We start from the raw sequence: 72089 nt of genomic DNA, 5'->3' as shown, positions 1-72089 counted from the left end.
TTTAATATTATACATTTTTTAGTATTTTTTGGAATCTGTGAGGGAATCAAAAAAAAAAAACATGTTACAGATGTTTTGTTTATCAATCATTGGTATCCTAACACTATACACGCAAACAAAACATTTATTCAGTGGCTTCCAGTGGGGGGGGGGCATGTTTTTATTTATTTTCTAGTTAGACAGTTAGTATTCAGTATATTATATAATGAGAGTTATACATTTTACCTCAAGTAGGTGAGAGACAATTTGGACTAGGATTTCCAGACTTTTGAGGACTCGTTTTTTTTAAAGCGTGTCTTGTGACCTCCATTGAAAAATTATAATTTAAAAGTTATAAAATCCTATAAAGTATAAAATATATTAAATGAAACATATAATGAATTCTGTACGAGGTGCTTACCATTTACCAATATAATAAAACAATAAATAAAAATAAATAATAAAACGTGCTTAAAAAGTTTAAAAAAATGTATAACCCTAGTTATATTGAACGTCAGTAGGTATGAATGAATAAACAATTAGGTGTCATGTTGATACTCCGAGTATAATATAGAAATTAATTATATTTTCAATAACGAGTTGTCTGATTATCCATATAATTGCCTAATGGTGTTAATGTTATAATATAATATTTTTAACTAACCAGTACATATGAATGCACTCCACTTCTTTGAATTCCGTCTACTGTTATCTTAAAAAAAGCTAACACAAATTGAGTCCGAAGTTGAATTATTGAACATATTTTTTTAAATGGTTTCCAAACTTGAAGGTCGTCGATGGTTGTATACGTTTGAAATTTGGATACTGCTAAAATGATTCAAAATAGGATAATTATTTCATGCATTATAATTGTGTAATTGATTATTACTTTTGATTGGTGGTCATATGAGAGTTTATTATGACTATTATATATACTCTGTTCAGCGAAAAAACCCACCTATTCTGCGCATCACCCCGCGTCACCCTGAAAACGGACAGGATCCACTATGACAGCCGACAGGATGTCACGTGGGAGAACCAGTTTTAGTTCTCTCGCCGAACAGAGTAAAGTATTATTATTTCATATTTAAGTTTAAAGATGCATTCAATTGTAAATTATGTTGAATAAATGTAAACTGTATTAGATAATATTTCTTTAGGAATCATTTATGAATAGGTATCACTGTATTTGCAAAAGTAACGAGAATCTCGTCCTGGACGCAGTTCCTTCAAAATAAGGAAGTTTACATGACTAGGTACTCAGTTCATACTTCGTGGTGTTCATTTAAACAGTCAAACAGCTACTGTAGATTTTTGTTTTATGTTGAAATAAATATGAAATAATTAATTTATAAATGTACAGCTTATATATTGAAAGTCACAAGATTAAAAATGGTTCTGGTATAAAAAAACTGATGTACACACAGTTTAGTTGAAATTTCCCAAAGGTTTGTGCTTGCTAATTGAAGTGTAATTTTAAATCCAACTATTTATTTAGTGACAGGAGATAGAGGAGGACAATATCGATATATCATAATACCAATCTCGCACTGACGCGGTCGTTGCCCGATATTAGATATTAGCACAATCCGGGCTGCATTTTTCAGAAAATATGTTAAAATTAACTAACAAATTATTGTTATTATTTTAACTATTTTAAGCTAGTGTTTCAAAACAAGTACATTTTGAAAATTTTGATTTTAATAAGCTCAATTTCAGTTCGCTCTTACAAAACTTAGCTTAAACATTATTTAAAAACTTAAATATTATTGTAAACATAGTGTCCTATCAATACTAGTAAGTCGTTCGCGTATCCGAAATATATACTGTATACAGTGAGTAAATAACTCATTTTGTGTTTTCTTAGAATTGTCGTGTACTGTAGCTTGTAATTAATTATTCTGATCGCCATATATCGTGAAGATTTTTTCGTTAACAGCCAGGAACATAATATACATAACGTACTAACTAGTATATGATAAATATACATACCAATTGACAAAACGTAATTAACAAACCATCATTTCTCGCAACGAATTTAATAGAATATATTATAGCGAAATATTATTAAAAAAATAAGATTTATGACACAAAAACGAGTGTTATTGTTATTATTATGCTTTCAGTCTATATGTTTAATATTTAATAAATTCATATTCATAATAAAATATTATAAATAACATTTTTTAATGGCATATGCATGATCGCCCCCATTTGTTTGTATCTTTAATAATTAATTTATACATATTCCAAGAATTTGAACTTTTAAGTATTCAACAACTATATTTTGAATTTTGAGTTATTTATATTTTCTTTACAACTGAAAAGGCTCCTGTGGCGATACAAGCTTTTTTTTCAAATAAGAAGAATTAGTTTTCACTGTAAATTATTCAGCAGTTTTTTTTTTTTTAATGTTGATGTATCTTAAGCAAAATGTAACTATAATTTCATATTATATGAATTACTCTAATGTATTTACTATTTATAAAGGATATTAGTCCTTGCTCCTTAAAAATGGTTTTATGACAATATAAATTATATGTAATATTGCATTTAGTATTTTTTAAACTTGAATAATTTTCACAAATTATAATACGTCGACAAATTAAAATAAGTTACTAAAATGTAACTATAGATAATTTTCTAGAAAAATTGCGATAGAAAAGACATTGGTATCACCACTGTCCACAGGACACTTCTCAAATAATATAAAACTAATATAAATATTTTACAATAATAATATGGCCTTTAAGTACATTTAAAAGTTAGAAAAATCAAAATTCGAATAAATTCGTTATTTAAGGAAAAAATGGTGATGAGCATTGTTGGCAAATTGCCACTTGTAGGTATAAGGTATATTATTACATTTTAGTACAACAGTTTTCCTCCAATATACTCTTATAATATAACATAAAATATACACGTGCACCTACGTCATATTCTTCGCTTACGTATGCAGTAAATAGTAGGTACCTATGTTATTATTATTATTACATTGTACTACGTAATTATGGGTGAATTATTAAGACGTCGAAAAACTGTATTGTGATTTGCAATCATTGGGAATGAGAAGATAGATCGAGAAAATAAATTAGCTGCGCTCGTCATCGTCGAAAATATTCCCACCGAGGCGCACACGTCACGGTTGTGCAGTGTCGGCGTTGCGTCATCAGAATTTTATGGTTTTTTTTTTTTAATGACCACCACAGCCTCGTATCAATTTAATTTAATAAGATATTATTATCAGGTTATAATAACCGTAGATGTCACTTATTTACTATATTATCGTTATAATATATGTGTATATCAGTCCAGTATGTGTGTGGAACGATGCCATATGCTTACACGTACCTATGCATATTATCATAATATTATGTTATACGCCTAATTATAATTTATGGAGATTATTGCAGAAAATCAGATTTTTTTTTATTAGATCTGACTTAATGTATGTCGGTTAGATGAGAGAAGTAGAGATTATGGGCAATTCCCGAACGAAAACGCTATTTCTTGGGAATTCCCAAGAACACGTGGGAATTAACAGGAATCCTAAAGGCAATTATGGCGGGAACGAATTATTATAGTTAACACGTCATCATCGTCATGTGGCTGAAAATAAAATAATACAATATAATGGTGTATTTTATTTCAATATCCAAGGATTTTTGCTCTAATTATTCTCTTACCTAAGATAACGTCACACCCGCATGTAACTATTTGTCTTACAAATGTATTCAAGATGACAAATTGCACGTTCACAATAATACATTTTACTCTGTTTTTCTTATTATAAGAGTTATTGGCATATTATAAACTGCATGATAAGATTATTAGCTAGAGCATCTCTGGATGCTTTTATTTTAATTTTAATTTTGAAATAAGTTATGGGCATTTTAAAACTGTAAATTGTTTGTAAATCTTAAAATAATCATAACTTGCTTCAAATTCAAAATGTCTATAATAACCCCCAAACTACCATATAGATAATAATATTACCTTCAATTTTTATCGAAAGTCAATTCACTTTAATATCAAAAATAGCAGAGTAAAATGAATTATTTTGAAAGCGAATTTTTTCATGGTGTGTATTTGTAAGACTTAAAAAACACAGGCTGGTGTAGTATACCTACTCTTAAAAAAATAAAAAACAATACATAAGGTTTCAGTTGAGATAAACATATTTATTTAACAATTTTAAAACTGTGAATTCTTAATATCTCACTGTTTTCTAAATATAATATAAGAATGTCAAAAACAGGAAGTACCTGGTACCTACTGCAGAAAGATAATAACGTTATGGATTATCAAATTTAGCAATAAAAGTTTGGAATAACGAATTATATTTCTGGAAGTTCCTATACGTATATACTTTTTGGAAAAATTTAAAAAAAACCCGAGTTCTCTGAAGTCTAGTATCTTTAGTCCTTAGTCTATACCTATAGCCTCCCACACCTAAAATAAACGCAATCCGCAGTAAAATATATATCCGCACGTCATCGTTATCATACTATAGTGGATACTGAATACTAACTAGCGTTAAAGTTGTTCTCTTTGACAAATAATTTCAGGCAAGCACCTATTGTTATTTATTACACGAATAAACACAATTCAAATTTACAAATCACGATATTATGTTTGTATACATTTCCCCCGCCAGTTTCTCAAGCCTTCAAAAGTACAAACTACAGTGTTTGCGCCGGTAGTCCGATTTATTATTATTACTATCAGTGAACGATTTGTATTAAATATTTTCCTCTACTATCGCTTTGCCACTCTGTTGAGCTGAAGATAAGTCAGCACACACATACAAACACATACTACAGTACTGTACCTACTACTTGTATTTTGTAAATAAATTGTCTGTCTGCATATCGTGGATATTCATAATTATTTTATGTGGGGTGGTCTATTTAAATTAATAATGTTAGTTACTCATAATATCAAACAACACTAACGTTTACGAAATTATTTCGTCTTCATAATTTTATGTTATTACAAAACAATGTTTTTTCATACAATTATATTTTTTAGTATTTTTTCATCTTTTGAATGATAATGACGTGCATTTTTAATTTCATATACCGATGCATAATATTATTTGGAACGTATTTCGGTCTATAAAAATTAAAAATCAATTTTTGGACAAGTGTAGTTTATTGGTTAAAAGTATTTTAAGTTTAGATTAGTTGAGTAATGGACCAACATGATGTGTAGGTAATTTGATGTTGGTAGACATTGCGACGAAAATAACAACCAGTTTGAGAATATTTACTGAAAAACTCCTCCAAGACGGGGTGGCGTGAAGAAATATTATGAAAATATTAAATATAACTGTGCAATATTTGTCTTATAAAATATTAATATTGTCCTCCAATGTTTTATATTATGGATATTTAAATTTAATTCCATTAGCACATCAATTAATTATTCTGTTTGGTGTATAATTGAAAGTATTATTATTTAATTTGAAAATAAATACAATTCACCTTTACAACTTCCTCTATATACCTAATATTATTGATTTTAAATACTAGAATCAATTCTGGTATGTATAATATCAACTAGTATGTATACATCGCCCCTCTCTCCACGATTTACGAACTCCGGAAGCCTATAGAGTTTGTGATGATATCGATGCCCAATTAAATCTTTAATTTATATTATTATTATTATTAATATTATTATCAGTGCTCATCCATAAATAATATGTATAACACTGTCCTCCACACACACACACGCGTGCCCAAAAGCTCACGCACTGCAATATTTTAATTAATTTTGATGTTTGTACATTGTACATTTTGTCCGTCAGCATAATGTCGATATTAATTATTATTCCCATGCTTCGATCGTGTGACTATAATTATTGTACCTCTATAATATATGCTATACATAAATAAATAGGTACTAAAGGTACTTGTGTATAAAGCGCACTTGCTGTAAAAGCCAATAATACTATTAATCTATAGCTCTGTTCTATATTTCAATAATAACCCGCATAGCTCATCTATACGACTATAATTTCTACAAGGCTCAAATAGTCAAAGTCCATATTAGTCAATAATCGAACAATATTAATTGTTATTGTATTTGTATTCACATATGTTCTGTCAATAATAAATTTATATTTCATTTTTTACGGAGAATTTATGCACCTGTTGATTCTGGACAGCAAGAAACTGCGTGCCGACTAGTGAACTCCTGAAGTACAAACACAGTATACCTATTAATATAATATAAATAGTTGCCAATTTTATAATATAATATTTTTTTACTTTTTGTATTTTACTGTATACTGACAGGCCATTAAATGGTTAGTAGGACTATGCTATTATAATTATCGCTGGGCAGCAATAACGACCAAAGTTCTAATATTAATAAAAAAAAAACAAAAAAATACTTTATGTGTAGGTACAAGGCACATGAAACATAATTCACTCACGTTACTCATCAGTATCCTATATTAGGTTGTCAATCTCAGCAACTATAATTTGATGATTGAGCTGCATACACGACATACATCCATTACAGAACTAAATTCACTGTAATGATAAGTGAGAACAACACGATTACTAACTTTTTCATTTTTTTACCAGATAAGTCGTAACGAAATTTACCAACACGGATGAGCCCCAATTATGGCCAACGTATAGAACATACAAAACAATATAATAGTATTTTTATAATTATTGTATTGTACTTATATACTGTAATGCCTTACAGTCCACATTTAATATTTTAAACTCAGTTTTTTGACATTTGGATTAAATGAATATCGTTGAATTTTTAACCTGTATTTACACAAAGCGTAACTACTGGAATAGGCAATATTATTTACTATATTGTTATCTAGTTATCTATTTGTGTCTATGTATTTAAACAGTTGCTCGAATAGTTTATGTACTAATACAAAGGGGGCATATGATACTCAAAAACGTTGCAATCACATTTTAAACTGAACATAAGATGGTTTATTAGTATTACTACAAGCCAATAGGAACTCGTGTATCACTAAATTAGACCTTTCATTGTGTATTGTGTTAATTGTCTTGAACCTCTGTGAATTATAAAAACAGAAGATTTGTGTAAAAACGTCTTTTAAATCTATTCTAGAGAAATAATAAGTGCCTTAAATAATTTTCACCTTAAAATTGTTAGTTCTTAGGTATTGGGTATTCTGTACCAGTTAAAACCGGGCTTATTAGTTATTATTTTTAATTGTTTTCTTGACGAACTATGATACTGTATTTGATGTTATTAATATAATTATTTTTCCTAATATTTTAGTTGTCTGTTATATTGTGATTTGTTATTAGCTATGGAATTATGTCAATAAGCGGTCAGTTGTACTTATTCATTGTAGGTTATGCCTTACAGCTCATAATTTTTACTTATAAGCATAGACCTTATACTCGGTATAATTGTAGAGTATAAGGTCTATGCTCATAAGTTATAAATATAGCTGAATTTGAGGTTTAAAGAAATGTAAATTGCATATATGTTGTTGTATATTTAATCTAATTACGTTACACAATAAACAACAGTGAACAGAATACAACTTTTTTTAAATTGCAATATTGTTTTAAATATTATAATATAAGCTAGTCAATAATAAATAATTTTTAGGTACCTGTTAATAAGTAATTTATTTTGCATGAATAAGAATATATTATTATGAATACGATACATTTTTTAATTCACAATATATGTATTAAATATACAATAATTTATTTAATATATCATGTGAAATAGGTACATTAGATTTACTGTATAACATTATGTTGAGTTAATGTATTATACAGTCGTTATCGAGCACATAGCACACACAGTCGACAGGTGTGTAATTTTTTTTTTTAAATGTTTTTTATTGTTATTTATTTTTCAATTGTCAACATGCCATTTATTCTGATGTAATCTTTTATTTAAAGAAAACATTATACTGATTTTATAAAATCAATCATTTACCTAGTATTCCATACAATAAATAATATAAACTGATATAAATTTAATAAAAATATAACGTTTGATTAAATATATAATATTACGGCATTTTTGTAAATTATTAAATTGATTTATTATAAATTTATAGTGATATAGATTTAGTTTTAATTTATATTCTAATATTTTTATTTCACTATTTCATTATTTTAAGTACCATGAATATCTACCTTTAAACGCCTAATGCGTTAGTTCTCATTTTAATGAAAATTAATTGCAATGATTCAATGGAAAAAAAAAATCATTAAATTTATTACATGCCTCTATAGGCTCGTTATCATTCCAGTTTTTCATTAACTTTATAGTGGTTTTTTTTTTTAATAATATGAAACTTTTTTTCGAGTGTGGTCTGTACGCATTGGCACGCACAGAGTATAGTTGTTAGGGGTGCGTTGGGATAATCTCCCGACATGCATTTTGATTTAAAGTATTATTTAAACCGTGATGTAATGATAGAAACAATTATTACTTATAATTTTGATAGTGATTGACTATTCATGATCAGTAAAGGTTGCATTGACGAATTATATACTCTGATATAAAAGTACGTATAAAAATAAATAGGTAATAGTATAACATAAAACTTAAAATGTATTGTAATTATTTTGTGAATTATTTACATTATTCGATGCAATGAAAATAATAACAATCAATTACTTTTTAATTAGAAACTCTTTACTAACTAAAATTCAAACAATCCACAAAAAAGTATAGACTGGCAATTATAATAGTTATTGTCGTTATTACGTCTAGTTCAGTATACAAAATTATAGACTTAAAAATTTGATGATAAATAACAAAACCTGATTCAATTCCCAATTACTAACTAACATGAAAATATTATGTAAATACAATTTAATATCATGTAAACAAAATACAACATAACAATTACGCAACAAAACCTCCGGGTTTCTAGTAAATGCTGCCGAAAAGGAACAGAGAGATTGCAAGGGATGGTTGTCAGTTGTAATAGCCGGTAGCAGTGAACGTGAGATCAAATAAAATTAATGGAAAACCTGATACATATTATTTCTCGTCGTGGAACTGCATCGGTAATACTAAACTTTGTTTCTTTATAATAATTTGAACTCTGTTAATTTTCTTTCGATAAACTAGTTGTTTTTTTCTTTTTAGATAGTTTGCATATTTGTATAATAACTTATTAAATTTATACATTTTGTATGAATTAAAACATTTATTGCTCATTATAGTTAATTTATATAATATTATATATATTATATAGTCTGGCTAATAAAAACCGGGTAAAATACGAACAAATAATGTATTATTATACACCGCATTTAGCTAAAAGATTGCATAGCATTATTACAAATCGGTTCTGATGATTATGGACATTAGTACATTACCATTAATTAATTAATGGAATACCAGAATTATACTCAGCGATATTAACTATGAACAAAACGATTGGTTTGTTATATAATGTTTTAATATCGATTATATTATCATAGATGTGGGTAAAATAAGAACCAAATAAGTAATAACTGTCCTAAATAGCTAGTTAGTGAAAAATTTTAGCAATGTATTTAAATGATACGTAAACATGGGGGTGGAGGGGGGGACTCACATAATTTTTTTAAATACGTGTCGTATGCGCATTTTTATCCGTGTGTTTATGTACATAATATATTAATATGATACTCGCAGTGATGTCCAAATTCTCTGGAATTTATGGTGACAACTATTTATTTTGTTTACATATTATTCATATTATGTTTCAATATTAAGTTTGACTAATAAATTATACTAATGACAGTATTTTCACGCTTAAAAGAGTTTAATTTTACAATTAAGATTTTTTACTTTTTGGTCATTCCAAAAATATATTTTTCACGTTTGATTCGAGTTACCCAATACATAGCATTTAAATGTCAGTCGTCTGTGTAAAGATTAGGTTTTAAATTCTGTGGAATAAAATACCATTTTCCTAGTACGTAGGTACTATCGTACTCTGTAGTAATTTTTTTTTTTTGCTTTTGAAGGAATATTCTCAAAAAGTAGGGGAACATATTTTTCGAAATATTACTTGTTCCCGAGAACGTTCATAGAGGAATATTCTTAGTGGGGCACCGCTAAAGATCCGCATCAACATGAAGCTCGCCTTATGTACGTAATATACTGCCAAGTGCATATGTGTGACTGTACAATGTAAATAGACAATTCGTCAATACACATATTGCACCTATGCGTGTTTCATCCAATATTATTATTTATTTGTACATACTATTTTGTAGACGTATACCCGTAACTTTCTCCCAGCTATTCTTATCATAATAAACAAGGCAAGTGCAGTTACAATTTGCACCAGAGATCAGTGGTAATATACATAAACCTTCGATTTTATTATAATATTTAGACTTGTGAGTATTTTATTATTTGCCTACAACTTTGACAAAAACCGAAAAATTCATATTCATATTTATTTTTACATGTTTTTTGATGATATATATATATATATATATCAAAAATAATTAAAAGCAGTTATAATTATTAATCATAATGACAAATAATTTAAGAATTACCCAATTATGAATTTATCTAAATAGGTGTTATTACTTAGGTGTTAATTACCATTTGTCTTATACGACAACCAATTCGTAACTTATCAGTATTAGATTAAGATACGTTTTAGCTTTTACCTAGATATTTTGTGAAATATAAGATGTGAACAAATCGGTGGAATTTTAAGAATATATTCAACGTAAAATAAATATTTAAAATCAGTATACCACGATTATAATTTATATATATGAATATATGTATAATGCATGGTTATATTGTAGCATACAATACCTATATACTATTTTACGAGCTATCAAAGGAAAGCCATATTGGGTGATAATATTATTCGTGTCACGTGATATACGTTTAAAATATTTATTGTGTCAAAAAATATATATTATATAACGACGTAAATCATAATAATATGTAACTCGAAAGATATATTCTACTCAAATTCTACACTGCTACGTAAATTGACATACCAAAGAATGTTTTTCTGGCGACATCCGACCAAGTGTGCTGTTTTATGTGGGAAATAATATATTTATTTTAATACATTATGTTAATAATTTGTTATTATTATATGAACAGTCATCATTGCATGGTTTAATAATGCTTTCATTTCATGTAAAGAATAGCTCCCCCCTCCCCGAAAATTGCAATAATTTAACTTATAACTGATATCTTGTACCTATAATAATGTTCTTGATTTTTTTGTCAAATACAACTCTTTAGTTCTAAATAACAAAGAAAACTTTTCTAATTATGAAAAATACTCTACATAATCAATATGCATTTTCCTCTTTTTACGACTATTTATATAATATATGCCTATATAGAAATCTAAGTATTTAATGCTTGAATAGTGTACTGTACACGTAATCGATAGCTGTACTTATTGTTTCGCAGAGCCTTAAATGATCATTTACCTAGTGCAGTTATCTTTTAAATATAATTTTGAACTCCAAGTAGGTACAAATAGTTTATTTCATCCTATATTAATTATAAGCTATAAGACAATATTATTAAACCAACATTTAAAAAATTAGTGATTGCTTTTATATGCAATACTGATGTTTATTTTTTTCATGATATAAAGCATTAATGTCACCGGAAAAAAACATATAATTTTAGCATCGACTTTTAGATAAATCAATCAATTGATTTGTCGACTGTTGAATCGATACATACGAAAGCAAAAATAATCTGTCCGAATATAATCACACAATGCGCATATTATTAATATTGTTATTATTATTATATTACGTATAGGCGGTGGCGTGATTTGGGTGTTGAATGAGACTTTGCTGTGACCAAATAATATAAAGTAGTAATAATATGCTGTCTAAGACATTAATATAATAATAATCGTCCTTGTTTGTGTATACAACGCTATAACTCGAAATGGCGGTAACTATACGGATATATTGGCTCTTAACCAGTTATTCTCGATTCCAAATGTATAATAATATTAGGTTGGTTATGCAAATGGCAAGAAAAAAAACAAATCGTCGAATTTTGAACACTTGCTTCATTATTATTATTATTATTATTATTACTATTATTATCGTAACGATTTATTATAAGGTTTTAATAATGGATATCAGTTATTATTTTGCACACCAGACGTATTATATTTCCATATAATATTATTGTACTAGTGGCATTGCACCGAGGGTTTTGAACAAATATGTGACATCATCTCATATTAATGGCTGGGGATGTGCCATAGAATACTCCCACGTCATTACTTAGCAAACACATATTTTTGCGTCAAACTGGGAATGAACGTGAATTTTATTCTGTTTGTAATAATCGTCTGGAAAATCCTAATACATCATATCAATTTGTTTTTCAGATATTTATTTGAATGTTTGTAGCATTGTGCCGCGGGTTTTTTTTTTAGTAAGCATGCAACATCAACATATTATTTGAAGGGGTGTGTCGTAGTATACACCCACGATGGGTGACCTACGTCATTACTTATTAAATACATATATTTTTAGTCAGACTGAAAACAAACGCGAATGTTATTCCGGTTATAATAACCGTCGGGTAAATCTAAATACATCAATATGATTTGTTTTTCAAATATGAATAAAAACGCTAAGCATTTACCATAAGTACCCGTTATACTCATTAATATCGTACATGATTACAGTTTTATTTTTACATTTATTAGAGAAAATACACAATCCGTAAATATTTAATTTTTACAATGAGCATATGAGAACAGGATATTTGCACAATATTTGCAATATTCAGCTCCGTAATGCATGTGTGTAATTTGAAAAAAAAAGGAACGACACAATAATAATTTGTTTACAAAGTTTTATAATACAAGTTGTTGAAGATAATTGCAGCGTATATCCAAAACCATATAATGGGAAAATGAGTTTTTCGATTTCTTCGGATTCTACCTTGAAATAATATAATTCTTCTATAATATACTCATAACTAATACGTGGAAGTATTCTAAAATCACATAATTGTCAATTTAATTGAGATTTATGAAGGAACACCATTTTTAAAATTGTTGTCGTTTATTATTGTTTTTAGGAAGCAGCCGTCATTAATTTGTACGAACGCTGCATTGCGCTGAAAACTGCACAGCTGCCACAGTGTTCGACAAACACGAAAATCGCAGAAATTATATTATTATAATTAGTAGGTAAGTAAAAGACGTGTTCACAGGAGTCGAAAGAATCGTTCAGTATATAATATATAGTTTGGTCGCAAATATTTCAAGGTAGGTGCTCATAAATTTACCAGACGCAATTGTAGTGCAGCGTGTCTGCTAATGTCCCGTGCATATTACGACGTTTTACGATAAGACATATAGTCACCGCGACCGTGACGGGAATAGTAAACTTTTATAGGTAAATCTTAATAATAATATGATTTTATTGTGTTAGTCGACAATAGCAGTGGCTGTAAACGATCTGAATTACCGATGTCTGCCGTACAATACGTTTTAACGGAAACGTCGGTGTTTTATTATAATGTTGTTGTAGTTACACTCACTGTAAAAAATTATCAATCACCTTCGATTTCAGACGCACGCGATATCCCGAGGAGATAATACACTAATAATATTTACCTACATATTGACGCTAATTAGACACCGGCAAACAGTCATAATGTCTAAATGTTCAGAGATTATTATTTAAAATGTATATGTATATATTTTTAATAATTTTTTTAATTAAACAGGGTACCTATACTCGTGCAGTTTCTATAAAAATTAAAAAGTGATGTGAGGATTACATTTATCTTGAAGTCTCGAGGAGAGAAGAGCAACCCAAAGTTATAATATTCTAGAGATTTAAAATGTAGGTGTAGCATATAATAATGTATGTATATTCACTGTATTATATTGACTACCACCAAGTTACCTAAATTATTATCCGATATTCTAGATCAACTAATTGAATCCTTATTAGTCATTATTAAAAATATGTTTTGGTTGTTTTGAGTCTGTTATAATTTACTTGCCACACATAATTATATGAAGGTTAATATACAATATAACCTATGTGACCTCAAGTATTCCTGACCAGGAAATATTATATTATCCAAAGTCGATGAACCATCATAATAGGCACAAGTGGTTCAAGCAGATGTTCAGAAAAATAATACTTGCATTATTTATTGATTTTTGTGTAATTATTATCAGCACTTAATAAAATAAATAAAATATAGCATAAGTATTGATTAAGAACACCTAATCAATGGCAGAAGTATAGTACAAATTGTAATAAATACAACACTTATGTAACCATGCAACATCACATAGGAGGGGAAGGTCCGTTCTAAATTCGGTAAGATATTATATGTATAATGATGTTTGACACCTGCACTTTTCATTTATAAATTATTCCTATGTATAGAGGTGATAGGAAACCTATTACATAAGTTCCATAGAATTTCGGTTCGTGAACTTTATGCACAACTTACCCAATTGTATTAATTAAGTTAAAGTAATTATAGTAACTTTTACAACAATGATAATATGAATTGAAAAAAACCTGTAAAAATAAATTATCGGCTACCTCTATGGAAACTGTACCAGCAAGATTATAATTAATAGCCGATGTATGTCCTTATAGGCGATTGTATGTAATACGTAGTGCAAACAAACACACAATGCTAAACAAACTAATCGCGTTATTGCTTTTTCATCACATAAACTATATACAGATTAAACGAATTCATAACTATAATATTAAACTTATAAACGTTCGGCAGATATCATTATTTATTATTACGTATTGTAATATGATTCATTTCGGTGACTCGCCAGTGTTGGGATAACAAGACGCGTCGTCTGCGGAGTTGACATTTCGGTAAAATAATATTATTACGAGAAATATTTTATGCTGTCGTGTTCGTTCGACAGAGTGAACTCGGAGCATATGATTATTGCATTTTACTACGCTGGAATATTGAACGGGACCGTGATATACCCCAACCTATACGTGAGTCCGGAAATACTCTGATATTCTTGGGATCGCGCCAAGTTTATTAATTACGTTTTTCCATTTAAGTGTAATATTATTATAGCGTAACATTGAAGCATTATAACAGGTTTACAATACATAACAGATGTGCAATAAAACAAAAAAAACGTGTACCCGTACTTGTTATGGAACACGTCGTAAAGAGTGAAATAACCCAAACAGTATAGTTATTGGTTTAATTTTGAAAACGATATGCCGTGGAATTTTTAAGGTCGACAGCTCGAGGTGTCTAACATTTTAAGGAAATAATATTTTTATATTATAATATTATATACTATAACGATCGAAAGTAAATACATCCGAAAAATTGGTCATTATGCATTATAATAATAATACCTAATGTTCACATTCAATAGCAAGTTTTAAAGTCAATATTGAATATAACGAAATTATTGTACTATATTATTATAATTATTATTATTTATTCCCTTTCGCGAATGCATGAATATTCATGGATTGACCCCCTACTTAAACTTACTTTTCAATTTCCGCAATCGATGGCAACTCTAAATGAGCAAAAAAATTATTCGTTTTTTAAACGAACACAAACAAATTTCCCCGTGAACAACTCTTTAAAATGAAAAATTAAGAAAATTGGCTTCGAGGTACATTTTTTTGTCTCTAAAGGATTACCTATGTACCGATATAATTTGACTTAGCTGTGGATCGCTTAAGTAACACACAAACACGCTTTAACTCACAACTTCGTCGTGTGTCATATTATTATGGTGATCAAATCGCATTCTAATTGGACGTTACTTTTTTGGCATTGAGTAATAACCAAGTTGCTACCTATACCAAGGACTTACTACAGCTCAATTCGCAAACCATATTGGTTACTAGACCGTAGTTAGTACGCCCACGTACGAGTGCACTACACGATACACGAAGTAGCTGTTTCAAGCTGTGTCTGACACACACAAACATTGTTTTCTATGAATATTGAATATACTTTATAGATAGATCGACAGATATAGTAACGATGAGTGATGTCACTAAAGCAATGAGTGTAGCAAAAAAAAAAATCGTCTTACGAATTTCAGATAGACCAACAGCAAAAATACCTTAATATTCGTGTCAATATGATACGTTGGTATAGTTTTCACTCGTCTAAAGACTATGAGTTCTCAATAACCGATATCGGAACGCCGAGAAAAATGCGTGTTAAATTTCCACTGTTTTGAAATATTACAAAATATGAAACTTTTATGAGTTACATTATATTTTATTTTAGTAAAAAACCAAATAAATATGAATGAACCTGAAAAAAACGTTTGTTTGGTGTTTAGAATTAGCAAAAACATAGTTATATTACGTTATACTGGCAGGTATTCTATTGGTTTTGTTTCAGACCACAGACGACCAATTTGAGTGATTGGCATGCTTTTCACAAATTAGCCATATTTATAAATGTTATTATTTACAGCAGTGTGTTTCCTCTTATTAGCAAATGTACCAAATCTGTGTTTCATGGAACATAGTTGGACCTAAAGATAGCATACCATCAAAACATGAATTTAGTAAGTAAAAAATTTGTTTCTTTTTGAGTTATACATGTTATTTTATGGTAAATATGTCGTTCTTTACGAAGCACTAACGTATTTTCTTGTATCTACTGACTACTATTATTATTACTAATGTCTTTTATCTTTTATTTTTTTAAGATGACTTAAATCAGAAAATACTGTAATACATGTTATAAACGTTTAACATTCTCCAGCATTTTCAAACTCGATTATCTCAAAACTAAGTTTTTTTTGTTTATATCCAAGTGTTCTAATGTTACGATACCTATATCTAACCACTCGGTAGTCATCAAAGTCGATCCGTTTTATTTGACACAGTGGTCTTTTCAATTAATTATTGCATGATTAACATACTATTTATGACTATAATTATTCTTACCTTAAGGCCGTTAAAGCATTCAATAACATTTCAAAAGAAATACACAGTATGGTCCGCATACTATGTGTAAATATTTTTAAAAATGCGAAGAAATTGTTGGTGGAATTTAAACACAAATAAATATTTACATCAAGTTACGAGGATATTTTAGATACCAAGAAGAGCGATGAATATATTGACTTAACAATTATGTGTGTTTTTTATTTTTATGTCTGAAGAAACTTTTCATAATAGATAAAATACTATAATTTTCAACTTTGAGGGTTACTGGTAGCAAATTGGATCTTATCTGTTTTTTGGGGGCCAAAAATAAAAAACACCCCTTATCATTGAATTTAAATTTAATACATATTTTCCAGTGACCTGCTCAATAGGTAGTAACCAAGTAAGGTACACAAAAGAGTATAAAAAAGTACACTTGACACCTATTAAAATACTGTACAGCAGAAGAGTTATCTATTTGAATACCTTTTTTTTTAATTGGTCATTAGTTTAATATGGATCTTATAAGATAATAAAAACATCGAATGGGGTGTTATAACAGTAAATATTGTGAAATATTACAGATCTCAGGATTATTTCTTATATTATAGTGATTGGCCCAACATGTTTTCCTTCCAAAATATTATGTCCCCTGCTCTATAAATATGTCATAAAACTGTATTACTGCCATTACCATAATGGGCATAATGTGTACTTAGCTGTAGCGTATACGTTAAAATACATTTTAATAATTTTTATTGAATTTATAACGGTGAAAATATTCATCATTATTTCATAAAACGTCCGTGGACGAGTTTCAATTCAAGAATCATTTTACACACTTGGATACTTTCTTTTTACTGCAGCGAGGATACAAGCTAAGCACGACAATTCAATATTCATATAGGTCAGTTATGAACAATTTACTTCATATTTTCATTCGTTCCACATAGGTATGTATAATCTATATCATATACAATATTAACTTAAATATTTCTTCATTATTTGTTAATAACATTATGTTATATATTTCCTATGTAGTATAATAACATTTGTACTACACTTCTTATGAATAAAAAAAGATAGTGTGTGCACAACTTTAAAGCTTTATAATAAAAGACGATAAAAATAAAATAAACGATCTTATTATAGTATTAGACATTAATCAACTTGTCACTACAAGTGATATGCATAAGATAACGCTGTACTATAGTCTTTTGAACACTTTTGATGTGTAACCTGTTGCAGTGTACACCAAGAAACGGTTGACGATCGTCTTATATATTTTGGAGTGTGTGTATAGGGCTCGAGAAGCGATATAGATCGTCTGTGTAATATAATATTTGTATTTTCATTACTTTTTAATATTTTAATATTGAAATGCGTTAATAATAATATAATATTCTTACTAAGCAATCCTACGAAACGTTGACTCACGACGGGAATGTACCTAATTTGCCTATATAAAACGCCGCTCGATGATCATATCATATGGTTTATATTAATATAATAATATTATGAATATTATACTTACTATAATTGTTTTAATATTAATAATTGCGTACCACCGCCATTATCGTCGACTAGTTATGTCTAAAAGTAGAAATACTGAGGACACTCCTGATGTCCTCGTCAAACCTAAATTGTTTTTAAAAAATTATTAGTAAGAGTTTTCTTCTTAAACTGCCATGACTTCCTGATGGTAACGGGAACAGAAGCATAATACACATTTTTTAATTTTTAGGTAATTTTATTATTGCTTATAATATATGTCCAATAATTAATCAGGCACCGTCATTTCATATTACGGGAAAGTCTAAAGAGTTCAAGAGGGCCAGTCGTGCATAAATCACTTTTGAATTTTGATACCCATAGAATAGTATTCTTCACCACTTTTACTCCTTTAGATTTGATCAACGTTTGTGTCTAAATTTTTTTCATTTTCTGCTAAATATTTTTCAAGTGGTCATTACTGATTACTCAGTATTATAACTTGACGACGGTATAAATACTATTTGATAATGTAAAAGCTAGAATTATAAATGCCTAAATTTACTTTCACGATTATTCTTTATTGTTATTTAGTATTTACTCATATACTTAATAAATCCCTTGTTCCATGATGGAAATTAAAATCACTTCAAATAGTGGTTTGTATAAAAACATATTATTAAAATAATTTTAATCATCGAGACATTTTCTATATTGAATATAGTATATATTGTAATATATAAAAAAAAATTTAACATACTATTTGTCAAAATAGTGATTTATCCAGCTTTTAGATTTCCATATTTTAGTACAATGAACAATCTGAATTTTAGACTGTAGAATTAGGGAAATTAATAAGGAGTGGGGCTAAGAAATACGGTAAGTATACTTTTTTTTTTTCGTGTTTGAACCGACGGTGCCGCGGGGACTGCTTTCGCATTACTTCCGCGAAAAAGTATGCTTACCCACTAAAAAAATAAACAACCATTATGCTGTTTGCACATTGTCAACTAAAAATTACCTGTATGGTCTATGGAGTGGCAAGTCCGTCCAATTATGACTAAAACAAAATTATTTTTTAAAAAAGTTTATTGGTTAAATAATAATACCATTACAAATATGATTGTTGTTATTAAATTTAAATTGAACTAGTTTTATATATGAAGGCTATTCTGGTAATCATTTTTTTGTAAGGGCAATGTGACGTATTAGACCAACGTACTTCTTAAGGTAAGGTTAGGTTCTCCCTTCTTTGATTTATTTGTATGCAGTAAATGCTTATTTTTTCAAAATGTTGTAGTTTCTAATAAAATAAATTCCATACATGTAAAATAACCCATACATTTTGAATAACCAAAGCAAAAAGTTGTTTGGTCAAGTGGTATAATATGAAGTTTTTCGAACTGTGTAGGCGGGTACGTGGATATAATAAGGCTGATAACCGCTGTATTAGGTTAAAGTGTTCTTATACAGACTTAAGTCATGTTAACTGATTCAGGCAGTGATGATTGTGTTTGTCGTGTACCTAATAATTTGATTAATTTAAATTTTTTTCATAAACATTTTTGTAATTGTAAAAATTGTTAACATAATAATATTAAGCAACAACTGTTAATAATATACAGACATACAAACTATTCGTATCTCAAGTTATAATGTATCGAGTAATCGTTCTGAAAACCCGTATAACTGGGATGTCTACTTAGTTTTATAATTTTAATAACCACTGCAAAAGTATTTTCTATAATAATATTTTGTCATCCATCTATGCGTTTCAAGTTCACTAGTCCTTTCTATCTGCTATTTGGATCACAGTAAAAATAACTTCACATAATTGTTTATTTATATGAAACCGTCGCGTCAAGAATCGCATCAAGTAAACGTCGCTTGTAATCCAATACTTTGTTCTTCAAAGTTTGTGTCGCAGACCCTCTTTTGGTGTTTACAGACACTTCAAAACAAAATCTCACGGGTTCTGCTTTTACTGTTAACGTTATGGTGGAACATGAAGCGACAAAAACTTTTCAGGCGTATCTGCCAAGCTATTGTTTGTTTATTATTCACGACCGTATGATTGAATAGTGAATACGTCATGTTCCGTTGGCAAGAGAACACATGTTTGGAAATATTTTTGTGAAAACGTTTATACATTTTCAAAATAAAACAGTTTAAAGACAATGTTTTTATTTACACGTAGGTTACGTGTACTGAAGTTATGTGGTATATATTTTCGTGTGAGTGAAAAATTAGAAACATGCAAAATGAAAATAACGGCGTAATTAAATTACGGTGAAGAGAACGTCGCGTGTGTCGAAGGGAGTAATAGGTACGCCCAATATTCATCGAGTTGTATTTGGCGAAAAACGGTGAACAACATTATTTACGATATATGTAGTAGTCAGAAGTGGTTTAAGCACGATTTCCACACTTGAACTTTCCCCCAACATAAAATATCGGGACCAGAACAAATTATATACATAAAAAAATTTATAATTTTAGTATACTATTATGATACAAGTAATACATTTAAAGATGCTTAAAAGGGCATGCTATAGACCAATCCACGAATTTACAGTACGCGATTTCGGTTGTTATATTTTTTTTTTTTTTTTTTTTNTTTTTTTTTTTTTTTTTTTATTACTATGAAAATTAACAGTCTGAAAATGTATATTATTTACGAATAATACAACTTAATGTATAATATTATACCTTTCTGATATTATTTCATAATTTTATGAAATGAAGGAGTAAGTGAAGGAGGGCAAAGAATTTCGTACAATATAACATACGTATGGAACTGATACAATTATAAATTTAACATACCATTATGCATGGTTGATTGGATTCTTTTTTTTAAATTGAAGGGCTCTTCAGCTTTCGCAAAAATCAAACAAGCCACTTTTTCACGATAAATTCATGAAAAAGACACTCAAATATGTATAAATTAATTCACAGACATTTATTGGCTGTACACATAATCTGACGCAAAGTTGGATCCCAAATTCAAATGTTATACAAATTAGGTTCCATGTTAAAAATCATTGAGTATTATAGTTGGATTCCGTTTTAAAAATCATAATTCCCAAGTAAAAAACATTTTCCTTCCAATTTCAACAGACTTATAAGATGTCTATAAAATGTAAGTGTGAATAAATTGTTTCACAAGCGCATGGACTTCTCATTGTTGAAGATTTAAATTCAGACCTTAAATTCGGAGCGAACTTTTCTTCGGGTTGATTTAAATTTTTTTAATAAATAATCAGTGAAGTTGTACAGTTGTTCGTGATTTGATTGAGTACTTACAACATCGTTTGTAAAACAATTTTAAACTTCGTTTTATGGTAAGAATGGAAGTTCATTATCATTTATATTTTAGGTAATTCCGTAACTTTGAATTTTTTTTTATATAATCACCACTTAATCCTAAATTCAGGTAAGTACGAGACCCATGTATTTGTATATCATATTACGATAAAATCAATAATTTTAAAATATACAAAATGCGCATATATACTAACTTCCAGATCCGATGGTAACGAATAATATATCGTTTTTTAAATGAAAACCCTAACCATAAATAAATATCAAATAATAATATATTGAATTTGTTATTGTTTCAGATTGTTTCAGTATAGGGGAAATTAATTATTTTATTTTCAAATCGATAGTTTTGAAACCATTATGTGTCTGTTAAAATACCTACAGTATATGTATGTAAATATGCAAATATACAAATTGCATGGTAATATGAATAGAGAAATAGTATCACCACTTCAAGTTCATCGCTCCTTCCACCATATCCTCCTGCAGTGGACGCACAGGCTTTGGAGGCAACTGGTATCAACATTTTTACAATAATTTTTAACTGCAACTATATAATATAATATGAAAACAAAACGGAAGCATATGCTTTGATTTCATAAATTATATTTTATTTAAAACTGTCTTGTGCACAAAATAAAAAAAACATCTGGTACTTATACATTTTATTGAAGTTTATTGAATATTGAATTTGAAATTGCATTACAATCTGTAGATGATATACTCTTGACTAGATAAGATAAAATATTATTTGGAATTTGTTATATTTGGTATATGAATGGACAAGCGTTCGTTTCGATCTCGAGGTCTAAAAACAGCCGTGATAGGGTTCTTTTATTAGTTTGCTCGCCATTTCGTGGAAGATTTTTAGGTCCTGAAGTTATCGATAAAACGGTATGAATTAATAATATATATTATATACTATACATAAATATACTAAATGTATTTAATATAATTCTGCTGTCATAAGCTACTATGCTGTGAGCTCATAACTCCAAAAATGTAGTTTTTCAGGAAACAAAAAACAAATTGTTCTAGTATTTGGACATGGTACTAATTTGCTTCTTACCTAAATAATTTTATTACAGTCTTCTTTGTTATTTGCGTATCTATCTGTATACGTTTCTTTTGAGAAAAAAAATATGATTTTTATTACGGAAATCGATAAAAAAAATTAATTGGTCGATGGAAATCAAATACTCGATTTTGACTAATATGGAATTGCTACATTAAAGTCGCTTACGGTGGTAGAATTAATAACAAACGTTGCTGGTCATGATGAAATCTGACTGGTCACACAATTTTTTTTTCTTTTCTAACAGCGTTAACATTTAATTACCTATTTGCTATTATACTTATATTTATTTATTTTTATTTTACACAATAATATATACAATCTGTACATTTATGCACAGTTAGCATATTTGATAAAGGTTAAAATAATACATGAAATACGTGATAAGAAACCACCCACTAGTGACACTTGACGATTATACTTATATAGTTATGTATTTAATAGGTACTATAAAATATAAATTAAGCCCTAACATTTACTAGTTAACTAAATTATACTTAAGTGACATCGTCTACATAATGTAATTGTTTAATAATAAATATATGTAAATAAAGTTTTGTCTGTTATATTAAGATAGATTTAAAAGGTATGGGGTCTATGATTAAAAATTACAGTAATTTATATTAATATATTAAAATAATATTGTAATTTTTAAAAATATTCCAAGTATATAATAACTAATAAGTACCTATAGACTAAAGATAATAATAAACTTAACATTAAATATATTTTATATCTTTGTGCCTATTTATATTCTATGTCCATCGTGCCAAAAGTTCAGTATTTGAAAAACCACACGTTCGAATTTAATTAAGATGCATCGATAAAAAAATTATTCTTATTTGAAAATTAGAAGTGAGTGCCTAAAGTCATAGGAGACTCATTAATCGGTACAAAAAAATCTAAGTTTTTGTAAAAACCTATTGTTTATCAATATACATCAAAATAGCAAAAAAAAAAAAAGAATTTGGATACCTTGATGTAATATTAAAGGTTAAACGCATTTTCTTTCAGTGAATCCCACTTTTATACTCAAATGCCAAACTCACTAGAATATTAAATGTTATGTACGCTTTTACTATTATTTAATTATTATTTAAGGTGTGTTCAAAAGTCAAAACTATTCAAATTTAACATGGGCCATATTGGGAGAAAATTTTTTTATTTATGAGTATATATTTGATGACCATAAAATTATCTTCACTAAGACTCAGGTTTGTCTTAATGAAACGAATTTTGTTCAAGTTCAAACGTTCAATAATATTGTATGATCAATATACTTCTATAATATTAATTTAACGACTAAACTTACTTCAAGATTGTTTATATTAATCTTGGTCATTGTGTTTAAGTTATAGTCATTTAATTTGACTTGTAAGTCTGATCGCGGCAGGTATAGTCCAATTTCTTTGCTATGTTCGTTGATTTTTCGTTTTAAATTTCTCCCGTGTTTGTAAAAATCGAAAACACAACTTTCCCCGAATTTCAGTTCACGGAATTTTATACCCATTTCTTCAACTTCTGACGGAATATTTTTGCACTGAACTTTATCAAATTCCTTGATATATGACCGTGAGTAGTGCTTTTTCGGCTTTTATTGTACAGTAAAAATTAATTTATTATTTTTATAATTTTTCAAAAACAACTGGCAATACGATAATTATTGTCTTACCTTTTCCTTATTTAATTTAGCAAATCTTTCTGCTTTTAGCCTTTGGGCAACAACCGGATGATGAAGGACAGATTTATTTGCCGTTAATGGACTCATTATGTTTTTTAACACCAATTCAAGTTCAAATTCTTTTTGTAATTTCTACAATAATGTAGGTATATTTAATTATAAATATGTATACATTATTATGTTTGTGTTAATGTTAAAATATATATGTGACCGTAACCAAATTTATGTTTATGATTTACCATCATTTGTTTCATTTGTTTCATCATCTCTTGCATATAGTTCTTTTTGATTTCCGAACCAAATTGTGTCATGCTATTTCCATTTTTGATTTTTACTATTCCATTCGGAACTAGATTCGATAAATATTGATCTAATTCTCCAAACCTATACAAATATTGATAGAAATAATTATCGTATTTTATTTTTGTCATGAACTAACCATCCTATTTCCAAAATATTTTCCTTGTCTAGTACCTTCGTTTTGGTTTTCATTTTTTTTATGGATCTAAAATTTATGGAAGCTGAGAATAATTATTAAAATCCTGATTTTAAAAACTTAAAAATCACACTTATGCATAATCATTATTTTATGATGAAATAATAATTTAAAAAATCGTTATAGAAACAATGTAAGCAAATAAAATATATTTTATTGAACATATTGTTATGTTATATATTGTCTCAGCTGTAGAAATATCAATCCCTTCTAAAATCGTATAGTTTCTAAAATGTACAAATTATAGAATTTACTCAAAGTTTATAAGCTCTATTCATATTTGATGTGAAAGAAGAACGGTTTAGCAAAAGTGTGTTGTGCCCAAAAAATAAATATTTTCTAAAACGTTTCACTCAACCATTGTCTACATAAAATATTATCGTATTATATTCACGTGGTATACCACCGTACATTATACCAAAGCTGTAGTATACCTAATCATCATACAATGTGTGACAACCGTTTACGAAATAATATTATATCTAATACAATTTAAGTTTTGTGTATTTCAAGTTTGACAGACAAATAGCAGTGAAAGAGACACGTCATCGTCGGACAAGAGCTCGAAACAAAACGGAAATGTACACGAGTTTTCGATAGACCTGCCATATAAAGTTGTACACTTTGAAAACCTTTTTGATGCCATATCGGCAGTAACAGGTATTTACTCGCCAATAACAGTGCACGCGGAAATAAAAAAACACTATACTGCAACTCAGGTATTTTTTAAATGCATTACAATTATGTATTATTACATTATAATCGACCAAAAAATAATTTAAACGATTTATTTTTCAATATACGTATTTAAAATAAAATAAATAGATACATTAAAAAATATTTCAAATATTTACTTGTCCTTTGAAAGCTCTCCGGGCACTGTTTTTTTGTGGTAGCAGCTATAATATTATATTGAATTACACGTCAATTAAAGCCTACTAAAATGAGATTATTGATAAATAGGAATTTTCTGAAACAGAAATGGATCGGCGCCGAAAACATAAGAAAAAGCTAAAAGATTTCGGTAGAGAGTATTTTCTAGATATTTCCGTCAACGCGTTAAAACACATAATTCGAGCCAAAAACGTCGGTGAACGGTAAGCATTCAAAATAAATATTAAGTGTTTATAAAATCTGTAAAACTGATTTCCGAAAAATTGTTAGAAATAAGGTACCAACATTAGGTTTGCTGTAATTCAAGATTATAGTACACAGGTAGATTTTTCTATCAATAAATACTGATTTTCTAAGTAAATGTATGCGTTTTTAAAACCATTCATTTTTATTTTCGTTTGATTCTCATGCAAATTCAAAAAATTTAATTTTTTAAAAGAATGATTTTCTTTTACTATATCAAAATTTGTTGTTATCATTAAAAAAAAGTAATATCAATAAAAAAAGTACAAATACAAAGTAGTATTTTTATACATTTTTTTTTTTATTAAAATGCAGATATCCATAATATTTAAAAAAGCTTATAAATTTCAGGAGAAATTAATGATAAAAGTGATAGGTAATATTATAAATTTATAATGATCAAAATATCATAGATTGCAGGTATCATATTGTTTTGTATCTCAGTTTAGGAATGTTGTTCTGCATAAGCGATAATAATAACAGTGAATAAAATAACTTTTTATAGCAGTGCCACAACGTTTTACAAAATATAAATTATAGTTGAAAACATTAAAAGCAATAATTTAACAATTATAAATTACATCGATTGTGTCTTTTGTGTATGTGATTTCAAACGGTACGATATTTTTACCTGTATAAAATGTGTGAATTCCACAGGTCTTAACTTTTTCCCAGTATAATAAACGTAAACTTTACCGATATTATTATTTGATCAATTAATCAATTAATTTAAATTTAAACTTTAAAGTCAAAACTAAATTGTATTATATTTCCAATTTAACTTTTAAATTAATAACAATAATAACATTAATAATGCGTTCAATATCATTAACCATTATTTTTATTGATAAAAAACGTTCGATTTTTTTTTTATTACTATCCTATAGAATGTAGATTATGATAGTCACACATTTGTATAGTGATCATTCGCTCTTCCTATAAATCACATAAAGTTGATTACAAAATTGTCCAACCATACATACCTAAAATATTGTAGTTATTAATTTATTTATTATTATATATAAATAAAAATTAAATGCTGTTTATTGGCAATCACATCACTTAAAAATGACTGGACTGATTTGGCTTATTTTTTTTTTTTTTTTTTGGAATTTTTAATTACTTCTGGCAATGGTATAGTAAGATAATAAAATATAATTACAGAAAAATATGAAATTTTTTTGAACATTTTATAAAAATATATAAAAAGCATTAAAAGTTTATATGCATGGGCTTACATTGATATCTTGCAAAATGTTGGTCCACTACAACTTTACTCATCAAAACATTAAACATTTATAACTAATAAAATACTTAATACTGAAATTTGAATTGTATACATTGAAAAACTTCTTATAAATTCTACTCCAGAATATTAAATTAATAATATATGACATTTAAAAGAGTAAAACCCTAAAATAGAATTATATGAAAACAAATATAAAAAAATATAATAATTTTCCAAAAATCGAGACTTAAAACCATGTACAATATATATCTTCAAAAACTTAAGCGTTTTCTGAAAAACTAAGTGTCTTGCGTTAAATTAGTTTTCTATCACACTCTGTCAAAATAAAATTTTCTTCAAAACCCTAGCCTTACAGACATAACAACTTTAACAGTCGCGTTTTGTGCATTGAATAAATATTGTACGAACAGACGATTTTGGCTGGTGATGTTCACTTTCGCATTGTTCGGCACCGGATTCTGCGTCCTGGAAGTCTGGAAAGTCTATGAGTCCAGTTTCACCAAAACCATCATATTGTCCACCTCTTATTTGTATTCCGAGGCTCCGTTTCCGTCAGTGACCATTTGTGAACCGAGCAGAGTGTACGGTCCCGTGATAAAAACCTTGTAAGCATACAGCATAATAATATAATAGAACATTTCGAGGAACTAGATTTACAATTAAATAACGGTCCCAATGTTGCGTTTCGAGGTATGACAACTCTTCCGGCCGGCCGGGCTCGTACGATGAAGCCGTATTCAAGATAATGGCGACCTTGGCCACAATCCGTTTACCACTGTTTCAAGATTTTATCGAAATAAAAAATTTCGAAAAACATTACAACGAGCTCAACAAACTCAACATCAGCGACATGCTACTGAAGGTGATGTTTATTTATAATAAGTGATATGATATTTTATAATAACAGTAAGGGCCGTAGACACCAGGAGATCCAAACTTCCCTCACGACATAAAAAGTAAATAAATGTTTTTACAAACATTTACAACTAGAAACATAATATATTTAAGATTTTTTTTGCTTTAATGTAATCCAAAAAGAGCTAAAATAATCACAATTGTAAACGTTGATTAACTATAATACCAACCGTAATGTCATAAACAATCTTAATTATTGGTTACATGGTTCCAACATATAAAAATTGATAAAATATGCCGTATTGTCGTATGTCAATAAATAATAATAGCTAGATAACGCAGATTGAATAATTAAAAAAAAAAATCTAAGAGTATACGAGCGAACAAATTTGTACTATTTGTAAAGCGGTGAGCCCAAAATTGACAATGAGGATGTTATAAGTAGTAATACATTTAAATTAATTGTAGTGGTAGTACCAAGGACACAAATAAAGGGATTTATGGAATAAGTGGGGGGGGGGCATAGTCCCTAACCTCCCCCTGAAAACGCCACTATAAATCTGTATATCTGAATAAACAACGCCAATGATTGTATTGTATTGATGTGTAGGCGGTTCGACCGTGTGACAGCATATTCGACTCCAGATGCTGGTGGCGTAATAGTTTCTACAACTGTTGCGATCTCTTCGAACTCCAGAAAACATGCTACGGTTACTGTTACAGTTTCAACTCAGACGTATCTGAATACAGTAAACGGTATAGTGGAATTCATATATTAATATGACGTATTATTGTCGACGTGGTGGTGTCGATATAATATTTTATAGACAGAGCGTGTCGGTGAAATATTTAACGATTTCCGATTAAAATTCACAATATACAGTCAGATTTTTATGGCACAGATGCACCCATCACTATAGGTTTATGATATCGTATGTATTTGTTATACAATAATAATTATCAATTAACATTTATATCAAATATCTTGCAATCAATGTTATGAGTCATAACCTTTAAGTATTATAACTAGAAAGACCAGATTTAGGTGGTAACGCCACATTTTATTTTTAGATTTAATTTTTTTTTATATAAAAGTGACTATAAGTAGGTTTGTATTGTATGAGTTTTCACATACTATAGCGTTTAGGTAAAAATTGTTGATTTGAAAAGAATGCCATCCATATTGGTAAAATTAAATTATTAGTAAACAATAATATTATAGTTTGGTATTCTTAAAATAACATTTAGTTGAGTTATACACAAAACTCACTAGATCGGAATAATCAAATAGCATATTACTTTAAAGTTTATAATAATAATATATGTATCATAGTTAATAGTCATATACTCATATGCAATATTAATTTATTTAATAATACATTAGGAAAAAATTATAGATTATAATATAGTAAAAAATATTAAACAAATAGTAAAAGTGTACAATGAAAGCACACCCACAACATAATCGGCGCATAATTACATTAACAGACATAAAAAAGGAGGGATAATCATAGGCACGATACTAGTTGTTGGTAGAATGTAGAATTGAGAAAGGAACTGTTGTCTTATAAGTACCCTGAGGAAGCTTAAGACCAGACCAATAGCAAAAAGGACTGACGAATCCACTTTATTATTCAAGAAACCTTTAATGAAATGTATTCCCAATAAATGTAATAACACGTAGAATGTAGGTGACTCACCGAGATGGTAAGATAAAACTATTGAAGAACGATTAATCTTAAAATGCATAACCTTACATGTTGAAAAATGAAGATATAACCCTAACTGCCCAATTATAGTGATGTAAATCAAAGAAAAATTAATATCTTGAAAAAAATGAGGACATACTTTACTATCTTTACTTATTCTGAGGTCATGGTAATCAATATGTTGGATAAATAACTACATGTTTCGAATTATTTTAAATATGCAACTTGTACGTTAACCACACTTTTTCATTATTTAAACATATTTAGTGCTTTCCTAAATTAAAATACAATTTTAAAATACAAAAGCTTTGAAATGTATACCTAAATAAAAATTGTAATTAGGAAAACTAATACGTAGGTTTAGTGAAGTAAATATAATATTTACATTTTCGAATAGGTACATAAAATACAATTAATCGCTATTTTATACATTTTTTTAATTTGTAAATTTATACCTTATGTTATATTATTATAGGAATTTGTCCATATTTATTTTTTTAATGCAATTTTATCATTTTAATAAATATATTACCTATAGGAATTTACCATTCAACTGGTAAATGCACTGGTAATTCATAGCAATTTTGACATAATTATTTTTACTGCAAATAAATTTGGTCTATAGTTGGGAATAAGATATATTTTGATCATTAGTCTGGTTGATCAAGCGTTAATTTAGCATTAATGCGTATTCATATGTTTTAGAAAAACGCAATTTTACGGAATGCACGAGGACTTAAGTAACTACTGGATTGACGAAGATAGGGTTGATCGGGGAACTTTCAAGAGGCCTAGGAGAACTGGTGGAAGCGGCCCGTGGTCTGGCTTGTGGTTTTCCATGCGTGCCCAAAAGATTCCATCCTACATCAATGCCAAGAGTGGAATAGTGGTGAGAGCTTACAAAGATATGATAATTATACAACTAATAGTATATTAGTGCACAGTTTTATGCACATTTTATTTGCTTACACGATCCTAACGACATTGTGAAGACGATAAATCTCAATAATAATGTTCTATATTATTCTTTATAACTACAAACCCTGCCGTTATAGCAGAAATTTACTTTGGACGCCAGTATTGCGTTTTGAACAAAATTTTTCATAATTATTTTGGTAAATAAAATTTTATATTAAGCTACACATTTTACAACCAAAATTATAGCTGTTCTTAACTACCTACTAAGCTTATCTAATGAACTCAATGATTAAGAGTTTTACAGTTATCTGATTTTCAAAACTTTTAAAATAGCTTAAAAATACATTTTAAAATTCTCGAGATTTTATTTATACTAATTTTATCCGACGATATTTAAGTCGATTTCGAACTGCAACAATGTACTAAATTGAAAATTTTCATATACCAATCATGTGTGTATCTGTGAAATGGGACTTACTACTATAATATTATGATAGTGGAGTGCGATAAACAGACAATATTGAGGATAACATCTATAATTTTCAAAAATGTTTTCGATTATTACTTATAGTATTTTATTAATAATTAAACAAAATTGACGTTCTAGACTTTTCATGATCCTACTCGAATTATCATAAATATCATTAGTACCTAGTACTACCTACCCATTATAGTATAAATGCATATAATATATAATTTATATCATATTATATACTAAATGTTATGCTTATATTATACTCCTTTAATTTCAATGACCAGATGTGATTTCTTTTTGGATACCACATTGGTCATTTTTAACTTTTCAATATTCAAAAACCAAACAATATTTTTGCTCTCGTAAGATTCGTAAGTAATGTGTACCGTTCAAAGTCATTATTAAATATGTGATTATTGAATGAAGGGGTATGTGGAAAGAAAAGGGTGTGTGGAAAGGAGGGGGTGGTAAAGTGGCTTAACATGCATATTGCGGTCACAAGACTGTTTAAAAAAAATAGGGGGCTTCAACGCCACAGTTTTTTTTATTGAAAATGCTTCTTGACTACTATAATAAATTAATAACAATTAATAGCTATAGACTTACAAATTAAATTATTATTTTTCAAATATAAGCTTGCTATGTCACCTGAATATCAAAGTACTATAGTCGACGAAGTCATTGATGAATGATGACTAATAGGTAAAGTCTAAAAATAAAAATCTAATATTTATATTTTGTAGTATGATATCCAACTCAGATATATTCAATATTTGATACTAGTACCTATTGTATAGAGATTATTACATTTAGTGCAAGTAAATGTAAAAATGCAATATGATATCTACTTATACTTGATCTTCATGACAGCTTATGACTTTATGTGTATATTTTTGAACTTCTGAAAGACTCAAATTTTTCCTAAGGTAAACTACGCTTGTAAAATATAATGTTATATAACATATTTACAAACGTTTCCATTTCATAAACTTCACTCACGATCTCCTAACACTTTTTGTACGTACATTTCCAAAAAACCTTTTCATCAATTTTTACGAAGGGTAAATAATAAATAAATGTCATGTCGTGATATCTATGGGTTACGTGTACATTTTTAATTTTTTTTCTTCACACTTACCCTTAACACTCATAATAACGCAATCGATAAAATATTATCGATTTACTCGAGTTGTTACGCCTTATAAAAATGTCTGTTATAACTAGAGCTAGGATTTTTGTGACTTTTACATTTTTCAAGTGTTATACAATTCTAACCCAAACCTAAATTTGTTTCATAATATAACAATTTAAAATATGTAATTTTTATTTTGCATTTTTTGTGTTAAATGCATTTGATTACATTTTTAAACGTCATTTTAAGTAATATTACAAATATTACGTTCATTTTGTGTATTTAAATTAATTTTTGTTAATATGTGTTGTAAAGGTAATCCCAATTAGTACCAATAGGCAATTACCTACTCCAGTCCATTGATATTGAAAAAGTAATATAATTGTCGATTTACCCGATAAGATTAAATATCGAACGTACCCATAACTGTATACAATAGTAGTTTCAGTAGTGAATTCGACACGTACGTATGTAGTTCTACCGATTTTAACTGTACAAAATGCCGAAAATTAAGTCAACTATAGGAAGTCGTTTACGCAGTTTTGTGAGAGAGTTTGGTGCCGATATTTTTGCTACGTATGGTATGATACTTTTTTGTAAAGTTTGTAATGTTTACAGTTGCCTCCGAAAAGAAATTTACAATTCAACAACACATCAGTCGAGATAATTGGAATTCAACGAAAACTGAATGAAGTGAAACAAAATAATCTAGTACTATTATCTAATTTAACAAAAATAGTGATCAATCGTCATTTAATTTAGAGCTTTGTGAAACATTAGCAGCTAATATTCCGCTTGCTAAAATAAATAACACAAATTTTAAAAATTTTTTAGAAAAAAATATGAAATTTAAAATCCCAGACGAGTCTACATTGCGTAAAATCATGTTGAAAAATTCTATTTAAATAAAATACGAAATATTAGATACTATGTAGGCGATAAAAAAATTTGGGTTAGTGAAGATGAAACGACAGATGTTGAAGGCCGCTATGTAGTAAATATGGTTATTGGTACCCTGGAAGCAGAAAATTCAGGAAAAATATTTTTGTTATATTCTGATGACTTGGAAAAAACAAATCATTCAACCATTGCAAAATCATCCGATAAAGCCTTGTTTACATTATGGCCTGAAGGAATAAAACACTATAATGTCCTCATTTTTGTATCTGATGCTGCCCCATAAATGGTGAGAACAGGAAGAGCCATTTGCACTTTGTATTAAAAAATGGAACATGTTACATGTGTGGCGCATGCAATTCATAGAGTTGCGGAAGAAATAAGATCAAATTTTCAAGATGTCAATAAACTTATAATTTGCGTAATAAAAAATATTTTTCAAATCACTATATCGTACACAAATGTTTAAAACTCTTGCTCCAGGAATTCCATTGCCACCCGAACCCGTAATCACGTGATGGAGAACCTGGCTAAATGCTGTAGATTACTGTTGTGAGAATTTTTCTTACATAAAAAAAGTTTTGCTTGAATTAAATCATGATGATTCGACTACTATAAAAGAAGCATAAGAACTTATGTTTAAATCAAGTGCAGAGACTAATCTAATTTATATAAAATCTAATTTTGGTTTCATTCCTTCAGAAATAAAAAATCTGGAGGCTTCTGGTATCTTATTATCAGAATCTATTAATAAAATAAAACAAATTGAGACTACATTGTCCTTTGCAAATTATTTTGCTTATGTCGATTTTTCCATATTAAATATATATATTATCATATGTTTTATATTGTTATAAAAAGAATAATATTATTTGAAATGAAATAAAAGCAATTTCGGAGATCATTCATATCCTACTTAGTGTATCCCTCTCTCCAGCTCCACGCTTTCCAGAACCGTAATACATTTTGTTTTACCATCATTTCGAATGGGTATTATTTTATGCATCTAAACAATTTAATATTTTAAACCTTAAAAAATATTTAACATATTCATTTACATTAATAAATATGATGATCGAACAATAACGCTCTAAAAAGTAAAAATGCACTAAATTCTCATGCACAAATGTATGTATTAATATATAAATGTTTTTTTAATGGAAATAATAAGTTTATTTTTAATATATTACATGAATTTCTAAAAAATATTTATTTTATTTTGTATAATCCATTTTTAAAAAAGATAATAGGTCCGACATTGTAGAATAATAATTCAAGGTTTGAAGTATAAATCATATTGTTGGTCATGAATTAAAAAAATCTTATTTAAAATGGTATCAATCATCAAGTTCGCACCGAAAAAATTTATGAAATCACAATATACCTTTCCAACCAGTAAATTAATTTATCGACCCAAAAACAAGGACATACAAATGTGACTAAGTTCAAGCTTTATTAAGTACCTACCCAAATATTATTTTTAACAAGCCAATACTAACTATTAATATCAACAGTCTTAACGAATGACAATTTCATGTAACCCTTGTGGCGTACTCGATATTGCAAATCACAATTAGATTTTTCCAATAATTTCCGATTTATTTATTTATATCAATATCTACAGGTTATGATTAGAGACCCGAGTGGCTTGCCGATCGATCGGGGAATGATGGTGGCCAAAGGTACCAGCGGCTATATAAAAGTGTGGGGCGATAAGGTGATTCCGACGGCACGTCTCATACGCGTGAAACCCGAAAAGAGACACTGTCTGTACCCTGACGAAAAGACCTACTTGGGCCGAGGCTATTTGAGGTCAAACTGTTTGTTCAACTGCTATCAACGGTTTATGTTTCACGATTGCAAGTGCGTGCCGAGTTTCTATTATTTTCACTACGAAAAAGGTAAAAAAAAAAATAAAAACCAAAACTAAAAATGATGCCTTGTACCATTATTGTGACACGGTAACGATACATTTCTGGTTCGGGTATTAAGCCTTACGAATACTTAGAACAATCGATGCCGGTTTGGACAATAATAAAATAATAATAATATTATTATTGTTGTTGATTTCAGATCTTCCCTATCCCGAGTGCAACGTAGAAGGACTTGTATGCTTGGCAGAACATTCGTGTAATTATTATTACTGTCAAACACGTATTATTTATGCATTATATAATATTATATAATATTATAAACCGGTTGCTTCTAGTTTTTTCATAAATTCATAATCATAATATACTTTTATGCACAGTAGTTTCTTCCCTAAAGGTAATACCTATCAATATTGTTCGAAGTGCCGATAAAAAAACGATTGAGAACGGTCATTGTCGCCGCTTCCTCTTTTACTGTTCAAACCTATGTTGACCTTGAAAACGCTTAGTTTTTATAATTCCATGCGACGTCAATATTGATTAGAACAAAAGTTATTGTCAGGTATTCCTGTTACATTCTGTATGGTTTCGAAAATATATGATATAATACAGTAATTGAAACTTTGAGTTTAATGATTACCTATTGTTATTTGAGATAGTATATTACTGAATCCATCAATATTAATGATCTATAAAATATAAATACAAAGATAACGATATAAAAAATGAACGATGTATAAAATACATACACGCGGCATTGATTTAAAAATTTAAAATATAAACGATACTCTTTTAAGTATATTTTCAATTTTTGTGTAATTTTGTATAGTTTGTGTATGGGTTTTGACTTGCATTTTTATGATTTTAATAATAAATTTGAATGTAAAATACATACACACCACAGTGGTACTTACATAATATGGCAACCTTGCACAGAATTTTGCTCTTAATAGTACTGTTTTTTGGTGTCGATGGTTATTTCATTGTTCCGTTTTGAGCGTTTTCAATATTACGCCAAAAAAGGTAAAATTTTCTCAATCGTATTGTAACCAAATTCTCGACCTCTGACAGGTTATATCCTTTGTTGTTGGAGTGTTTCAAAAAATATTTCCAAATATAGTTTTAGATTTAAACGAAGCGAAAAATGTATTGTTTTTACAATTAGTATTTTTTGTGTCTGATGACACAGACAAAATGCTCCGATCATAAAGTTTGAAGGAGGTTTCTGGTAAAAAATAGGATTTAGTTTTTATTTTGGTGGTTAAAAAAAGAAAAATCTTATTACTTTTTAAAATAATCGGTAAAAACAATCAAAAAAAAACAAACATTTGTTAAAATCTTTATAATATCATTATTAAAATTATTTTTTGATAACCTTATACCAGGCAGGATAGATTTTAAGGTTTTTGTATTTAATTATTTATTATTTCTGTATAATGAACGCTTTCACTACAATAAATAAGAAGGGATTACAAATTTAAATTATCTCGGTCAACATTTATGATTTTTTTTAGCCTTGGGTGGGTTGAGTATTTACATACTACATTTTAAATTCTTGGATCCAATGTAATCGATAAAATAGGAAATATTTATTTGTTCAAATAGATTACATAGTATACATATGCTCTCGCAAGCGTTTAGCTTGTGTTCTATTTTAAAAATATGTATCAAATTCAAAATGTTGAAAAAAATTTACATCATTTTATAAATATAGTGCTAGAATAATTGACTCAAACATGATTTCCTGCTGTTGAAGGTCAATATAGGGTTCCGGATAGGTCTTTATAGTCATTCGGGTTTTAGAGAACTGTTAAATCTCAATAAGTGGTCGTCCTCGGATTCTACGATCTAACCTAGGCTTAAAATGTCGTTAGTACAGAATGAAAAAATTGTATTTTATTTCGTCCTCTATTGATACAATTTTTGTTATTTACGTAATAGTTATAGTTGTATTACGTGAATTCGGTGACAAGTCTCAAATTACATTTTTGTCGAGTACATACTATATAATTACGTTTATAATACAATACTCATGGAAAATAATGAAACTAAAAGGTAGCATCGATTTTGTATAGGTAACATAATTATTGTTATAAACAATTCATTACGAATTTGTGACCTTTTGAGCGACTCTATGAGCGACTTTAGTTTATATTATAATTATATACTACACTGACCTTAAATAATTAATTTTTAGGAAAATAACTGTATCCTGCATTTTTTTTCAAATGTCAGTTGATATATTTATTTCAGTTAGTGATCCGCCTAAATTAATTGCTTTATGCAAATTTTGTGTTTTTCAAAAATATTTATAAACACAGTTTGAATAATAGTTTGGATAATATTATTCCCTACTATAGCATTAGTTTTGATAATATTTTAAAATAACGATATTTAATTGTATAATCGGAAGCAGAACATTTTTCTAAAAAATGTATTTACGAACGGAGTGTGATAATAGTGCTTCAATGAACTATGGACATTTTTTTTTTTTTGAAAAGCATAAAAATTCAATAAAAATAACCATTAGGGTGAATTCGTATAAATAGATCACTCCGTGAATAATAATTTGAATAAACATCTGAAAGGTCAAACTTTGCATTTTTATGAAATCTATCTCGCTTCATACAAAATATAATATCAAAAAGCAATTATACTCTGAGGCACCATTTTGAAGCCAAAATCTATAAATATTATGTTTACAACTCAACTAACAAAATTCCAAGGTTAATATAAATATTTGAAATTTTTTTAACATCTAAAAACCATCCTTTTATAATAGGCCATCCTAAGATATAGCGATTTGTTTCATTGTTCAATTAAATGTGTTAAGGGACTATCACATGATGATATTAATTGTTTCGTGTAATATTAGTGATCTTCTCGTCTAACCGTTTGAATGGACATAATATCATAATATATTATAGTTGAATAAAAATTAATTGTTTGAACCTCGTTTTCAGCAAGTTTTATCAACATCGTAGATCGCGACAAAAATTTATCAACAAATCTCAGATGCAAATGTCCAGGAGATTGTCGTAGTCAACAGTACAAGTCTAACATTGTTGTATTAAATGAAACGTAAGCATTTTTTATTTGCACTAAACACTCAATATATTAGAAAATGTCTGATTTTTTAGAAATAATTTCGGTTTTCGATATTTGAATAGTATTTATATTTTATGATAAAATATGCAACAATTTATCATGGTCTTATAAAAGTTCACAATTTATCATTTGTGATTCAACTTTTCACATCTATAAAACTTTCAAATTAGAAATTACATCATTTAAACACATTATTCGAAACATTTTAAAACAAAATGTATCACAAAATATATGTATATACATGTATTCATAGAGATTTGATGTTAAAATTATCATACAATTGATGCTTAAACGAAAAGTTAAGATTTCAGTTATAATTTAAAATAATATATTATTTGCAGATACTCTAAAATATTTATACTTCTAAGTATACCTACTATTATTCGCTATAAGCAATTTGTTCACAAAATAAATTAAATTGAATCTACCGTACTAGGTACTAAAAAAAACAAATTACTAAATAGTAGTATAAATCAATTAAAAATATCCTCAAATATAATTACAAGCTGACAGGTCATCTCCTCTTTGAATATATTTTGCATACAAAGATGTATTATTAAATTCAAATTTAATATTGCCCTAACAGTAACCCACTCAATGACGATGTACAATCACTGTCATCTACAGAGCAGAGCGTATTCAACGGTGTTTCTTATTTGATAGGTTATTACGAAAAAAAAATATATGAATTCAGAATTTTAAACAAAACATAATTTTTAAATTATCTTATCTAAATCAAAAGTCACAATATTTTTTTTGGTACCTACACATTTATACAGTGTATGCAAATATGGGGAATTTGGATCAATAACTTTAAAATGAAAAATGTTTCAAAAAGTGCAAAATTTAACTTTTAAAATTATGCAGGTCATAGCTCGAATCCCGCATCACATGATTGGACTTTTGTACTGACTCAAAGATCCTAAGAATACTTTGTAGAAAAGAATGCATATAAGAATGCATTCGCAACAATATCATGGCCCACACGGCTATGTAATAACATTCTATATTATGATGATAATAGCTTTTATGTTCACCTTTTATCGGTACACAATAAGGTACATTACAAAATATTATTATTAAGTCTTGATAATACAACTTATTATTAGTACAGTAGATGGTTTGTAATTTTGTTGTATTAAAAAATCAAAAACAAAAAAATGTCCTGAGATTCAAATAGAAATGATGTTGAAATGATCGTCTCGATTCTCGAGTAATTAATAAGGCTACATCTGGACACATGTACAGGGAGAAAACCTCCAAAAATATGATTTATATAGATATTATCGTAGTAGACCTTCGTGACTTATAAAATTCAATAATAATTTCATAATGATAAATCAACAATATTATGTTTATTAAATATCTTTTTTTTAGTTACAATAACTCCCAGCCGCACCGAAATATTTTGTATCTAATGATAAAAACGATATAATTTTACTGTTAATGAGTCCGAAACGATGTTTTGTTGCTGTTTTCAGATCAAGGGCCGACCAAATTACAGTTGATGTTTTCTTCCATAGGTCTACGTGCTTCTTGTACGAAACAGATTTAGTGTTTGACTTTATGAATGCCCTAGGTAAATATAAAATAATATATAATATTATGCCTAATTAATTATTGTTTTATTCAAATAATAACTATAAATAAACGGACGGATGCGACGGCGCCGCAGACTCTTCCCCAGATGAAAACAATGTTTACAGACATCCAAAGATATTATATCGGTATACTCATAAAGCGTATCGAAATTAAAAACGTTAATTTGTTACACCTAATCAGCAAACACAGCTTTAAAAATAGAGAGAATTGACTTATAATCAAAAGTATAGGTAAAAACATTACCTGTGCGTTCTGATGGGTATTTTGATATTTTTAAGAATGTTATGAAAATGTTTAAATTGTAACATATTACATACTCGTTATAATTGACTAAAAATTAAAAATATACCGCAAAAACCATGGAATGCACATATTTTGTTCATGTGTTCAAGCTTGATAATAAGTCAAATTGTGTGCATTATTAATGGTTATTTCACAAAATTTAACACATAATATTTGCTACGTTCGTATCGGTTAGACTCGTTTGCGCACAGTGCACATTTTTTAACTGGAAACTGACAACTTGTTAGAGTAGAACCCAAAAAACGTAAAACCAGCTAATACAAATTTCAACTCTGATTTTCCTACAGTTATGTGAGCAAGTGTTCAATAATAATATTGCTATAGTGTAATATTGTGTGGTTATTTCAGATAAAATATTTGTCTAATTACCAAAAGTAAACGACATTACATCCTGTATAGTCATTAAAAGAACGTCAAACTCGCCATTACAAATTAGCATATTATATAACATTAAAGGAGTTCGCCAGATTTCAGGTCATTAATCTCAGTAGATCACTACAACCGGTTATTATAAACGATGTTTACTAAATAGTTTCTGACAAATTGAGCCAACACATGTAAATTCCACCAATTACGACCTTTTCAAACCTTTTTTCGTGTAAATTCCTACGATACTTTTTTACTACCTGAAAAAAAAATGGAAATTCCACCGGTTTTCTTCCTTGAAATAAAATTAACATGACCTATGTTCGTATAATAGCGACATTATTTATATACAGGTTTTCATTATACAGTATGTCCCAAAAGTCCCATTTCACTCTTAATTTCTCTGGCAAATAAATAATTTAATTGCAGTTTTTTTTACAGTTAAAAATATAGAAGTTTAATATTCTTATTTAATGGAATAATATTTAATTAATTTTTCGAAACATTTTCTATGCAGTTAATTTTTTTAAATTTTCAAAATAGCCATCTTATCGATCATGTATTTTATAACGATTAAAAAAATAATAATAAATATTACATTTAGTAAAAATTCGACCACTCTAAAGCAAATTCATTTTTTTTTTTTAATGTTTTCTTAATAGACACAGAAATGTTCATCAAAACCAATAATCATCATAGGCATAATTATAAAAAATATATTAATCTGGTTTTATTGACCAACATTTTATAGATTTTCCCAAATAAACAGCCACACTAACAGAATTTATTTCTAAAACTTAAAGCATATCTTTTTTTATACATCGAACTTTTATACTCTAACGAAACTGGAGAGAATGAATTAAACTCTGGTGCTAAATTCAAAATGATATTTGATGGAAACTCTATACAAGAGGATATTGCATTAAAACCATTTTGTAGTAGGTATATAACCTATCAGCTAACACTTTATTAGAAAATAATCGAAAATCCCATTGGTTATACCTCTCAGAATTTAAAATACATATTCGTTAGCATAGCAGCATCTCTTTCATTCGATACTATATTATTACAGTTGTTAAATTGAGAAATAATAAGACATTAAAAATATATCGTTAACATTTAAAAGTTTTTCCTTAAAACTAATATTATTTTAGGAAGCTTAAATTATGATATCCATTAATATGAATGTTGTTGCTCAGTGGTTGGCCTCAGTCATTAACGTTTTCTGAGGTCAAGCCTCGACTGGCGTCCATATATCTTGGATAGATGACAACACGAGGTTCTAGTGAGGAGTCCTCCACATATACACGTGTTCATCATTTCAAAACCAACCGTAATCCCCTACAAAATGCTAATGGCCATGAACCGTAGTGCCCGATGCTTGAGATAAAAAATAAAAAAATGGTAAAAATATCAATCAATTGAATAATTAAATCATAGAAATTAAAACTATATTTTTTCTAAGTGCATTGAATCTCTAAATCATAGGTTTCTAATTTTATATAGATATAAGCTCACATATAAAATTCATTGTGACCCATGAAAATCAAATAATTTTTTGTTTATATTATAATATAGCTAGCGTTGTCATTAGTTACAAAAATACAATTTAAATTAATTTATTAATTTAAACTGGTAATAGACTAGCCGACCCCCGTGAGTGGCTACATGACGTTTTTTTTTTTAAATAAAATAATATTTAGTTTATAGTTTTGTTACTCAAATATACAACAAAATGCAATGTGATTATATCTATAACTTATAGACTCAGAAACCAATCGACTAAAGGTGATGACAATTTCGGAGACTGTTTTTAAAGATATCAGGAAAATTTAGATAGTAAGGTAAATCACGTATACCAAGGATGTACCAAGTGATTTATTTAATCCGTTACCAGTGGATTACCTACATATGGCGTATGTTCACAATGTTAGGTATAAACAGAAATAACACCGCATTATAATGTTATATCATGTTTGTTCATTCTTGCCCAGGCAAAGTTGGGGTATACATATAGTATAACATGTATAGTATTGTGTGAATGTAAGCGAGATAAAATGTTTGATCTGTGATTTTTTTTCTAGTCGGCTACGGAGGAGTTTGTGGACTTTTTCTCGGGGCGTCATTGATCAGTGCCGTTGAATTTATAAATTTCATGACGTTTCGTTTGTACGATTATTGGTTGAACCGTCGACATCGAAATAAAATCGTCCAACGTTTCATGCATTAAGATTATCTGTTACAGTCGATTTTTCTTGAAGACCGCTATATAGTTGAGAGTTGTATTTTTCTAAATTAATTTATAGATTTATATTATATTAGTCATTTATACATAGATTTTATATGTCATAGCTATACTGTATGAAATAAAAATAAAAATACATATTTTAAACCATATCATATAGGTAATAAAAAGCTGTTTAGTTTTTGCGTTTGGTTCTGTTTTATAGGTTTAAAATTTGAAATGCATAATATAATCGATTTTTGAAAATTTGTGTTAGAAATATAGGCATGATAAAAATATACAAGTGTTAAACAAAAATTCAATTTTGTATTATGATGAACCGAAACCTCTGAGAAGTCTTGGACGTCCAATCTGAGATTTTGTGTATCGGAAAACTTTTTATAAGCATAGGTATGTCTTTATTTTTATTTTACGAAGTTTTAATCATGTTATAGTAATGTTGAATAGGTAATTATTATGATTTCGTATTATGGATTGAAATATTTATTTTATAAAATACCTATAGAACAGTTCAAAGACTACGGTTTGCCAAACATCCACTGAACCAACAATTATATTTATATAATGTTACATCGAAGTCGATCAGAAATAATTAAATTATGAAAACCCAATTCCTTTATAGTGTGCATTGGTGATTTCTCGTTGCAAATAAATTTGTATTTAGAAATAGGGAATAATAAATTAAAAGTTGTATTTTTACCAACTAAAAATATATTATATATTAAATCTCAAGCACTTTGTATTCTTTAAACCCAGTACACATTTTATTCTATTTAACATATTATATTATATATGTATACTAGCTGATCCCTAGTACTTCGTTGCTCGTTGAAAATGCCAAATCTAAACATGGGACTCGCTTGTTTTAATGTGAGCAATATATTACCAGGTAGGATATTATATTATATTATACTATTATTATCGTACCCCATGCTCAGTATTTACTCTACATGAATAATATTTTTTATTTTGACTGTGAGCGGCTATAAGTGCAACTCAACCATCTTAGCAAGCAATTTGTGAAAATTAAATTAGTTATTAGTTATTTTTTACCAATAACTAATGTAACACCATTGATTATAAATACTAATAATAGATACTCAGATAAAATTAATTGTTTTTTTTTTTGCTAAACTAAATAATTATAATAATTGTTTATGATTCCACGCGATACCTTGTGGTTATCGGGTTTGATTATTATTTATTTTCAGCCAGCTACTATTTCTTACTAAAAAATGTATACGTATACAATTTACACGTTTATTTTAATTAATAATAACTAATTATTTATTAACTTTATCGGACTAAATTTATGCCTAAACCCTCCTCTGTGATGTGCTCTTTAATTTAAAAAAACTTCACGATGATTGAATAAATAGTTTGGGAGTTTATCCCCAACAAAAGAAAGCTACTTCATTTTAAATAGTAGTATAGAGTATAGATTATGCACATGCATCAACCTAGTTGAAATATATTATATCTTGTAATTTAACTCAATTAATAATTTTTCATTTTATGTGTTAGGTGAAAGTTATATAGAGTATATTTATATATATTTAAATAGTGGGCGTTCAACTATAAGGTACAATTTATACATCGAACTTCTTACTGTACTGTGCGTATATGTAAAGTGTCACAGCAATTTGTATATTTCGATTAGATCAAAATTATAAAATATGTAATCGAAAATACTTACAACTTACAGGCTTAATTATTTTAGATATATAATAACATTACAAAAATATATAATTAATAGGAAAATAGCGGGGAATAATGTATGCTTAAAAGGTGTTCAAAACTTAACCGCCCTCCGATATTGTTTTGTAAGATAATGATTTTTGTTGACATCAATAATAATTATTAAATGATTTAACTCACAAGTTGTACTTATTAAAGTTGAATTATTCAATTACTACGTTCATCACATCAACACTTATCTTAGTTTATTCGCATGCATCTGGTTACGCAAGGAATGGGTATAATAATGCAAGTGACAGTCTTCTCTGTCAATTTATTTTTTTAAGCTTCCTAGAATATTAATATGGTACCTTTCATAATTTACAATTTTTTTTTTTGGTTTACATAATATTAACTTGGATAATCTATAGGTACTTACTTATTATTATAAACCTAAAAAATTTCTATTTTTGAACTTAATAGCATCAGAAACTACTGGACCGATTTCAATAAAAGTTGTTATTAATAGATTCCTAATGATTATGGGCTGTTAGCTTATTTTATCGAACTCTACGTCATAGGTTGCTGTACATTACTTCACTCATGAATTTCGTTTTGGCTCACAAATAATATTTTATTTATATGTAGGGTGGCCATAGTTTTCAGAAATACAATTTGCAGGGTGTTTCGCCAACCAATGCGCTCTATTTTTCAATTTAAAAACCCATAGTTATACAAAATTTGATTTTTTAATATTATACTTAAATACCAAGTTTCCAAATTCTTGAGATTTTCCGTTCTACTTGAGGAAACTCCTGCGGAGATGCAATTTTTAAGGTAAAATTGGATTTCATTACTGCCGTAAGCACTCTTCTGCCATAGAACTTACTAGGATTGACTTGGTGCGAGTTTTTATCCAACACTCACACAAGCACAGCAGTGTATAAAATAAACGAAGAATGGAGGACAAACAAAAAGTCTTAGATCAATATTTCATCACGTATTATATTTTATACATAATAATATTATTCAACGCAGTCATTAGTGTAACCTACAATAGTATTATTTTCTGTAAGCGAACGGAAAAATGTAATTTGCAAAGTAAACCATTACTATTATATTGATGTAATAATATTTCGCCGTCTTATAACGTGTACGCTGTACAACAATGAACAATATATATATAACCACCGTAATATTTCTAGTTTGACAGGCAAATGACAGTTCTACATATCTATGTATAATATAAATTACCGATCAAAGCTAGGGAAAAACGAAATAATATAATATGTATTATGTATAATTGTATATGTATTTGTATCCTGTAATATGTATATTGTGTATCAAATTAGCGTATTAAAAACTTACTTATTTTGTTATTTTTTATCTAAGACTGTTATCGAATAAACATAATAAATATTAACTATAAAATGCTTTTAAGTAGGGCTGTGAATTTAATGCACTAAAAAATCTTAAAAAATCCATTAAAAATGCCAAAAATTATAGCATAAAATTTATTAAAAATGGTTTTTAATTTAATTTTCATATTTATATTAATATTGGATACAGGATATTAAACATTAGTACAAAAAAGTATTTAAAAAGTATTAAAAAAAATAATAATAATAATAAAAATGTTGATTGAATTTGATTTGACGATATGCCACAATAACTTATCTAAGTTATCTAGTTGTCTAGCAATTGCCTTATTTTATCGAATCTTTATCTTTACCTAACCCGTATATAGCGTGTGACTTGTGTAATATATTATTTAATAAAATATAAATTTTACATAATATATACAGCCCGTGTACAATAAAAATAAAATGTTTTCAAACAAGTAAATTGACGGAATTTGATTAAAAATACTAGAAAATGAACCAAAAAGCAAAATATGACCTAAAAATGCAAAAATATGCAAAATAAAAGTTTCATAGATGGATTCGTTATTACGTAATTTAAATTATGTACTCACAAAGCTATGTTTTACGATGACCAAAAAAAAATGCACTTTCCTATGAATTCACAGGCCTACTTATAAGGATCGTATATTAATGATCGTTTTAATGATAGTAATATTTTGTTGTTTTATAGGCATGAAGTAGAAAGAGATGTGTTACATTGAAATACGAACAAAATGGTTATGTTTACATTAACATTAGTTTATAAATGTTAAGCTTTAAAATAAAAATAAAACACTCAATCCAGTTTAATATTTAAACATTTAAAGAATGCTATTCTAACTTTAAATAAATAACTAATGTTTCTTAACATTTATTAAATTATACGTTAATATTTTATGCTACTAAAATATATTTATAAGGATAATATATAATACACATATTATAATATATCCTTGGAATGCCTCAATTTAAACTCACCGTGAGCGAAATGAGAATGTTAAATATAATTTGAGTAAAATATTACTTGGTATTATTAAATGTGATTAAAAGAAAAATAAGTAAGAAATCCCATTCCCTTTTAAATTCAACTGAAAGATAAAAAGTACACTCACATATTATATTCTTAATGGATTAACTGAAAGAACCAAGATCCTATATTATATATATATATAGTATATAACTATATAAAAAAGGAAGTCGGTGGCGATGATATGATTAAAAATAATTGTTTAGATATTTTATTCCGTGAATCCGTTAAAACGCCACCACCATAATATTAGTCTGAGGAAAAAGCAAAAAAAAACTAGGTAGACGGTTGAACTATACGCACCACACGTACTTATATATATGTGCGTGAAGTATAAAGACTAAAATATGTTTTTGTGACTCACGTTGCAGAAAAGTAATGGACTTTTACTTAATATGTAATATTTACTATGCACCGGTAGTTGATAAACATGGGCTGAAAACATATGCTATTATTAAGGGGAGCAGGGCTAACTACTTGAAATACAACGAAAAAAAAATGTTTACTTCGATCGACCTACTATTATTAAAATATCATTATAGATAGTGTTACTAAATTATTTTGTTTTAGATTCTGAGAAGCGAGCTGAATGAATGGATTTAACAACAATCGGTGTTTTTTTAAACATTCGGAAATAAAAATATTAACAATTTACGTTAACATTTTCATACTATTACTTTCTTTGTTACCAAAAAGTTAGACAATCGTTGCTTCAGAATTGTTTTTCATCTTGTACAATGGTTTATCCATTGTTAGGGAAGTTACATAAGTTTGGCAATTACTAATTAAGTTACATAACGAAATATTTTATTTTAAATGTATTTTAAGTTTAAATCGTCATTCTCCTTCGATCAGAATAGTTTTAGGTTATTTTTCTTTTAAATAATGATTATCGGTTACTGTTCTCAGAGTGCTTCAAAGATAATAATTAATTTTCTAAATGAAAATATTGTCTTATGGTTCAAAGAAAATATTCTATGCCTATACAATAAACCATCCTTAGTACTTCCAAATTAAGACAACGGGCAATAAAACATAGTATAAAATTCGTTAGGATATTGACATTAAACAAAAAATAAATAAACATTTAAGGAATAGACATAAATTATCTATGGATATTCGGGTACAGTGGAATAAAGATCAACAAAATAGCAGATCAAGAAGCATCCAAAGCAGCCTAATCTGCTGGCATTCTAACCCTAAACTTAATCTGACATAAAAACCCATAACCATATACTATATAAATTACTAACCTAAAATTACATAAGCACTGGATAAAACATAATACCAAATTAAACACAATAAAAAACATTGTACATATGGATAAATCCTGGCTTTAAAAAGAAAGAGGGATCCATAATAAACTAAATAAACCGCCTCCGAATAGGATACACATTCACAACACATAAACCACCTCGTGGCCAAACACATATTAGCTGAATACCTAAAGTTCGAAAACCCGAGTAACAAACACCACATATAAACTACTTGGAGAAGCCTTACAACCAGACTCCCAATCAAATATTAACATCATCAACTTCCCAGAGGAAATAGAGATACAACTCAATATAAGCACTAACTTTAATGTAAAATATATGTTATTACAATGTTAATTAGAGCTAATGGTCTAATAGCCAATGATATTATGTTATTATGATCATTAAAAAAAAACCATTTTTAAAAAATACCTCATTGATGTGGAACACAGGCGTGTAACTAATTTGCCTGTACATGACGCCGTCATACAATCTAATTATTTTATAAATCTTATTATTTTTTTGTAAGTTGTTTTAATATTTATATTTGATTCATTGATCTGAATTTAAAAAGTTAAATGAGTATACTGTATTTCAGCAAAATATTGTTCAGTTATTATAATATTAATACGAGTTGTATAATTTTTTTATTATGTGTATAATTACATTTTTATTTGAATAAAAACATTACATTTGGGCTTTGTTTACATTCGTCTATGTGAAATTTTCTCCTCTATCCAATCGATTAAACAAATTGAGCATCTAAAATGGTTCTCAGTGACGTACTAAAAGTGGCGAAAAATAGTGAGTGCCAAAATTGACCCTCAAAGCCTGAGAGTCAAACAGTGTGAGAACCAAAATTGATACTCGAAGCGTGTAGAACAAACATAATTAAAACATAAAGGCCTAGAATACAAATCCCGTGAGTATCAATTATGGTACTCATGGCAGTCAATTTGTTCAACAAACCGCTGAAATCGATAAAGCATAATATTATTGATATGGAGTCTAGATGTTTGTGGAATATTCGTTTTTTAGATGAACGTTTGTCAATTTTCAGATTCATTTTTTCTAGGATTTAAGAACAATCCAGATTATTATTTAAAAAGTTCAATAAATACATCAAATTTAAACTATTTTTACTATTTTTAAACCTTGGACATTTTAAAGAGACCCAAAACCCCTTATTAATAAGAATTATGATGACCATATTTTATATAATATTTGAATGAAATGAACCTTGATCAATATATTAATATATGAATATTTTGAATGGATTCTAACGATTGAGAATTTTTAATGTTAGTTGGCCATCAGATAAGAGTATCACACTATTCAAGTTTGAAACGTATCTACTTAGTACTCACCTATACTATTAAGAAATAAAAAAAATTTAACAAATATTGATTTTTAAATTTAAAGAGACTTAAAATACTAATTTTGATTATGCTATAAGTATTTCTTATCTTATCAACGTGAAAATTAAAGTAAATTCCTAAGTCATTTACAACAGATAATTATTCAATTTTCGAATCAAATAATTTGTAGTCTTAATGTATTATATTTGAATTTCCCTAAATAAAAAAAAATATAGCACATTTGTCAATATTGAGATTCATTTTTTTGTAATGTACTTTTATTGAAAATTGACTGCAACTTTAGGGCATATATTTCAGTAAAAGTAATAATATACATTAAATACACACTATATACACATCATATGTATTATTATATTTAAATAATATATCATTATCAAATCATAACAGTATAAAATACAATTACTTTGCGTTTTTATAACATCTGTTCGAAAAGTGCCCTGTGAAACGCATCAATCAAAAGCCGAAAGTCGAAACACAATATCTCCAAAGTATATATTATTATAATATGTACACTTTATTATTTCTCATACCGGAAAAAGAGACGTAAAAGTATAGCATAACAATAATTGTATGTGCATAATAAAAATAATAATAGTATATATTATGCATCGTACGTCGTAAACTTAGGTTGTCACGTCCTGTAAAATGTAAATAAATATTATTATTGTGTGTATCATATAATAAGCATATATCGAGACGTGTGTGACGGAAGTTCAAACGGAAAACCCAACAATAAAACATTGTACGAGTATTATAATGTGATATACAATATAATATTTATATATTATTATAATCGTTTTAAGCACATGTGACCTATAATTATGGTTTTGAAAAGGTTCGTTCGCTAGGTTGTACATTGTATTTTAACGAGACCTACAGACGACGGTCGTATGTAAACGTGCACGGCGGTAAGTGCAATTTAATTTCATAGTCTCGATGACGGGCCCCAAACAGATGTCGATGTCAAGGAGAGTTGATCTCGTCAGATTCCGGAACAGATCTTCTCGCGTGTCCGGCGTGAAACGTCCCGCGAACGTGTGGAGAAACGTTTTGGAAGACATTTGCGATCAGTGTTCGCTGCATGGACTCAACCACATCATCCGGAGCGACCGGAGCTCCGTAGAAAAGTCGGTATATTATAATACGAGAGGAGGACAAAAAAAAAAAATAATGAGTATTAATACAATAACAGAAGAGTGACCCAATGATCCTTAATCAAATCTCACGCTTACCAAATAGCAGATACCTATAGTAAATAATTATATTAAAATAATAGGTACGATAAATTATTAATATTACCTTTCATTATAATGAATTGATACATTCCATTGTTGTTATCAACATATATATCACATCAGCTTGAATAATCGAATTTTTCATAAATGGGAAACTACTATTTTATACTTTGAGTAATATTTTTAACTTTTGCTAAAATCTAAAGGATAGCATGATCGTGAAACCCGACATTGAAAAATAAAAGACATGCGATGATCTTGGTTTTAGCGTACCTTCTTCGTGTTCAAATAGTACGTTATTTTTATAGTTTTACAAAATCAGTATTTTAAAATTAACTAAAAACTCCATTAAAACCGATATCAAATACTTAACTACTGACATAATTCAAAAATTACAAATAATACATGGTTATTGTTTATTATAATTATAGAGTTAATAGAAATACAATTATAAGTGAGACTTATCCACCAATAAATTAACAACAGTTTTATAAATATAATATCGATGAATTCAAGGTCACTTGGATACTATTAGTACAAATTACTATAGAAAAAAAAAAATTCCGAGCTCAATTTCCTATAGTATTTTTACTACCTCCTCGATGTGGGGGCAATTTTGCAAGTGCCCATTATGATCGATGACGCTTGTAAGTACACTATTATACAGGTATACTACACGATATTATAATAGGGAACTTTAATAATATTATTCAGTACTACTGAAATACAACAAACAACTATAATACCATAAAACCTACCGTGACAAAATACATTTTCCATTGTATGAAATTATAATGTAATTAATATTTATAATACTACACAAAGTATAAAATAGGGGTTTCCACTTTATAAAACGCATGTGTGTAATATATCCATTTCTTAAACATAAGATAGACATACACAATATGATCGTAGTTCGTGAAATGTCAAACGGATATCCATTTCGTGGAAACTATGATTACACTAAGACACTAAGTGGAAGCGAAATATATATGTAGATAGGTACTATGTATGAACGCGTTTTTAAACGATAGCATTGTATCGTAAAACCGTCAGATCGTCACGATGCACATTATATTGCATTCAAATGCATCGCAATTTTCAGAGCGTTTTGGACGATAACCGTCATGTGCGCCGTCCTGTTCGCCACTTACGCTATTCTGGAATCGTGGAAGGTGTACAACGAGAGTTCTATCGACACGGTGGTCGAAACGACTTTTTTAAGCTACTCCAATATAGCGTTTCCAATGGTGGTGATATGTGACAGTTCAAGGGTGGACTGGGAACGCGTAACTCGATTAACAGCCCAGTAATATCACTAATTCGTAAAAAGTTGGGTTATAACTATGTTTTCGATTTTCAAAAAAACAAAAATCCTTTTTCTATGAGCTTTTTTTTTTTTTTTTTCCTGTTCTAACCGACGACGCCGCGGGATCTGCTTTCGCATTGCTTCCGCGGCGCCGCCATCGTTTATTGACGGTATCAAAATTTCTTTTTCTATGATCTATAGGATCACATAATGACCTATAATGATTTTTCGAAAACATTTTTTTTTTTTTTGTAGATTTTGTATGAATTGCATACATACATGATTTCGTCAAGGTTTTAAATGCAACGTTGCTATACCGAAAAATATGTACCTAACAACAAATATACCATCGTAACGTAGGTTAGGTTAGGCCGTTTAATCGTACAAATATTATTACTTTACGTTTCTTCATGTGGGCGGCCCTACGAGTTTGGTCCTACTTTATTTGTTATTTTAGTCTTCATGTTCATATCAATATCGACCTTTTAGCGTGTTCGAGATGACCAATTTTTTTTCCTAAAGTATCTCGTGCATGAAGAGAATAGGATAAAATAATGTCAATTACTATTATAACCTAATTATATTACGTTAAAAAGAGTAACAACACTGTAAAACGTTGCATTGAAATGCATGCGGAATCTTGTACCTATGTATATAAATATTAGAGATTGGTCGATCTATTTTGAAGTTTGAGAAGTTGAAATTTTTATATAATTAAAGAAACTTCAAAAAAATTCAAAAAATGTTTCAGGTGTTATTTTAATTTTTAGTTTTGATTTTATTTTTTGTCTATTTTATCGACATTTAACATTTAATTTAAATTAGAATAGTATAAATACATAATAGGTATTATTTAAGTTTGAGATAAAACTAAAAAGACTGGATTTAATTAAAAAGCTCGGCTCGGGTTCAGTTCAGTAATAAACGAAATATTTTGTATTGGTTCGTTTCGATGTTAAATTAAATATTTGGTTCAAGATTCGACTAAATTGTTGGATTTGAGACCATATTTCTGAGTTTGACCAACCTCTGATATATAATATAATTATTAATATTTTCACGATTCTGCTAATATGTGTAATTCACCAAATTGTCCATATGATGATATCTGTGTAGAGACGTGCCGGGAATCGATCCAAACCTGTTGCCCGCCGTAAGGAAAGTGTTGAAGACGTTCTCAGTGATGTCGTACGGAGATTTCGACGATTTTGACGAGTTATGGAATGTGACGGAACTCTCAAAGCTCAACCATCTGAACCTAACCGAACTATTATTGAAGGTTAATAACGCATGACTTATACTTTTTCTAAATCCTGTTTCAAACTCCATAATATAGGTACACCGTGTCGTGTGGTGTACACATGTTGATAAGTAGGTAACATAACAGTGGTAACGTTGTTGTTATCTACCTACTACATAGTTGAATACATTAATATCTCTGCACGACGCGGTATAGTGTTAACCTGGATTTATATACAAATATTATATTTTACTATAATTGTAAATTTTTCTTAGATAATATTTTACAAAAAAATATCATGACTTATTATCTCTTTTTTAAATATTACAATACATGTAGGTATTTATGTATTTTAATCTCTAATAATGTTGTCGTATAAACTTAGATGTGGAAATTTTAAATGTTATAGGTACAATTTCACGATATTACAGGTTGGATAGACGTTGTTATACTATTATCACATGACATATTACACAGGTGATGAGGCCGTGTAACGAAGTGTTTTGCTGTGGAGGTTGTTGGTGGAAATTCAAACAGGTTAACTGTTGCGATATATTCGAGCTGCAGCGCACCGAATTCGGTCTTTGCCATTCGTTCAATTCCGATTTTTCAGAGTATGGCAGAATGTAAGTGCCGTGATTCGAACAATCATAATATTGCAAAAATATAATTTACCATTGACGCATTGTTCCCAGCAGGAGAGTAGGTACGAACTCAGGTCTTATCGGGACGTTTTGGCAAACTGAGTCCGGGGAATACCGACCTCGGACGACGGGCAATAAGGGTCAATGGTCAGGCGTCAGGTAAACTGGCCGTATGACACTTCAATGGTCAATGTAATCATTTTAATAATATTTAAAAAAACAAATATTTTCTTTATTAACTAGTTTATTCTTATCTTCGAGTAATTTTAACTCATCTTAATTATTATAAGTTTGAAGATTTATAATAAAAAATGTTATTCACACAAAGTAAGATTGTCCATCACTTTTGGGGATTAAACTTGGGGGGGGGGGGCTGATCAATTCTCATTGAAGCCGAGATTAATAATTCCCAAACCCCCAAAATAAAATTCAAATTTCGGCATTTAACAATCAATATTGTCTTATACTCACTGTACAATATTATTATAAGTTACTTGAAACGGTCACACAGATGTCGCGTTAAAGGTTCAAATTAATAACACGATTGTTTCAGTATCACGTTCTCTTTATTGTATTTTGCTTATACTATCATATACATAAAATTTATGGACAACGGGACTCGCTTCGTTACAGCAATTTTAGATCATGTTATATGTACCTATAATTTTTTAAATAATAATAACGCATAAACACTGCAAAATAATGATAATAAGTATATAATATTGTGTTCCTGTTTTGTTTGTTTCGTTTTACTTCCACACAATTACTTCGATGCGAAATGTGATAAAAAAAACCATTGCTGACATAGAATGTACATATCGACTATGACACCGGAACAAGTAGCTCCTAATATAAACGCCAAACCATCAATTCGGGTAAATGGTTATATTATTATTGTTGTTGGATTTGTATAAATGTATAGATCACTGTAGGTGTATATATATGTATAAATTATAAAATACACGAACATCTCTGTAAACTTATGCTTACTTAGTTTTGCAAGGAATTACAATATTATTCATAGGTTAAAATAGGTATATCATGGTATTTTTGAGGGGACTCAACCCAAGTGCCCCGTAATTGAATTTAAAACGAACGTGTCATAAAAATACAAATTATTATTCAATACCTATCTATTTTACAATAAAATTGAGTAAAACACACAATTGATAATAATTGACAAACATAATATTTGTGGTGAAATATTACATTTAATGATAATATTATATTCTATCACCACATTTTCTACAAAAAAATCAACACGTTTTATTGTAATTGACATATCTTGTTGACATCACATTCTACATCAATTAACAGAATACAACATTTTAAATAAAGCATGTTTTTTTATAAGCATTTTAAGTTGAAAATTCGTCAAAATCTCGAAAAATTATTTTGTAGTTAAAAATGTATAAAATGTTCAATTGTCATTGCTAAACATTTAAACCTAACATTTAAAACACGAATTTTTGTAGGTGATAAATTCATATTGTATCTAAAAATGTTAAAATATATACCTTTAGATACATCTTTTTTTTTATAGATATTTTAACAAAGAATAGCAATTTTAGTTATTTTGTTAAGTTAAATTTAAAAATATTATTCTGGGTATACTTGCAACTTTAAAAGTATATTATTATAGATTATTTACACATATGTCATTGCAATGACATTTTAAAATGCAATGTTTGCTGCTAGAATTAATTGAACCTCCTGTAAGTCTGTATTACTAATAGTAAAATAAAGTAGATTAATATCAAAAATATTATAAAATAGAACTAGAAATATAGAAGATCTGTTTTCACACAGAACCGTTTTTAGTACACAATAATTTAGGTACCTATAAACCTATATTATTTAATTCAAATTTAACACATCAATTATTACAGTGACCCATCTCAAGGCTGTTGTACATTATAGCAGAGCGGTATACGTACTTGCCAACCCTTTTTTCTTCAATGTTTTCTTATAAACAGTTTTTTTTTTGCACTAATTATGCATGTGCTTTACAATAATTTATTATCTTTATTATACTTACATCACACTTGGTCATCTCAATTTATAAAAGCTAATGCCTAATACAATTTACTATACGTTATAAAATCGTCCCAAATGTGAAATCAAAATTTTGGAAAATTATTATTTATAGAGATAAATGGTGTATTAGCCATTCAATTAATTCGGTTACTATATCATCAGCTCGGGATCAGTGTATAAAAAACAACAACAATTCGGTAACGCACATAAAATGCATGCAAAGTAGTATCGAGGGGCATGCGTAAGAATATATTTTTTTTAACCTGATTTTAGGAAATCCCTTACTAGAGTAAACAATATTTTTTCTTAGATCGCATGTTAGACAATATTTTGCAAGTTCTCGAAACGGTAGATCTAATATTGACGAATTCACAATACAGTAGATTCTTATTATGTCGAATATCTCGAATGTTTGGTTATCTCGAACTCAATTGAAATCCCCTTAAAATATTTACCATCAAAATAAAGCTCGATATCTCGAACTTTTTTTCTCTCCCACTTGAGTGTCGGTATAACGAGAGATAACTGCCCCTAATTTCTAAGTCGACACTTTGCATGTTTCGTTTAAACTGTAAAAGATAATTTAAAAATATTTATTATTAATTTGTTTTGTCGGGCGTGTCCAAACGGAACGCTTAACTACCACTGTAATAGATATTAATTATGTTTTTACTATTTATCAATGGTATAAACCATCCAACCGTTACCGCGTTCGAACAGATATTAATGGGTGAACCCAAAGGCGCTCCGCTCGGCTCGGACATGGTTGTGATGGCTGGGAACTTTGGGAACATAAACGTGAGGGGAGATCGGATATACAGCACGCAGAGGACCAAGAGACTAAGCCCGAAGCAGAGAAACTGTTACTTTGGCGATGAAAGTCCAACCGGGATCGGCACAAATTATTACCTGAGACGAAATTGCAGAATGGCGTGTTATATGTTCCACATGGTTAATCAATGTGGCTGTTATCTAGAGGCCATGTTCGGCCTCATGAAACGTAAGACTCGTTGTAACCCAACTATTTTACGACAGGTAGCTGGGAAAAAATAACCTACCCACCTATCATCTATCAAACGGTGATCGAAAGATTAAGAACGTAATAACTTTATGTCCAAACGATCGAGACAACATAAAATTCACAAAGACCTCGCCACTTGTCAGCTTGTCCAAAAAACCGAATACCTACAATTGAGAACGATTTTACGTACAAAGTTGTCATAAAATATTTTATAGATTATCAAATGAGAACGGTTGAACCGATGCTTACTCTTTGATACCACCTCTAATGATAATTTATTGTGTTTAACCCAGATATCGTTAACCAACATAGGTATTCTATATATTTCAACAAATAAATCGAATTTTGTACTACATTTCAAATATATATTTAATGATATTGATATTTTCTTTTTTTATATTTTCCCGTAATTCTTTTTTACTACATCCTACCTTAACATATTAACTCTAAAAGTAAAATATATTTCAAAGAGTATTAAAATTGTTTATAGGTAAGCAAAGTGTTTTTAAAGCGGTAATAAGGGCTACTGCCCTACTGTTAATGGCGTAAGTCTATGGTGTCTGTCACAATATTTTTGTCCTAGTTGTGCTAATCACATACTAATATAATATTTTTGTCGGTTGAATAGGTTGCCGAATTAAAGTAAAACACATTAATTAATTTAAACATTTTTTTTTTTGTTTTTGTAAGATAACGACTCGTTGCGGCCGTGTAACGCGGTGGATTTACTGTGTCTGTCCAAGAATAACCGTAAGTTTATGTCACTGGCTCAATGAAATCATATTCAACATTATATTGTTATAATACCTGTATAATGAGCCTGTTTCAGAAAATTTCAACAATTATATACCATTTGTTCAAACGTCGTTTTTCTCGAAAGATAAGCCCGGATTGAAATGCGAATGCATGCCGGACTGCGTCCACCAAATGTACATACCCGAACTGACCATTGCCGAACAGACCGTTTCGTCGTCAGAGTGAGTCGATATTTTATAATCGTTGCAATATAACCATAATAGTTGAATAAAAATTATTGTTGAACTTAATGTCGTCACCGTTTCAGAAATTCCTCGTCGTCTATACTCATTGATTTACACTTCAAACAGAGCGCGTGCATACTATACAGATCGGACTTGATCCTCGGATGGCTTGATTTGTTAGGTACGTACCAATTCATAATTATAATGTTTTTATATCATATTAATTATTAGTGACTGTGCTGCAGTACATTTTACGCCACAGTATGTCCAGAAAAATTTACAATATGATTGCATTTAAAATTTATGTTTAGGTACCTAAAATACGTATTAAATCTTTTGCATTAATTATTATAGGTTTATAATATATTATTTTATTCCAAATACTATGAACTGTGGAAAGATTTTTTCTGTATATTACTTTTGGAGAATTCAACTTATCTTGTAGGTTTCTCGAAAAATTCTTTAAGTTATTTTATCAAGTTTATAAAGTGGAATACTTGTTGAGTAATATATGGAATCATAGCGAAATTGATATGATATACTTTTAGGTCCCAATCGATCTGGTTTTATTTCATATAATTGGTAAGATAATACTTATAAAGGTCAAAGTTATAAATTCACAAAATCAAAATAATTTTATTTGAAAGAACTAGGAAGTACTCGTATATACTGATATTTGTACTGTATTTATTCATAAGTCATAACGGTGAAAAAATCAATATATATATATATTTCTAAGTCACAGCTCTACTTATATGTAATATTTTGTAGAAAATCTATTTAAAAAAATTCCACAACTCTTCGAGGCTACAATTTTATGGTACATGAAAATTGAAAACTGCTTGAATTTATAGAACAATGAGCTACTGCTATTTACAACTTAATATATGTATTACTAAATTATAAAAATTATAATTACTAAACGCCAGTCTTGTAGAATATGGGTTATTTTTAAAAGTATTCAAATACTTACACAGATTACTAATGCATGCGCTTATTTTGAAAAGTATACATGTTACCTATTTTAGATACATTTTTTTTTTAATTTATAAATTAACTGAATACAATTATGTTTAGAATTTTCATATTTTACATTTATATTATTGATAATTTTACATAATATACCAAAATGAATTTTGAATACAAAATATAAAATGATTAGTCTAAAAATAACTTTAAATTTAATATTTTATTTAAAAACCGATACTCTGAGAAAGTATATAAAATATGAATTGGAGATGATAATTAAAATGTATTTTAACAATTGTACACAACTACTTTTTCAAATTACGATGCTGATGATGCGCTGATTATCATTTGGGCTGTCCATTTTTTTAAAACGTGTCTATAATCTGTTCACAGTATCATTTGGTGGTTGTGCTGGTCTGTTCCTTGGCGGTTCGCTTTTGAGTTTTATTGAACTGATATATTTCTTGACATGGAGAGTTTACTACCATTGGCGCAGGATGCCCTCGAAATCGGTTAAATCCAAAAGTAATAAAAAAGGAAAAGGACATCGTATCGTAACGGACACTTGGACAATGGACGATTGCACTATTAGTAAAACGTCTGTGCCATAATATCTCCTGCGTGTAATTTTAGTAGTATACTTTTATAGGTTAATGTCACCTATCTAATAGTGACTAGAAGATACTTATTATTGTTTTTATTAGTTTTATGTTTAAATATGAGTGTATAATACGTGTATAATGATTTAAAAACAAATCGCATATACAATGTTAATAAGTTTTGTACCTATCTATACTGGAAAGTTTTTAAAAAAATACATTATACTATATGCACCATTCGACTACAAAATTTATTATTTCACCTAGCCCCTCGCGGGAAACTTCATTCAATTTTTATGGTGATTCACTAAAAATTGGATCATTTGTCTGAAATAACATTAAACCATAATATAAGAGCTACCTATATGGCTACATTATGTATAGGAGACGGAGAGTTTTTTTCACCGACCTAAGTATTATAATATTATAAATATAGTAATATAATATAATAAACAAATATAGACCTATTTCGTCCTCAGTACCCACACATTACACAGCATTACACAATATAAAGATTTTGACTAAACCTGCTGCAATATATACATAATATATTATTATTATATTATAATAGTGTTGACGTAGACGTAAATGGGATGGGGTTTACGAAGGCTTAGGCCTTACTGATCCATTTCGAGTACGACATAATAGACATTTGATCCATTTAAGACTTTAATATTTTCCCTGATTGTCGTCTGTCAAGACTAATAGTGTATCATGATGCAGAAATATATTTTTTTTAAACGTCAAGTAGGTATTTGTGGGTTTGAATTCAATGATAAATCATTTTATACCATGAAAAACAACGATTCTGAGGAAGGACCTTTTTTGTAACCAACGTATCACATAAAAATATTTTAAATAATACACTTTTTTTTACAATTGCAATAAAACAATCCACACTGAAATAATTTATTATAATTCTATGATGTAGGTGTATATTATTATGTATCATATTATATTATAATATTACGTCCAGAAAACGTATAAAAACCATTTCAACCAAATAAACCGAGGTATTAGTATCTAAAATATTATGCTTATACATACAATGTTCTATTCACATTATTTTTCACATTATTTTTCTTTTTCACGTTATATATAACAATATGATGTTATACAGTATACTTACGATCTCCGGACTGTCGTTTTAAGTAATACATATATATATTAAATAATTATATATGCCGTCGTCCACGGCTCTCACATTATGTTGTGTATACAATGATTATTTTTACTGTGTAACGTTGACACGTAATAGGTAGTACGACAGGTGACATTATAATAATATTATTATATAGAAATGTAAACATGAAGAACTCGATAGAATTACTGCATTGTCAGTTCAGTGAGCTATTCCTGTAGATGAGAAATATTGTGAAAAGTGTTTTGAAAATCGTTTTGAAATTCATTCTTCAAGTATACGATCCATCGATTGGGCGGATTCGGTGTTTTCTTATTTTTATCGGATAGTCAAAAATAAAAGCTAGTCTATAAATTAAACTAAATTGTGTCATACGATCTAACGATACGGTGTGTATGTAACATTTTGCTATTTTTCAAATTTAAGGTTTTTGTATTCATTGTATTTTAGGAGTTCTTTCGTCTATGTTTGATAATATTTTATATTTTGTTTCAGAGCTAAAATTATAATTATTTAATATGAATAAATATGTTATTATTTATTTTATTTAATCATTTTATTTTAAAATAAATATTTAATATAACACTTTGGTTTTAAAATATCATATTGCACCAAGTGAGAACTATTTTTTTTATGCATATTTTGGTAATTATTATTGAATAATATTATGAGAATACATATTATATTTTAATTGGCATTCAGAGCTTATTATCATCTCTGGTCTGATCATCAATTTTAGAGGTGTCTGCATTGAGATGTCATATTCCGGGAAAACATTGTCGTCCGTGTCCAGGAGAGTGGCAGACGTCCGGTTTCGGAACAAGTCGACGAAGATCGAAGGATCTGATGCTAGACGTCGAGCGAACGTGTGGAAGAAAATTTTGGATGATGTTTGTGATCAGTGTTCGCTGCATGGTCTCAACCACATCGTCGGGAAGGACCGGAGCACCGGAGAAAAGTCGGTATCCACGAGAAAAACAAAAAATATTGAAATCAGTATTAATAAAGACATGCTCATGAGTCGTGATATATGAATATTATAGGCATAACTAAAGCGCGGATTTTAATGTCATAAAAAACAATAGTAAGGCCTCTAAGACATACGACCTTATCCCCAATAATATTACAAAACTTTTATAAAATGGTATTGCAGCTCCAAGCGTTATTAATATATTTATATTGTATTACACAACAGTTATTTAATATTTACACTTTCTTTAATTTCATCTCAATTGTATTACCTATTGTGAAAATGAAAAACCACTTGTTCGTAAAATGATTCAGATTTCAGATGAAAGAACTTTCAGGTAATTATTTGTGAATATTTAGTACTTAACAAATACATTCAATTAAATATGTTTTATCAATTTTTTTTTGTTTCAAGACATTGAATCTGAAAGTGTTGCATAATATTATAATGTCACATAAATATCAAAAACCTACTGTTTTTATTTTATTATTTTATTTTTACTGCGCGCGTATGATTTTTACATTGCATTATATGAACGTGGGTGAAATTCCCCCCCCCTCCCTTTAACCTAGGAACTTCAAACCACTTAAGAAAAATCTATGTTTGAGAAATTATTCTAAATTGAGTTAATAATAAAAAAAAAAAAAATGATTCGATATTTAATAAAACAATACAACTGGAATAAAAAAAATACGATGAATTGAAAATTTTATTTCATTAAAAAGTAAAGTTGAGAACAAAAATTTATACTTTAATAATCAAAATTTAATTTGATAAAAAATATTCTTGATTAAATAAAAATCCTAAATGAATAAAAAATGTGATATTGATAAACGAACCTAAATTACTAAAATTGTAACATCATATAATAAAAAAATATAATACTTATAAAAAGCGTAAATTAATAATAAAACTAAAATTAACAAAGAATATTCTTAATTAAATAAAAATCCTAAAATATTAAAAAATATAATAGTAATAAAAAATATAATTAGTAATTTAAATAAATATCTAAATTAAATGAAATTGCCTAAAGTAATAAAAAAAATGCATATTAATAAATTAACATAAATTAATAAAAATATAATAATAAAAATCCATAATTAATAAAAAAAATCTAAAAAGAATCATAAATATTCTTAATTTAAAATCCTAGTTGAATACAAATTCTAAATTCCTGCGTTAAGAGGGGGATGCTAAAGTCAGGTTGACCTCCCCCCCCCAGCAAAAAATTGTTTTCCGGGAAACCAAAAATATGCAAATTCTAAAAACTCCATGGCAATTTCTAGCAAATGAGTAGCAATTTTTCTTAAGTGGTCCGAAATTCCTGGGTTAAAGTGGGGGGAACTTCATGGGCAACTTCACGCACGTATAATATGATTCCATAATAACAATCAAATTTTGGTCATCAGTGCTTAATTATCTATATATACTTACTACACGAGGGGAGGGTTAATTATTTATATAAATATAACACACTAGTTTAAATTTTGAAAATGTTTATAGAATACTTTTACTTTTCAATTTTTCACACTTTCGGCTGATCTCTAAAGTATTATAAAATACATTTTCAAAAAAAAAGTCATCAATGATCATGGATCCAAACTGAATTTTTTCCTTGCATATTGCACACTTTTGACACATATTTTTTAGAGAACCGGCCCGGGTCGTATTTTTTTCAGAGCGTTCTGGTCGGTAACAGTAATATGCGCCGTACTGTTTGCCACTTATGCGATCGTCGAATCTTGGAAGTCGTACAACAAAAGCACTATCGACACAGTAGTTGAGACGACTTTTTTAAGCTACGCCGACATAGCATTTCCGATGGTGGTGGTATGTGACAGTTCAAGGGTTGACTGGCAACGGGTGATGGGGTTAACTGCACGGTAATATACAATATTTCAAATTGGATAAATATAGGTTATGTTATAATGGTATTTACCTATTCTCACATAAAAAACCACATTCGAACCTTTGTTTATTGGTGTAATGACAGCCGTGTACGTGTTATAATTTTAACTTAATGTATACTTATGTGCTACCAAAGGGGTTGACGGACAATGGGTCGAATCGAAAGAGGTCAAAAATCAGAAAACTTTTATTTCATTAAGCCAACAATTTGTTAACTGTCATGAAGTTAAGACTTGACATGAAGTTTATGAAGTCGACATCAATAAAAGTATGGGTCTAACAAATAAATGAAACAAAATTAGAAGCAACCAATTAACTGTCAAATCGGTAACAAATGCGGTGTAGAAAACTTTTTGAAAATCAAATTCAATTCGATTCATCTCCAATTAACCCCTTCCGTAATTAATACTTTATACAATATTATATTTAAAACTAAAAAAACATTAAATACAAATAATAAAACTACTATTGAGCTGAAAATGAACACCTAGGGTCATTGCAATTGGATTATTAACATAATTTAAAGCCACTATAAGTAGCACTGTTATCTGCATAAAGATAATCCGTGGTAGGCGTAAAGCATTTTACTAATTATGACCCCCTAATAATAAGATATCGGTAACTCGCTTAACCATAGAGATGAATGTCCTGTAGGTTTCAAAAAGGTATATTTAATCAAGTATCACACTACAAAATTGAAGTACCTAGATCCCAATGAAAACTGTAAGTTATCAAGATTTTTTCCAAATGTTCAATGTATTACCCTGGGACCTACAGTTATGTGGAATGATAACTAAATTCGTCCCAAACCCTGGCTATCATGTTAAGTCTAACTAAGACACGGCTATTTTGATTTAGTCTCTCAGTTCTTCAAAAGTTGTTGGCAAGGTAGAAAAACAGAGAATCGCAGATAGATCACTCCGATAAAAAAAAACCACTATGTCATAGTATTTTTAAATCCAAACACTTTTTTATGAAACACCCAATATATATATTATATATATAATATATATATATCCAATAACAATAATTATGATGGTAATAATGATGCTCTATTTTCGTTTTAAGCCTATTATTTTATATTCTTATAGATAACTAAATAAAATATATCATATATACAATTACATATAGAGACTTGCCGGATATCGATCCAGGTTTATTGCCCACCGTCAGGAAATTGTTGAAAACGTTCTCCGTGTTATCTTATGGAGAATTTGACAAGCTCGACGAGTTGAAGAACTTAACGGAACTATCCAAGCTCACCCATCTAAACATCACCGAACTTCTAGTGAAGGTTCGTTCTTTAAGACGTTATGGTATTAGTAATTTAATTTATATGATTCCGATAACTTAATTTGTTAAGCTCAGTTTCCTTAGATCCTGGAGGAGAAGGGGGGTATTAATTAGACAAAATAAGTTAAAAGTTTTACATTTTCCAATTATCTGTGTTTTACGAGGAAAACATTGCCTAATAATAATATTTAAGTAGAATAATAATAATGCTATAACAACATAATATTATTACAAGTTTAAAAATGTCTAGGTAAATTTAGAAAAATCTCGATAGCCATCGATCGCTCACGATAAAATATTTAATATTTCTTTGATATTTTAATCAATATTTCTAATATTTATTGATATCAAGTTTTGAGCATGGGCATGTATAATATATGAGTAGTCGATTAACATACTGGGTGTCTATTGTGTCTTCTTATAATTTTTAAAAGCTATTTGTACAAAATGTATTATACTAATACGTGAACAGGTGATGAGGCCATGTGACGAAGTGTTTTCCCACAGTGGCTGCTGGTGGAACTTCAAACAGGTAAACTGCTGTGAAATATTCGAGTTGCAGCGAACCGAATTCGGTTTATGCCATTCGTTCAATTCCGATTTTTCTGAATACAGTAGAGCGTGAGTATTGGTCATCAAGACCATATGATAATATCATAACTGCATTATTGTAATGTAAACAATAATAATTATTATTATTATGTGTCATTATAAAATCCCAAATCGAAATGTTTCGCAGGAGACTTGGCTCGGAATCTGGTCTTATTGGTTCGTTTTGGAGAACAGAGTCCGGAGAGCTCCGACCAAGGAGAACGGGTGACAATGGTCAGTGGTCTGGTGTCAGGTAGAAAATGTAGAAAAAAAAGAATAATAGTCTTAGTTTTGCCAAGTTATCACTTCAAAAACATATTGTTTTTTTTTATTGCAATTTATTCTCCTCTATAGTTATTATTGTCAATTAAAGATTTTTCTGCTAATATGTGTCTACAGCTTAAGTATTTTTACTTAACTTATTTATGTCCAAAGGTCAGTGGATACACATAATATTAATTTTAATAATTTTCTTCAGTCAGTCATATGACGCTGCCTTATTTACTGTAAGTGTTATATTTCAATATATAGCAGTACACATATTTTAAAATATTAAAATATACATTATATAGGTAATGTAAAAATAATATGTTTTTTTTGCACCAAAAATCCATACCCTTTCAGAAATCTTGGCCATCGATTGTCGCTAATGTCGTGTCTTGTATATCTCAACTTATTTTAGCTACTGTTACAGAATGTACGTATCTACGATGGCCCCGATACAAATCGCTCCTGGAGTAAATGCCAAACCATCCACAAGGGTAAATTTTAAAATATTTTTTTTCTTTTTATATTCATAGGTACTATGATATAATATATTATATTACAAATTGTTTAAACCGATAAGCCATCGACCGGACTTATAGTTAAAGTAATTAAATATGTAATTTAAATAGATAATAATAATGAAACAAATATTTTTGACATTTTTCGATTATCTTGATAATTTGGGAAGTAAGTGCCTTCTGAAAGTTTATTCATATGCAACTTAAATTATTTAACCTAACCGTTGTTCTTGTTATAACATTATGGGGCTAATGTGGCTTTATTATAATAATAATATAACAATATTGTATTAAATGACTGCAACAGCTAATAAAATATATTGTATATTAAATTATATGCACTCCATTAATTGGAGTATCACTTATGGAATACATTGGCTACATTATTATACTTGAACCATTAAATTGCCCTGGATTAATGTTATGCTGAATGTCCAGAAAGGACTAACATTTTAAAATTGAATATTTCTCTGTGGGCATAATCTAAATAAATACAACAACAAATAGCTTCCCAACGATGAGGTAGAGTCTTAGTAAATTTATTTTGTATCTCATAAAAATATGGAAATGTTGGCGCTGAATTTCACTGTCTTAATCCAAAGGCTGGCGGTGAAAGTATCGGGTCACATACCAATGCGTCAGCCATATTTTAAAACTAAAATGGCGCCCCTGTGAACCCAGGTTAAGTGGTGATCGAAATTCTCGAAGATTCTGGTAGATCAAAATACACTAAACAGTGTGATTTACCAGGTGAATTCTCACCAGCATACTTATAAACCTTCACATTAATTTATTCAAATTCAAATTTTTGAAATTTTGAAATATGCTTAAATATCCTGCAATTATTATACTTATGTTGTTACACAGAAACATAACATATATTTTTATATTTTTATCTTTAATAGTTTTTATATGGTTTATACATTAAGTCAAATGAATACCTATTTCAAATTAAAGTTTATAAGTTTTTTTTTCTTATTACTTATAAAGAATAAATCGCATGATGTATATTATTTGAAATATGTGTGTCATAAAATGATTAGGATTATGATATGATAATTAAAAATCAATTTTAATATTGTAATAAAAATGCTGTAAGACCATAAACTAAGCTGGTAAGATGGCAAGGATAATATTTTATTTTATTGAGTAGATTGTGATAAAATGGATAAGTCATATGTGTACAAAGTGACAAGTCAGTAAAGTGATAAATAATGTATACGTGGTTAAAAAACGATCCAATAATTAAATAAATATGTTTATAATTTTAATCACATTACTCATGAGCAAATGTTTTTTTATTAACTAATTATATTACTATTTTTAATAGTTGTATATTGTTTGTATAAATGTATATTTCAATATTATATATTTTTTTTTTAAACTTCCAGTATACATATAACTATTATAGTTCAATATTATATTATATTATCTAAGACTGACATTTTTAATTATGCATAATATGCATGTCTAAAATAATGTATTGAACGATTTAATTTTAGTTCCTTAAAAAATTATTCCTATACCTACTTAACACAGCGATGTTTAATACAAAAAAATTAATTTATAGGTATCTGTATGACTAATATTTATTCACCATTAACTTAATTTTTAATAATTATAACATAATATAATGAATATAATGTATATTTAAACCATTCATATTTTACATTCTTTATTTTAGTGAAGTTTATGAACAACTAATTAATTTTATATGGGAGTATCCTAATGTGATCATTTTTTGGGAGGCAACTCATCTATAATTACAAATTACCTGAACATCGGAGGTAAAAAGTGCATATTAACTTTTATATTTATGATAAGGATGTGAGGAAATTTGTATACTTGGAATTTTGGGAGGCAACAGCCAACAATCAACATGGTTTTTCAAAAATATCAAGTACTTGGGTGTACTTATTATAGATAATGCCAGTTATTTACGTTTTTAAATAGCCACATCGTCCATATCATTCAAACCCATTATAATGGACACATAAATATTACCTATCCTTAATACATAAAGTTAAATAACTCAAAAACATTTCCTGTTTGAGTTTTGATTTTGATACACTAAAATGTGTGGTTATAGAAGAAAATAGTTGAGCTTAAAAACAGAAGTTTTTATAGTGGGCACACTCAACGTATTATATTATTTTAGATAATGATCGGCGAACCCAGAGGCGCTCCGCTTGGATCGGATATGGTCGTGACTGCTGGCAGTATTGGCATTGTTCACGTGTGGGGAGATAGGATATACAACACAAACAGGACCAGGAGTCTGAACCCGAAAGAGCGAAGGTGTCTTTTCGCCGATGAAAGTTCCACCGGAATGGGCACGAAATACTACCTGCGGAGGAATTGCAAGACGGCGTGTTACTTGAATCACTTGGTAAAACACTGTGGCTGTTATTTAGAGTTCATGTTCGGCCTCATGCACCGTAAGTACATAGTACTTAAAGTAAAAAAATGTCACGTGAAAATAATAAATGCCAAATCTATATATGGAGTAGGTTTAAATTTAACTCTGAACGAAACGAATATAGTATGATTAGATCTTTTTTCCGTCACAGAAAACGATTCGTTGCGGCCGTGCAACGTCGAAGATTTGTTGTGCCTGTCCGAGAAAAATAGTAAGAGGATTATATTATTACGTCATAATATTATAGTAAACACGAGTTTTATTTTTTATCCTATATTTTTAGAATTCTTCAAAAGTCTTATACCGTCCGAAAATAATGCGTTCATGACAAACGATATGCCAGGGCTGAAATGCAATTGCATGCCGGATTGCGTCCACCAAATGTACATTTCCGAATTGACCATCGCCGAACCATCTATATCGACGGTGCTGTAAGTCAGTTTCGTTTTGGATGTCAACAAACGCGAATCGGTTAAGGGGAATGGCTGTTGCTAAATTTATATGAAAATAACTAATTCAGCATCACGTCACTTTCTAGAATACCTTCACAAGACAAGACCACTAGACCTATTTTAAAAAGAATCACAATCTTTTTAAACATGTCTTAAGCCACAATTTTTTATTTTTTATTCTTAAACATATATTATTCTAAGTCAATGTTTTGGAAACTAATTAATTCATTACACGAATTTTTCAGTTTTTTAAGCGGATTATAAAAATCGAGCTTATACCTCCTTTTAAAATGGTTTTTTGATAATTCCATTAAAAACTTTAAGACATGTGTAACATGAGTAACAGATAAAGTGTAGTAATTATATCAAATCACTTCACTTAAAAGAATTTTTAGTTTATTTTCATTTGTATGTACCATAAATTAAAAAAATTAGCCACTTATTAAATAGGTGCTTCCGTCTCACTTAAAAACACTGTTTATCCCTTAAAACTTCCCACTGAATTCGTTGGCACTTACGAATAATTAATAATTTTGAAATAATAATATGGAACGACGGTAAAGTAAACATATAAATTATATTAGAAATTTAAACGATTTCAATAATACTCTGACATTTTACCTAACAAATAAAATTTATGGTTATTCAAATATTATATAGTTGTATTTATAATTAACAAATTTTTTTAAATAACTTTAAAATATGTATCAATGTACGAGAACAATAATAATATTAATCAACATTTTTAAATAAAATAGAGATAATGTCAACAAACAGAATCTCATACAGCTGTACAAGACATATATTTGTACTTATTAGTATTTATTGTTTTACAATTTACAGGGTGATCCATTTAACTTAAGACACTTATCATTTTAGAAAGCACTTAAAAATATTCATTTAACATAATTTTAAGTCGTTCAACATAACAACATTTTTTTAGTATTATAATTTATAAGTTACTTACTTTATTGAATGATATCATACATTTTTAATTTAATATTGTTAAGCAAAATATAATTCGGAGTATTTTGATTTATAAAAATCTTATAGTTATAACTTTTAATACTTTTGAGTTATAGGTAAATTAAAAAAAAATTAAAAACTATAATGATGAAAAATAAGGGAATAATATTTTTTAGGTATTATATTTTGTTCTTTATATATACTAAAAAAAGTTGATAGTGTTTGCGATAATGAGTTTATTAATTTAAATCATCTGATATAAATAATTCTTTCGGACATACCTATTTCGAATGTATTCAAAACATTTAAGAATTTCGATTTGTGTCTATGATGTATGCCCTATGACGTTATAATAAACAGTACAATTAATAATCTATTTTTAATAATTATTAATATTGCCAATTTACTATATCATAGGAATTCCTCGTCGTCCATACTGATCGACGCACACTTCATACAGAGCACGTGCATACTTTACAGATCGGACTTGGTCCTAGGATGGCTCGACTTGTTGGGTGCATATAAATTTATTACGTCTTCAAATATTAGATTATGCGTCTAATGTGCAACATATTCTAATATTGAAATATTCCGTTTTTTGGTTTCGTTATTATTCGCAGTATCGTTTGGAGGTTGCGCCGGACTGTTTCTGGGCGGATCGTTGTTGAGTTTCATCGAACTCATTTATTTTTTGACATGGAAGGCCTATCACCACTGGCGCCAGACACCGTCTACCACAGTTGTTGCATCCAAATCTAACAAGAAACGCAAACATCCACGTCGAGTAATCATGGACACTTGGACGATCGACAATACTCGAGCGAATAAAAACAGACAAACTGATCGTCTTTCGTGCCATATGTAGATTTTAAGACCTTGATAATTAAGATTTTGATTAGTACTACAAAACTATATGAGATAAAATAACACTATATTAAATCGGAACAGAATATATTCATTAGTTTGAGTTTAATCAGAGTGTTCGCTGCACACGTCAATACTAGGAAATTGTATCACGTTTAATGCATAGCCGTGTGATTACTTATGCACCGCAGCCATGGTCATTAATAATTATTGTGAATGAATTAAAGATTAAAAGTTAAATTGAATTCAAAATTGTTATTTATTTCTACTGCGCTTTTAGAGTGCTTTTAAACAGCTAAAACGAGTTATGTAGATTCTTTGAAATATCTAAGCCTACATATTATATATATATTAGTTATTGTATGTCTCAAAAGTCTGATACTTACTACCCAAGAATTTTTTTTTGCTTGCTTGTTGTTTGAACCGACGATGCCGTGAGCACAACTTTTGTATTCTTTCACGACAAAAAATAATTTTGTTACATACCACAAAAAAATCTATTATTATAGTAATGCAGGCTAAAAACCCTTGTCGGTGAAGCGTTAATAAACTTTAAAAAAAAACCATAATAACTGAAAAATTAGTGTTTGAAAAAAACTATATTTAAAAATGCTCGGAGTGACGTAGCCTCCACAGATACGTCACTAATACCATGAAACTTTAAAATTATTATTTCAATACTGTAATTTAACAAGAATCAAATCTTATAATAATAATATGTCCATGCTTTTTTAATATTAAACTGAATAATTTGGGGTATGCACAGTTTATTGATTTCCTTAGAACCATTGATTTTATAATAATATGTATATTATTTATATATATTTATATTTATTATTATTTTTTTTTTTTATTTATATTTATTTATATTTTATTATGGCAGGTATTATATCTTATAATAAAACAAATATTAGAACTGTGAATAATTAAAATCAAATAATATTGTGATAGTGCACGCTCTAACGTTTACATTTTGCAAAACGTCTGTATAATGTGTTGTTCCCAATACCTACCGGTAGATAGCTTTGTTAGTTTGTTACCACAGTTTTTATATTGTAAAATATTATGGTGACTAATCTTTGC

General features: G+C 28.5%; 4 protein-coding genes across 4 annotated transcripts; 3 read left to right on the top strand and 1 right to left on the bottom strand.

The window, feature by feature from the left end:
* Window positions 1-22527: 22527 nt before the first annotated feature.
* Window positions 22528-24967, bottom strand: LOC111036174. The gene is made up of 5 exons (XM_022318100.1): window positions 24915-24967; window positions 24715-24859; window positions 24467-24607; window positions 24107-24385; window positions 22528-22593 (listed from the first exon to the last, which is right to left on the bottom strand). Exons 1-5 carry the CDS (start codon window positions 24965-24967, stop codon window positions 22528-22530), a joined length of 684 nt encoding a protein of 227 aa, XP_022173792.1.
* A 340-nt stretch (window positions 24968-25307) lies between these two features.
* LOC111036169 (pickpocket protein 19-like) lies at window positions 25308-43016 on the top strand. Its single transcript, XM_022318097.1, has 11 exons — window positions 25308-25690; window positions 25935-26068; window positions 27768-27962; window positions 28048-28219; window positions 28823-28968; window positions 30627-30810; window positions 34968-35244; window positions 35417-35473; window positions 38178-38295; window positions 39804-39901; window positions 42678-43016. Exons 2-11 carry the CDS (start codon window positions 25953-25955, stop codon window positions 42821-42823), a joined length of 1509 nt encoding a protein of 502 aa, XP_022173789.1. The 5' UTR covers window positions 25308-25690; window positions 25935-25952; the 3' UTR covers window positions 42824-43016.
* Window positions 43017-50466: 7450 nt separating this feature from the next.
* Window positions 50467-59745, top strand: LOC111036176 (pickpocket protein 19-like). Its single transcript, XM_022318102.1, has 11 exons — window positions 50467-50707; window positions 51921-52124; window positions 53241-53403; window positions 53842-53990; window positions 54063-54167; window positions 54817-54883; window positions 56766-57045; window positions 57757-57816; window positions 57896-58043; window positions 58130-58227; window positions 59409-59745. Exons 1-11 carry the CDS (start codon window positions 50517-50519, stop codon window positions 59624-59626), a joined length of 1683 nt encoding a protein of 560 aa, XP_022173794.1. The 5' UTR covers window positions 50467-50516; the 3' UTR covers window positions 59627-59745.
* A 1754-nt stretch (window positions 59746-61499) lies between these two features.
* On the top strand, window positions 61500-71193 carry LOC111036170 (pickpocket protein 19-like). Its single transcript, XM_022318098.1, has 11 exons — window positions 61500-61713; window positions 63408-63611; window positions 64768-64930; window positions 65402-65550; window positions 65669-65773; window positions 66215-66281; window positions 68464-68743; window positions 68876-68935; window positions 69008-69155; window positions 70560-70657; window positions 70763-71193. Exons 1-11 carry the CDS (start codon window positions 61511-61513, stop codon window positions 71005-71007), a joined length of 1722 nt encoding a protein of 573 aa, XP_022173790.1. The 5' UTR covers window positions 61500-61510; the 3' UTR covers window positions 71008-71193.
* The last annotated feature ends 896 nt before the right edge of the window (window positions 71194-72089 follow it).

The sequence above is a fragment of the Myzus persicae genome, unplaced genomic scaffold, assembly GCF_001856785.1.
Source record: "Myzus persicae strain clone G006 unplaced genomic scaffold, MPER_G0061.0, whole genome shotgun sequence".
NCBI classification, from domain to species: Eukaryota; Metazoa; Arthropoda; class Insecta; order Hemiptera; family Aphididae; genus Myzus; species Myzus persicae.
Note: the sequence above shows the minus strand (reverse complement) of the source record. Positions and strands in the feature narration are given on the sequence as shown.

Bases quoted from the DNA above. Each gene is read 5' to 3' on its own strand.
- LOC111036170 (XM_022318098.1), top strand. From the start codon at position 61,511: ATGTCATATTCCGGGAAAACATTGTCGTCCGTGTCCAGGAGAGTGGCA. The intron at 63,612-64,767 runs GTAATATACAAT...AATTACATATAG, and splicing joins GTGATGGGGTTAACTGCACG to AGACTTGCCGGATATCGATC. The intron at 64,931-65,401 runs GTTCGTTCTTTA...ATACGTGAACAG, and splicing joins TCACCGAACTTCTAGTGAAG to GTGATGAGGCCATGTGACGA.
- LOC111036169 (XM_022318097.1), top strand. From the start codon at position 25,953: ATGGATCGGCGCCGAAAACATAAGAAAAAGCTAAAAGATTTCGGTAGA. The intron at 27,963-28,047 runs GTAAGCATACAG...TTGCGTTTCGAG, and splicing joins GGTCCCGTGATAAAAACCTT to GTATGACAACTCTTCCGGCC. The intron at 28,220-28,822 runs GTGATGTTTATT...ATTGATGTGTAG, and splicing joins TCAGCGACATGCTACTGAAG to GCGGTTCGACCGTGTGACAG.
- LOC111036174 (XM_022318100.1), bottom strand. From the start codon at position 24,967: ATGAAAACCAAAACGAAGGTACTAGACAAGGAAAATATTTTGGAAATA. The intron at 24,608-24,714 runs GTAAATCATAAA...ACATTATTGTAG, and splicing joins AACAAATGAAACAAATGATG to AAATTACAAAAAGAATTTGA. The intron at 24,386-24,466 runs GTAAGACAATAA...GTACAATAAAAG, and splicing joins CTAAATTAAATAAGGAAAAG to CCGAAAAAGCACTACTCACG.
- LOC111036176 (XM_022318102.1), top strand. From the start codon at position 50,517: ATGACGGGCCCCAAACAGATGTCGATGTCAAGGAGAGTTGATCTCGTC. The intron at 50,708-51,920 runs GTCGGTATATTA...CGCAATTTTCAG, and splicing joins GACCGGAGCTCCGTAGAAAA to AGCGTTTTGGACGATAACCG. The intron at 53,991-54,062 runs GTAAGTGCCGTG...TGTTCCCAGCAG, and splicing joins TTTTCAGAGTATGGCAGAAT to GAGAGTAGGTACGAACTCAG.